Raw genomic sequence first — 72,089 nt, forward strand, 5'->3', positions numbered from 1 at the left:
ATACTTATATTACATGCAGAAACAAAAGTTAATGTTTTTAAAAACAAAAATATTTTCATCGTTTTCTCGAAAAGCTGCGTTTTGATTGTTTCTTACGATAGAATGAACATCTTTTAGTTGTCCAATACCTTCTCTCAGAGTGGCGGCCAATCGAAGGTGGGGTTCAAATCGAGATAGCGTTCATTTAGAGGTTTTACGGTATCTTCATTACTTTTATACTTGAAGGAATTTCTTGTTGTTTTATCTTTTAGTTAGTAGCTGAATATTTATTGTTTTTATTAATATAATTGTACTAAATATTATGACGCGCCTTAATCTGTAATATATTCTATATAACTACTAAGTCTTTAGAGAGAGTTTAGTAATCTCTTTGTCTCATTACTATGTATAATAGTTCCTTTATAATTTCTGTTCATTTCATAGTTGCTGGGAGAAAAAGGAAGTCGTGTTCACCTGTTAGTGATGGTGCAGCAAAGCGCAGCAGAATCTTGACACTCTCTGGTATGTTTGTATTTTAATAATCATGGTTATGATATAACGCCCATGATAGACAGTCGATCCCCGCTTCTTCAGACCTCCCTTCCCAATACTTTCAAATGCCCTTACAACATCTTGTAACGGATGATTATCCGATGCGGCTGTGTCTCTCCAAAGAGTGTTGTACCGTAATTTTTGTTTGTTATCGTTACTGCTATTGTATGCATGAGACAAAATTGGCTGTTTTACATACAATGTGGTACTGTACAGTACTGAAGTTTTTATGTTTTGGCTTTTTGATATCGGGACATGGACAGGTCTGTATTAGTCTGAATAAACAAGGGTCAACTCTAGACAGCGTTGTTGTATACGGTTGATTTTAAGCTATATTTTTACTATTGAAAAAAACCTAAAAGATTGGAGATGCCAGCACTACCGGGAACTCGGGCTGTAAAACCTCAGTATAAACAGGAGAATTATTTGCGCTTTCAGCAAGATTATTCTGTATAATTATGAATTAATGAGAGCATCTAGTAATCTTTTTGTCTCATTAATATGTGGAGGTGGATATTAGTTCAATTATAATTTGTGTTCATTTTATAGTTGCTGGGAGAAAAAGGAAATCGTGCTCACCTGTTAGTGATGGAAACGTAAAGCGTAGCAGAATCATGACACTGTCCAGTATGTTTGTATTTTAACTAAAAGAGGCGTACAATGCCTGGGATTAGTTAGCGTGTCTGTCTCCAGTTAACATAATCTTTGTTTGTACTTGTGGAACTATCAAAATCTTGAGATGCCAGCGCTATCGGGAACGCAGGAATCATGAAACATTTTATTGCGTAAAACGTGTAGCGTGTGTCTTTGTTATTCAGCTTCTGTCCTTGTTGAATACAGGTGGAAGGGATGGATCATGATTAAACCTCCTCAGCAATATTCACACGGCTGAAACACAAAGCGTCAACTGAAAAGATGATGAGGGAAAGTTATAATATCGAGTGCATACCTAGAGTTGGGGGTTCAAGTGACGGCAGTCTAGTTGAAGTCGTCTGTCATCTCCTTTTCACGTAAAAAACATGGCTGAGTCATAGCAAGATAATGAGTCGTTCTTTATATGGACCTGAGGTTAACAGTTGATACATAGAGTGTACACGGTCAGGAGATCTATTTAACAATATCTGTGCGTACCATGTTCTATATTCCCATATGCATTACATGTTCAATATTTATTCCTTGTATACTAAGGTAGTAGTTAGTTACTAAATATATTATATTGTTAACTGTTATAACAATCTCTTCATTCTTCACCATTTTCGACAGTGATTTGTCATACGAAATATTGAGCTAAGTGTTGATGAACAAAGATTATTAACTTGATAAACACAAGGCTACATGTTCGGTTATGAACTCAAAGTACACAACTGTTGCATGTGTTTATCTACAAAACCTACTGATCCAGTAAGTTCCTCAAACTTGTCAATTACTTGGAATCCCATATAGCACTCAGTTAGGTTGAATTTACCTTTTTATAGATCAGCTCCTATGGAGCTGGTCAATGATACGGTGTTGATTCATTTGATACAACCGGGCAAGTTTTCATCTCATTACGTATATAAAAGCTTGGTACATTTGTCTGACTTTCATATTTTAGTGTATCAGCACCGAACAAGCAATTTCTTTGTCTCAGCTCACTACATGCTGTAGTATTATTTCTGCTATGATATCCTATTAACCCGACACAACTGAGGTCTACCGGAGTGAGTGGCCATTAGATACCATAGCCTGAATTTCCACTGCACGATTACTGTGCTGCCGCCAAATGTTATAGCCAGACTTTTTGTCTTTCGATAGCCTAAGAATCTTGCCCCCAAAAATGACCACTATAATAGAGTATAAAGCACAGACTGTCTGCTCCATAATTGCTTGATGCAATAATAAGCTAACGTCTATAGTGACAAAGATGATTTCTAACAAAGAGCTTTTTTAACACACTGTTCATTCAGTTAGAGAAAGGGAGAAACTGAAAGTGTACATCCGATTCAGAGTATATTTCATGATGATACGCCGTCCAAGATGGATTTCCAAATGTTAAGTATATTTGTGATAATGTCAAAATTTCAAGTTGCAAATAATAAAAATACAATGTAATGTGTTAGTATTAGAGCTGGAACGAGACCGAGGAATGCAGGGTCGGACCAGACTCAGGCTCAGCAATGAGGGCCAACATCGGCGAGTCAGCACTCGCGATTTTGATTCATTTAAGGTTAAGGGATAGTTCTATTACAGCCTAATGTTGTGACATCAATAACCTAAGATAAAAGAACCCATTATCACACCAATCATTATATTTTGTGGCTTGGTTTATAGATGCAATCTACAATTTATGGCTAGACATTGGTGGATCAATGCTATTCAATGGGTGATAGATTGATGACATGACTTTGGCTAGAATGTTTTTATTACAGATTTTATTTTTAATTCTGCTATTATAATCAACAAGAAGAGATTAGTTGAGAAATACTTTGCAAATATAGAAATAGATAACCCAGCATAGTGGAAAGCAAAAATCCATCACTTCCCTATAACCAGACCTGCCAACCCAAGAGTGGGGCAATGCGTGAGATTTGGTTTTGGGGCAATTGATGTATCAATGATAGTACGTACATGTATATATAAAATTATGGAAATTGGGGCAAAAATCTCACGCATTTCTCACGCGTTTTCATTTTTTCTTCGGGGTGATTGCGTGAGTCTCGCGCCCAATGCGTGAGAGTTGGCAGGTATGCCTATAACTTCTGGTATTAGTGAAAGAAACTCAAATTAAAAACAATGGTAGGTGATACCAGAATATCTTGAAATCATGAGCCATCAGGGCTTTATTTACCCCTCCCCTGTCCTTTCCCCCTCTCTCTTTTCCGCTTCAGGGGAAACTAACTTGGTCTTTCCTTTCTGTAACTGGCTTCTTCATGAACTCCCAGACCGGCGACATGTTGATTATTTTTTGCCAAAAAACGTTGTGAAACCTATAGTCCAAAGACTATTGTCGTAGACGTAAAAATATAGTTTTGATTCATCTCATTTTATTTCGCCTGGTCCTTCCGCGCTAGGACTAAGAATCGCAGTTAAAAAGTGACATACAATCGCTCTCGTTTAGTCATAAACCTACCCGTGTATTTGTATAGGAAGACCCGAGGGTCCGGTGGCCTGACCCGGGCACCTCTGACCCGGTAGGTCAAGACCGGACGAGCTACCCGGGCCAGCTCTAGTTAGTATAATAAGTTACAGTACATAACATGGCATATGTACATAGTACATTCGATTAAGAGAAGATTGTACACCTCTGTACACTGAAAATACAGCAACTTACAAAATAAATCGTATCATGCATGCAGCAGACTCAAATATTGGCATACGCGGGGACCATAATACCGTGATACACCCATGCATCAACTACTACACTTTATTACAGCTGCCTACATACTTTATATAATGAAAACTTCAACAAGTTGACTATTTTTAAATTCACACCCACTCTATCAGTTGATTAACCTTAACTTCAGTCTACTTTTAACTAAAATCAGCAGATAAATTTATTAGTTTAAATATGGCTGACTGTTGATTCCTTGCTATAGCAACATAACACAGTCTGCAATTATGGTTTTTGTTTATAATTTCCCTAAGGATGTATACTTTGTTTGCCGCAAACGGAATCTGAGCATTTATAAATGCACTGTTAAACAACGGACAACACTGTGATAGGGCTAGAGGTGTTTCAACTTTAACAGCCAGAATGTGCTTTATTAAAAAATCACTATACAGTAAGGCATCATTTCTATTACCACCGGTTGCCCTTCTAAATATTTAACCTCAAGTTGATGTTCATATGTCAGGAGGTCTTGACAATTAGGATACAGCTGATACAGCTGCTCTCTTAATAACAAAAAACACTAGATATGAAATACCTAAGAGTAAACAATATAAGAATTGCTGTTTGACTAAAAGGTTCTCAATTTCAATCAGCAGTATGACCAAGTTTGTGGTGTTTAATAATTATAAAAAAGATTTTATGAAAATCTCAGAAATAAGAAAGTTGCATTAAGTCTTACAGGCATTAAGTCTCGCACTGCTAAAACTACTGAAATCGACTTTAATTTCTGTAAAATATTTTTGAAATGCATCAAATAAGTAGCTGTCTGACTTAATTTAAAGATCTAAAGATATAATTTTCATTTGATGCTTTTGAGATTTTTATTTAGCTGCCATGCATTAGTTTTGTATCGGTGTAAACTAATAATTAATGGAGTTTAACACGTTTCATCAATGTTAGTGTAGTTGAAATTAGCTATTAGTTTGTTGTTAGGAGACCACCTTTGGTTACTACACTATTATTTTAAAATCCATTTATTTACAATGATTTGCGGAGGTATTCAAGGGGTGAGACACGAGCTGTGGATTGTCTAAAAAAATGATGTGTTTCAAACGTTATTGGAATCTGTAAAGTTTTTCAAAATGAGTGGTGTGAATTGTGTGTTGATTTTTACACAGTATTTTTGCATATACTACTTGTACAAAGCATGTAGTTGAGAATATAATACGTAGGTCTACCTCAATCTACATGTATGTAAAACTTTGTTACGAATGAATATGTGTTGTTTTAAAGAGTTGTCTCCCCAGTCAACAACACAGTTGTTGTAGTACGAGTTGTCTTCTCTATTTTTATGGAAAATCCGAAACGCATCCCTTTTGACTATTATAAAAACTATTATTTACAACGTTTCTTTCGAAGGAGGTAAAGCCAGTCTTGAATAGGGCCATTGTTGAGCAGAGCGACTGTTTCATGAAATCAAAAATCTCCATTGCACCCAGTCTATTCGTTTGGTTTCCTTTAAAAGCTAGCAAACGTTTATCATAACTGCATTCTTTTTTTTATTCATAGAGACCAGTTTAATCATGCCATTGGTAAGTTCTGTTCTGTATTTTTTCATATGTTTGTAATCTTAAATGTTTGGCAGCGTATCTCATTATTTTTGACAAAGTAGGCCTACATTTACTTTTTTCCTTGCATAGCAGATGCACCTTTCGGAAGTTAGTCCGCCATATTTTGTTTAAAAGTAACATTGATTTAGTGTTTTATTTTTAAGTGCTCACACAGAATAGCTTTTCTTTACAAAATCTAGTCAAGGCCTTGATTTCGATGATTGTGCCACTAGGTAAATATTAGTAACTGGATTTGCCAGCTTGATCATAGAGATTTATTTTCAAGGATGACATAGTATTGCCCGTTTGTGCGGCTGATTATCAATTCTTGTTACTTTAAGTGTGGTTGATGAGGTTACTACCCAGTTTTTCAATTCATTAGAAAGAATTTTGATGCACGATGAATAAGGCTACCAAACAAAACTAAATTTACTGCCCTGATGCACGCTTGATAAGATATTGGTGTAAAATGAGTTTTTATCTGTTTTTGAATGTCGACTACTTTCATTTAAAGAAACCTTTTTGATGCGCAAACGCCTGGTTTAATCGCAAAATCTGCAACCGTATTATCTTTTTGTTGTGACAGAATATTGGATGAGGCCGCACTTGAGCCTCGCTATCAAAAAGAGTTGAAACTTTATGTAAATAATCACATGATGATGAAGATGGATGAGCTGCTGTCTGGCAAACTAGTCAAGAAGCAAGCCATAAGATCGCTGTGCTGAAAGACTGCCTTGATTGCCGGCTGAATCTGTAGCTAAGGTTTAGACAATGTGTTTATTTGTCTGACTATCAGTTTGTTGCTGGCTAGTGTTCAATCGTCATCTCGATCCCAACCGGTTTCTATAAATGTTCATTTTATAAACATCCAGAAGTGTAGCGTAGTAGTCTCATCATACATTTTCTTGCAGGTCCCTAGAAAATCTCGTAGTCTTGGTGATCAGAGTTTAAGAGGAGCGGCTTGTAGCTCAGCTCTAGTAAGTACCATGATTACGCTAGTAATGCTTATTCATCTTATCAACACTTTTAATCTGATGCGGAAAAGTAGTTACCTACTTTTCAAAAACCAACGACTTTTTGCCCACACAGATTTGATGACTTTGTCCCAAGTTTTTATTAATAAAGCGGGTTAGCTGTCAGTAACATATTTCCCATTGAGTTGCAGCTGAAAATCTCTCTGCACTGCTATTTGTTAAGCTATAACTTCAAACATGTTTCAAGTTATACTCATCACTATACAGACCATTTAAAGAAGCTTGCTCATTAAACCTAATGAACTATCAATATTTGACTATTATAACAATGTAATGACAAATAAATATATAGAATTTTTCTTGTTTAGTGAAAAAATTAAATAACTCATTCAACAATAAATTTAGGATATTCTCCTTATGCAATCAAACTGAATTGATACAGTTCAAGTTTTTAAATGTAGAAACGAATCATCTCTAAAATGATGGATAAAAGTTATAAAAACAAAACATGCAACAACCTTAAGACATAATCATGCTGTTTAAACTTGATAAGATTACATAGTCTATAATTTGGTCTAATCGATTTGCACTGAATATTCAAAGTAGATTTATATAAATTTATTTTTACAGAAGTACTCAAAGAGTGAGACATGTGCTGCAGATGGTTCTATAAGAATGAACTCTGTGTCTCAACTGCTCATGGAGTCCGTTATTCCTCGAGAAGTTCGAGCGGTCATAGTATGTTCATTTATATGCGGTAACCCTACATATCTCACCCACAGTTGTGTGACTGAAACAGTAAAGTGTACTTCCTTTTAAGTCAGAGAGTACATTTGAACGATTTAACATTTTAATTTATGGTCAGGTTTTTTGTTATAAAGTGAAAGCGCTGCACTTATTTTGTAAGTCTATATACATCATCACGTAATTTATAAGTATCTCATAAAAACTGCATTGTCAAAACTTTTATTATATCACAAACTAACTGACAAAATGATTTCTTGATATCAACTCAAGTTTGTGCTATACATTTTACATTTTGTAAGTTGGAATAGAATATGATCTGTACTAGTTTTATAGCTTGGCACTGTATTCCCTTCAACAGTGAGGACTTTATGTAAACTAATTTGTGGTTTTTACACTTATAGAAAGATGCCATTAGAATGGGTACTTTTGGGCAAGAGTATGAACATTTGGTTAGATCGAAGAACTTCTCTAAACTCTCTAACTACCAAATTGATGTGTTGGTGACGAACATGATGGCCAGTCAGAGGTTCATAAAGGTATGTCTGTGTTACTCGTTACTTTTTCGATCGTATGTCTTCGTTCTGTAATTCATACAATTGATTATTAGAGGTTTTTATAATGGTAATCCTTCATGTTATAATAATATGGTTACTCCGCTATTAGTTGTATTTTATGTTAATAATATGTGGTTACAACGGTAGCTATAGTTAAAGTTATTTTAATATCTTGTTAACTGAAAAACCAAACGACTAGACAAGATTTGGTAAAATTACTAGCGCTGGTTACAAGAGTGCTGGCCCATCTTTCTCATTTCTTGAATGGCTAAGTTTCTCCGAATTAAAGGTTTATGTGTAAGAAAATTGATATGAATCTGTTATAGTACTATCATTAGTACATCCATTCAGTACTAGAAGTGTGCACCTCACTTTTACCAATAGTAATACCAACCAAAACACATAAGCCAATACAATTCTTAATTTGCAATAAAATGGAATTTTTGTCCATCAAGTCTCACTGATGTGCTGTCACGAAGATAGTTTTTATTGTTTTCTGTTTTGTACGTATGGGATAGCGTGTAATATCTCTTTTCCAGATCTCTCTAAATAGTCTTCGAACAGATTTGACGCTTTCCTGTATAGCAATTGACTTAATTTCAGTTCTTGATATATTTTTGTGTTACAGGCTGCTTTAAGATGTAGGAAGGCTAAGATATCTGATAGGGGCTTTATTCGTCTAATGAACATCACAACAAGACTGGTACTGGATAGGTTGGTTGAAAGAAAGGCCAGAAACAAATTCAATCAACACGTACATAGGACCATTAGTGACATGTCTCGGAAACAGTGGCTGGCTCTGACGGTGCTGATTAGATCCAGGTATGTTAGACGCGCTTTGATAGCTCACCGATATTTCAATCTGAAAGTATATAAACATACATGAAGCATGAGCAGTGATTCAACTAAATTTTCACCGTGAGATATTTATAGATATCAAGCAAATTTTTATGGCATTAATATACAATATTGTAATTATTGTAACTCAAAACTGTCATATATGTAAAAGCTGGTTTACATATAATCGTATTAAAGATGTAGTTGCGTCAAAAAAGTCAATTAGGACCCATAAAAGGCTAAAACATCAGCTACAATTTGATGCCATTTTTGTCTTTGTAGACCAACCCTGTCCAGATATATATGCGTTTGAATGAGGCCCTCTTTTAAAAAGCTCACGTTCCAGCGGGTGCCTATTTCGTGACGTCACAAGCAAGGTATCTGAAACGAAACCACGAGCAATAAATATGAGGTCGATTCGTTAGCCAATCATGCGTGCGAAATTTTTATATAGGCCGTAATAAATGTTATCACTCGTAAAACGCGTTGTCTGTGATCTCGAAGATTCTCCTAATTAGAGAATTCATTATCATTACGCGTTACAGATTCACCGCGTTTCAACAATTACTAAGCTATACATAGTTTTAAAATGGCTTCAAGTTCGAGCGACCGCTACCCAGAGTTATCTGAGCAACTTTTAGTAAAAGATTAGAGTAGACAGCCTATGGCCAAAGCTGACAGGCGTCAGCAGCGTTTTGCTGCAGAAGAAGACAGAATGGAGGTAAATTAACTTAGAGTCTTCTATACTTGAGTAAATGTAATATTTTTTATAGTCATAAATACATGTACTAATTAATAAACTGATAATTCTTTGCTATCTCCAATCATCGTTTCATAGCTTATCTGCCGTTTTACCTAGCTATAATATTTTTTTCGAGTTTTCTTTGGTAAATTAGAGTCATGATTACAAATTATTTTCACTCGTAGGAAGTGGGTAAAATCGATTGCTCATTGCAAATCTTTAATTTCCAGAACCAAAGCTTCGAATCGTTGGCTTGGCGTACTTGTGCCTTTATTAAATGTTTATTCGTTTTTAAAATTACACTCGCAATCTATTTAACTCCCGATTTGGAAGCTGTCAATAGATACGCTTTAGAATGACATATATTTATTGCATTTTTTTTACTGATTACAGAATGTTTATGTCGTCCCACCAGCCGAAGAAGCTTTGTCAGTGTGGAAACTGCCATAAAGTGGAAAGAGAGACTTGAATGCGTGCTGCGTAAGCCATGATGTTTTGTTTGAGTTTGTTGCAGTAGATGAATTTGTCTTATTGTATCAGCTAATACTATCTGAGTGGCCACGACTTGATGAATATTTTTAATAAAAGTTTTATGCCGAGATGAAAATATTTTTGCTTGTAAAAATTATATAATAAAATAATATTGTTGAAGATAATGCAAAACATGATTTGTAGAATATTGTAGTGAATCGGATATGGTATATGGGTGTCCGCAAAACTGGAGAATGTGAGTTCAAATCCAGTTTGCAGCAGACTTCTCATCCTTAAAACTCTATCCCTGTCTATATTCTTTTCAAAGAGGTGGCTTGCTTATTTCACTTATCTAGTATTCGGTAAGAATACTACTAGTAAAAAACTAGTACGTAGGTAATAGGCGACATAATGTGGGCGGGGCTTATGGGAGGCTGTATATCGTTTGTATGGGTAGCTGCAGAACTGTGCTGATACAAAGACCGCGTTCTACAAAAGTGACTTGACAGAATTACCGTAGACCGGTAGAATTGGTAGTCGGTACCCAAATGTTTACACAACATTTGGAGAAAGTGAGTAGAACAAATTTTCAATTTTCGTTATTTGAGGCCTTTGAAACATTCATAATAATGCATCTGTAGCAGGATTTAAAATTTCATTCTAGCCAACATGAGCAAATACAAAATAAGATTTATGCCAATAGAGCCGCGTAAGACTAGACTTTTATCGCAAATACCCGATGTGAATACGAGAGATAGAGACAGGTTGCCAAACGCGTGACATCATTTTGGGCAAGTCTGGGCACGTTTTGGTGGCCTGAGCGTTTTTACGGTGATCAGATTTTTTTGGTTTTAATCTTCAAATATCTTGGCAATGCGATCGCGTAACACAACAAACAACATATCAACTGATAGAGAAAAAAATGCTTTCTTTTAAGATCAACTTAAATTTGACGCAACTACATCTTTAACAATCACAATTGAGGACTGGTGGAAGACAACTCCACCATTTTGTATATCGATATAGAATATTTACTATTAGAAACAATGGCATTAGAACTCTTCAAACGTGTTACTTTCATTGCGGAAGGAAAACTTTCAGTTTCATTCCTTTCATGTGGTAGAAAAGAAGACATACAAATTAAAATTTAATACGAAGTTCTCTTCGTTTCATGCGTACAAAATTAAAACTATCCAGGCAGTGTTCGTATTCTCAAAAGGTGTGTATTTGTGTAGAGTCGTGACCAGGACACTTCCAGTCTTTCGTCGAAGGAAACTACGGAGACGCTTTCCTCGTGTTTCTGACAATGAGTCTAGTGGTTCAATCCTTTCCTTCTATAATCCTCATTCTGACAGCTCATCGATTTTCTCTGATTCTGGTCTCACCATCACTCATTCATCCTCTGAGGATCGCATGCCCCCTGGTGTGTGTTGCAGTGTTTTTCATTGTTTTGTTTTGTGGGTTTCAGTTAGTTGTTATTTTGTATTGAGCAGCTAACTATTTGTTTAATGTTATTTTCACATAGGGCTTATTTTAGTTTTGATTGTCTAAGCACCGCCCGCACTGCTCGTGATTGGTTGAATGTAATGCGCTCTCTCTGTGTGATTATTTGGGCACAACACATATTCCTGATTGATGTGGCACAACACATACTCCTGATTGGTGTGGCGCAACACATGTTCTTTGTAAAAATTCCCGAATATTTCTCTTTTTTAGTCCCTGAAGATGCATCCGTTATTGTGTTAGAACTCGAGGGTGATGCTCAATTTTGGACATCTCGTAACGATATAATCGGTGTAGACACGAATGACGGGTCCACATATGATCATGAAGAGATCATTGATGATGGTGGTGATTCTTCGGAGTTAGTCTATGATGTACCCAAGGCTTCTCTCACTACTTCCGTACCATCTGATTTCGAACCAAGCACTGTTACAAGAGCAGACGGTAAGATTACAGTTATCCACTAAGAGGGTTACTAGAGTTACAGTATCTCTTACCTGTGTTTTTCTCTACTACATAACCAATCCATTTACTTAGTTCTAATAAATATAGTATATTCTTAATTGATATCCCGCGTCCAAACTGTATAAAGTTTAAGTATTTGTTGTAGTACCCTCTTTTCCAGTCTTTAGTCTTAGTAAAATGTATTTTATTGTTACCGTAAAACTTCTAATTGAACGCCATGGCGCATTATTTTTTAACCTTTCTTCTATGGTGGCGGTCAATTGGCAGCGGCGTTCAAACATAGGCTCGCGGTCTACTTTTCAAATGGCGCGTCAGAAATTTCGGAAGATAATTTTAAGCCCTATTACGGGCGAAGTGAATGTCGCCTATATTTTGCTCTCTTTTTCCAGTTGAGCGATATTAAACCATTTGAATGCGGTAAATCTGCTAACTTACTTTTAACTTGACAAAGATATCTGAATAGCATGCATCGAGAAACTGAGAATTATTTTTACTAGTTGATATCTATTGCTTGCTATTGCCCTGTTATGATATTATAGCCTGTGTCCTTCTTTGCAATTTGTTGGCATTTTTTGTTTTTATTTCATTCTAAATTTGAAGACATATTTTTATTCTATATCTATATTCAACATCGTTGAGTAAAGGCTCATTGCTCTCATTGATATGTTTGCTACAGTTTACTGCCAAAACTAGCTTTTTATGTGCAATAGAAGTGAAGTTATGAGCATCGATCCATTGTAAGCAGGGTTAACATGGCCGCAAGGATGCTATAAAATAACGTGCTATAAATCTGCATATTTATAAGTCTATTTATAAGCCTGCAAAATAATAATCTATCAAATGATACAAATATATATTCATGAACAAGTGACATAAACGAATCATACTTATATTACATGCGGAAACAAAAATTAATGTTTTTAAAAACAAAAATATCTTCATCGTTTGCTCGAAAAGCTGCGTTTTGATTGTTTCTTACGATAGAATGAACATCTTTTAGTTGTCCAATACCTTCCACAATATTTTCTGGCCTGAACTTTTTTCTGTAGGCTACTTCATATACGTAGGCTACTTCAAAGTAGTAAGACCGCAGGAAACAGAGTACTACTACTAGCCTACTACCAGCCCCGCTATTAATTATAGTTATGGTGTTGATTTCAAAGTTTTAAAGAAAAAAATGAAAAGCTTTGGAATTGGACAACGAAAGAATTAATTGTTATTGATATAAACAATTCATTATTAATACGATTTTGTGGACACTTTTTTCTACTGGTCAGTTGGTATTATGGGCTCGTAAAGATCAAGCAGTGTCAGTGGGTGTCAAATGGAGGTGGCGCTCAATTGGAGAGTAGCGGTCTAATTTTCAACCCTTCTCTCAGAGTGGCGGCCAATCGAAGGTGGCGTTCAAATCGAGATAGCGTTCATTTAGAGGTTTTACGGTATCTTCATTACTTTTATACTTGAAGGAATTTTTGTTGTTTTATCTTATAGTTAGTAGCTGAATGTTTATTGTTTTTATTAATATAATTGTACTAAATATTATGACGCACCTCAATCTGTAATATATTCTATATAACTACTAAGTCTTTAGAGAGAGTTTAGTAATCTCTTTGTCTCATTACTAGGTATAATAGTTCCTTTATAATTTCTGTTCATTTCATAGTTGCTGGGAGAAAAAGGAAGTCGTGTTCACCTGTTAGTGATGGTGCAGCAAAGCGCAGCAGAATCTTGACACTCTCTGGTATGTTTGTATTTTAACAATCATAGTTATGATATAACGCCCATGATAGACAGTCGATCCCCGCTTCTTCAGACCTCTCTTCCCAATACTTTCAAATGCCCTGACAACATCTTGTAACGGATGATTATCCGATGCGGCTGTGTCTCTCCAAAGAGTGTTGTACCGTAATTTTTGTTTGTTATCTTTATTGCTATTATATGCATGAGACAATAATGGCTGTTTTACATACAATGTGGTACTGTACAGTACTGAAGTTTTTATGTTTTGGCTTTTTGATATCGGGACATGGACAGGTCTGTATTAGTCTGATTAAACAAGGGTCAACTCTAGACAGCGTTGTTGTATACGGTTGATTTTAAGCTATATTTTTACTATTGAAAAAAACCTAAAAGATTGGAGATGCCAGCACTACCGGGAACTTGGGCTGTAAAACCTCAGTATAAACAGGAGAATTATTTGCGCTTTCAGCAAGATTATTCTGTATAATTATGAATTAATGAGAGCATCTAGTAATCTCTTTGTCTCATTAATATGTGGAGGTGGATATTAGTTCAATTATAATTTGTGTTCATTTTATAGTTGCTGAGAGAAAAAGGAAATCGTGCTCACCTGTTAGTGATGGAGACGTAAAGCGTAGCAGAATCATGACACTGTCCAGTATGTTTGTGTTTTAACTAAAAGAGGCGTACAATGCCTGGGATTAGTTAGCGTGTCTGTCTCCCGTTAACATAATCTTTGTTTGTACTTGTGGAACTATCAAAATCTTGAGATGCCAGCGCTATTGGGAACGCAGGAATCATGAAAGATTTTATTGCGTAAAACGTGTAGCGTGTGTCTTTGTTATTCAGCTTCTGTCCTTGTTGAATACAGGTGGAAGGGATGGATCATGATTAAACCTCCTCAGCAATATCCACACGGCTGAAACACAAAGCGTCAACTGAAAAGATGATGAGGGAAAGTTATAATATCGAGTGCATACCTAGAGTTGGTGGTTCAAGTGACGGCAGTCTAGTTGAAGTCGTCTGTCATCTCCTTTTCACGTAAAAGACATGGCTGAGTCATAGCAAGATAATGAGTCATTCTTTATATGGACCTGAGGTTAACAGTTGATACATAGAGTGTACACGGTCAGGAGATCTATTTAACAATATCTGTGTGTACCATGTTCTATATTCCCATATGCATTACATGTTCAATATTTATTCCTTGTATACTAAGGTAGTAGTTAGTTACTAAATATATTATATTGTTAACTGTTATAACAATCGCTTCATTCTTCACCATTTTCGACAGTGATTTGTCATACGAAATATTGAGCTAAGTGTTGATGAACAAAGATTATTAACTTGATAAACACAAAGGCTACATGTTCAGTTATGAACTCAAAGTACAGAACTGTTGCATGTGTTTATCTACAAAACCTACTGATCCAGTAAGTTCCTCAAACTTGTCAATTACTTGGAATCCCATATAGCACTCAGTTAGGTTGAATTTACCTTTTTATAAATCTGGTCCTATGGAGCTGGTCAATGATACGGTGTTGATTCATTTGATACAACCGGGCAAGTGTTCATCTTATTATGTATATAAAAGTTTTGTACATTTGTCTGACCTACATACTTTAGTGTATCAGCACCGAACAAGCACTTTCTTTGTCTCAGCTCACTACATACTGTAGGACTATTGTGCTATGATAGCCTATTAACCTGACACAACTGAGGTCTACCAGAGTGAATGGCCATTAGATACCATAGCCTGAATTTCCGCTGCATGATTACTGAGTTGTTACCAAATGTTATAGCCAGACTTTGTCTTTCGATAGCCTAAGAATCTTGCCCCCCAAAAAGACCGCTCTAATAGAGTATAAAGCACAGACTGTCTGCTCCATAATTGCTTGATGCAATAATAAGTTAACGTCTATGGTAACAAAGATGTTTCCTAACAAAGAGCTTTTTTAACACACTGTTCATTCAGTTAGAGAAAGGGAGAAACTGAAAGTGTACATCCGATTCAGAGTATATTTCATGATGATACGCCGTCCAAGATGGATTTCCAAATGTCAAGTATATTTGTGATGTCAAAATTTCAAGTTGCAAATAATAAAAATACAATGTAATGTGTTAGTATTAGAGCTGGAACGAGACCGAGGAATGCAGGGTCGGACCAGACTCGGTGTCAGCAATGAGGGCTAACATCGGCGAGTCAACACTCGCGATTTTTATTCATTTAAGGTTAAGAGATAGTTCTATTACAGCCTAATGTTGTGACATCAATAACCTAAGATAAAAGAACCCATTATCACACCAATCATTATATTTTGTGGCTTGGTTTATAGATGCAATCTACAATTTATGGCTAGACATTGGTGGATTAGTGTTATTCAATGGGTAATAGATTAATGGCATGACTTTGGCTAGAATGTTTTTACTCCAGATTTTATTTTCAACTCTGCTATTATAATCAACAAGAAGAGATTAGTTGGGAAATACTTTACAAATATAGAAATAGATAACCCAGCATAGTGGAAAGCAAAAATCCATCACTTCCCTATAACTTCTGGTATTAGTGAAAGAAACTCAAATTAAAAACAATGGTAGATGATACCAGAATATTTTGAAATCATGAGCCATCAGGGCTTTATTTACCCCTCCCCTGTCCTTTCCCCTCTCTCTTTTCCACTTCAGGGGAAACTAACTTGGTCTTTCCTTTTTCTAACTGGCTTTTTCATGAACTCCCAGACCACCGACATGTTGATTACTTCTTGCCAAAAACGTTGTGAAACCTATAGTCCAAAGACTATTGTCGTAGACATAAAACTATCGTCTTGATTCACCTCGTTTTATTTCGCCTAGTCCTTGTACAATTGTACACCTCTGTACATTGGAAATACAGCAACTTACAAAATAAATCATATCATGCATGCAGCAGACTCAAATATTGGCATACGGGGACCATAATACCGTGATACACCCATGCATCAACTACTACACCTAATTAACTACATAATTTATATAATGAAAACTTCAACAAGTTGACTATTTTTAAATTCACACCCACTCTATCAGTTGATTAATCTTAACTTCATTCTACTTTTAAATTTCTAACTAAAATCAGCAGATAAACTTATTAGTTTAAATATGGCTGACTGTTGATTCCTTGCTATAGCAACATAACACAGTCTGCAATTATGATTTTTGTTTATAATTTCCTTAAGGATGTATACTTTGTTTGCCGCAAGCGGAATCTGAGCATTTATAAATGCACTGTCAAACAACGAACAACACTGTGATAGTGCTAGAGGTGTTTTAACTTTAACAGCCAAAAATGTGCTTCATTAAAAAATTCACTCTACAGTAACGCATCATACCTATTACCACTGATTGCCCTTCTAAATAGTTAACCTCAAGTTGATGTTCATATGTCAGGAGGTCTTGACAATTAGGATACAGCAGATACAGCTGATACAGCTGCTCTCTTAATAACAAAGACCACTAGATACGAAATACCTAAAAGTAAACAAAATAAGAATTTCTGTCTGACTGAAAGGTTCTCAATTTCAATCAGCAGTATGACCAAGTTTGTGGTATTTAATAATTATAAAAAAGATTTTATGAAAATCTCAGAAATAAGAAAGTTGCATTAAGTCTTACAGGCATTAAGTCTCGCACTGCTAAAACTACTGAAATCGACTTTAATTCCTATAAAATATTTTTGAAATGCATCAAATAAGTAGCTGTCTGACTTCATTTGAAGATCTAAAGATATAATTTTCATTTGATGCTTTTGAGATTTTTATTGAGCTGCCATACATTAGTTTTGTATCGGTGTAAACTAATAATTAATTGAGTTTAACACGTTTAATCAATGTTAGTGTAATTGAAATTAGCTATTAGTTTGTTGTTAGCAAACGGCATTTAGTCACCACACAATTATTTCAAAATACATTTATTTACAATGATTTGCAAAGGTATTCAAGGGGTGAGACATGAGCTGTGGATTGTCTAAAAAAATGATCTGTCTCAAACGTTATTGGAATCTGTAAAGTTTTTCAAAATGAGTGGTCAGATTGTGTGTTGATTTTTACACAGTATTTTTGCATATATATACTACATGAACAAATCATGTAGTTGAGAATATAATAGGTCTACCTCAATCTACATGTATGTAAAACTTTGTTATTAACGAATATGTGATGTTTCAAAGAGTTGTCTCCCCAGTCAACAACACAGCTGTTGTAGTAAGAGTTGTCTTCTCTATTTTTATAGAAAATCCAAAACGCATCCCTTTTGATTATTATAAAAACTATTGTTTACAACGTTTCTTTGAAAGGAGGTAAAGCCAGTCTTGAATAGTGCCATTGTTGAGCAGAGCGACTGTTTCATGAGTCAAAATTCTCAATTGCACCCAGTCTATTCGTTTGGTTTTCTTTAAAAGCTAGCAAACGTTTATCATACCGCATTCTTTTATTCATAGAGACCAGTTCAATCATGCCATTGGTAAGTTTTGTTCTGTATTCTTTCATATGTTTGTAATCTTAAATGTTTGGCAGCATATCTCGTTATTTTTTGCCAAAGTAGGCTTACATTTGCTTTTTTCTTTGCATAGCAGATGCACCTTCCAGAAGTTAGTCCGCCATATTTTGTTTAAAAGTAACATTGATTTGGTGTTTTATTTTTTAAATGCTCACACAGAATAGCTTTTCACAAAATCTAGTCAAGGCCTTGAATTCGATGATTGTGCCACTAGGTAAATATTAGCAACTGGATTTGTCAGCTTGATCATAGAGATTCATTTTCAAGGATGACATAGTATTGCCCGTTTGTGCGGCTGATTATCAATTCTTGTTACTTTAAGTGTGGTTGATGAGGTTACTACCTAGTTTTTCAATTCATTAGAAAGAATTTTGATGCACGATGAATAGGGCTACCAAACAAAACTAAATTTACTGCCCTTGATAAGCTATTGGTGTAAAATAAATTTTTATCTGGTTTTGAATGTTTACTACTTTCATTTAAAGAAACCTTTTTGACGCGCAAACACCTGGTTTAATCGCAAAATCTGCAACCATATTATCTTTTTGTTGTGACAGAATATTGGATGAGGCCGCACTTGAGCCTCGCTATCAAAAAGAGTTGAACCTTTATGTAAATAATCACATGATGATGAAGATGGATGAGCTGCTGTCTGGCAAACTAGTCAAGAAGCAAGCCATAAGATCGCTGTGCTGAAAGACTGCCTTGACTGCCGGCTGAATCTGTAGCTAAGGTTTAGACAATGTGTTTATTTGTCTGACTATCAGTTTGTTGCTGGCTAGTGTTCAATCGTCATCTCGATCCCAACCGGTTTCTATAAATGTTCATTTTATAAACATCCAGAAGTGTAGCGTAGTAGTCTCGTCATACATTTTCTTGCAGGTCCCTAGAAAATCTCGTAGTCTTGGTGATCAGAGTTTAAGAGGAGCGGCTTGTAGCTCAGCTCTAGTAAGTACCATGATTACGCTAGTAATGCTTATTCATCTTTTCAACACTTTTAATCTGATGCGGAAAAGTGGTTACCTACTTTTCAAAAACCAACGATTTTTTACCCACACAGATTTGATGATTTTGTCCCAAGTTTTTCTTAATAAAGCGGGTTAGCTGTCAGTAACATATTTCCCATTGAGGTGCAGCTGAAAATCTCTTTGCACTGCTATTTGTTAAGCTCTAACTTCAAACACGTTTCAAGTTATTCTCATCGCTATACAGACCATTTAAAGAAGCTTGCTCATTAAACCTAATGCACTATCAATATTTGGCTATTATAACAATGCAATGACAAATAAATATATAGAATTTCAGGTTTAGTGAAAAAATTAAATAACTCATTCAACAATAAATTTAGGATATTCTCCTTATGCAATCAAACAAAATTGATACAGTTTAAGTTGTTAAATGTAGAAACGAATTATCTCTAAAATGATGGATAAAAGTTATAAAAACAAAACATGCAACAACCTTGAGACATAATCATGCTGTTTAAACTTGATAAGATTACATAGTCTATAATTTGGTCTAATCGATTTGCACTGAATATTCAAAGTAGATTTATATAAATTTATTTTTACAGAAGTACTCGAAGAGTGAGACATGTGCTGCAGATGGTTCTATAAGAATGAACTCTGTGTCTCAACTGCTCATGGAGTCTGTTATTCCCCGAGAAGTTCGAGCGGTCATAGTATGTTCATTTATATGCGGTAACCCTACATATCCCACCCACAGTTGTGTGACTAAAACAGTAAAGTGTACTTCCTTTTAAGTCAGAGAGTACATTCGAACGATTTCACTTTTCAATTTATGGTCAGGTTTTTTGTTATAAAGTGAAAGCACTGCACTCATTTTGTAAGTCTATATACATCATCACGTAATTTATAATTAGCTCATAAAAATTGCATTGTCAAAACTTTTATTATATCACAAACTAACTGACAAAATGATTTCTTGATATCAACTCAAGTTTGTGCTATACATTTTACATTTTGTAAGTTGGAATAGAATATGATCTGTACTAGTTTTATAACAGCACTGTATTCCCTTCAACGGTGAGGACTTTATGTAAACTAATTTGTGGTTTTTACACTTACAGAAAGATGCCATTAGAATGGGTACTTTTGGGCAAGAGTATGAACATTTGGTTAGATCGAAGAACTTCTCTAAACTCTCTAACTACCAAATTGATGTGTTGGTGACGAACATGATGGCTAGTCAGAGGTTCATAAAGGTATGTCTGTGTTACTCGTTACTCTTTGGATCGTATGTCTTCGTTCTGTAATTCATATAATTGATTATTAGAGGTTTTTATAAGGATAATCCTTCATGTTATAATTATATGGTTACTCCGCTATTAGTTGTATTTTATGTTAATAATATGTGGTTACAACGGTGGCTATAGTTCAAGTTATTTTAATATCTTGTTAACTGAAAAACCAAACGACTAGACAAGATTTGGTAGAATTACTAGTAGAGATGCCCCGATTCTAAATTCTCCAGCCGATTCAGATACCGATCCGATATACCGATCCTAATTGAAAAATAATCCGATTCAGATACCGATTCAGATCTTTTGTGTTGCATAGATAGTAGCTCATTTTATTATACAAATACAAACATAATGCAAAGAAATCATGAATATTATTGTATTTATTTGTTTGCATTTATGGAAAAAAATATATACATATTCACATACTGACATACCGTGCATGTAATAACAAAACAGTCCATGTTTCTTGTAATTTGTAAATAAAGGTAATTACTGTTAGTGGTACAGTTATATCTGTGATAACGAAGTCCCTCTTCTATTGTTGGATGAACTGCTGTGCCTGTACAAGTTTAGAGCAAATCAATGTTTCTTTTAAAAACCGTTAGTGATTCAATTATCTCAGTAAGACGTCTCTTTTCTTCTATCATTATCAATGTAGCCGAGCGTACTGAAGGGGGATTCCCTTGCAACAGATGTTGGAGGACAGGCTACATACCGATACGCCACTGGGGTTACCGTTTTTTGTACAATACACACGATCCATTGTATCGTCAGGATCAAGAGAGTGATGGATAACTTTATGCGTCAACTGTTTAAATTACTTTCGTAATGCTAGTAAATAGAAATATTACACCGCGTTCTTGTTTCCCAATTTTGTTATCCTGTTCGTGATTGCTTGCAATAAAACCTATCGCTGTAATTGGGAAATATCACACTTTTTGTTTACGTTCTGGCTAAAAAGTTTCCTTCGCTGTGTTGATCAGGCTATAGACATGAAATAAATTGTGTGGCAGGCCTGAAATTCATTAAGTAAAAGTAAGAAGCTTACAGCTGATGATTTTTTTTATTAGTATAGCAGGCTAAAATACAGTTTTCTGCTAAATGGTTGATCTGTAAAAAGTATCGGAAGGTTCAGATTTTTTAAGAAAAGATCGGCCGATACCGATTCAGATACTTGACACTCATATCGGCACCGATACCGATTCCGATACCAAAATCGGGGCAACTCTAATTACTAGCGCTGGTTACAAGAGTGCTGGCCCATCTTTCTCATTTCTTGAATGGCTAAGTTTCTCCGAATTAAAGGTTTATGTGTAAGAAAATTGATATGAATCTGTTATAGTACTATCATTAGTACATCCATTCAGTACTAGAAGTGTGCACCTCACTTTTACCAATAGAAATACCAACCTAAACACATAAGCCAATACAATTCTTAATTTGCAATAAAATGGAATTTTTGTCCATCAAGTCTCACTGATGTGCTGTCACGAAGATAGTTTTTATAGTTTTCTGTTTTGTACGTATGGGATAGTGTGTAATATCTCTCTTCCAGATCTCTCTAAACAGTCTTCGAACAGATTTGACTTTCTCTTGTATAGCAATTGAATTAATTTCAGTTCTTGATATATTTTTGTGTTACAGGCTGCTTTAAGATGTAGGAAGGCTAAGATATCTGATAGGGGCTTTATTCGTCTAATGAACATCACAACAAGACTGGTACTGGATAGGTTGGTTGAAAGAAAGGCCAGAAACAAATTCAATCAACACGTACATAGGACCATTAGTGACATGTCTAGGAAACAGTGGCTGGCTCTGACGGTGCTGATTAGATCCAGGTATGTTAGACGCGCTTTGATAGCTCACAGATATTTCAATCTGAAAGTATATAAACATACATGAAGTATGAGCAGTGATTCAACTAAATTTTCACCGTGAGATATTTATAGATATCAAGCAAATTTTTATGGCGTTAATATACAATATTGTAATTATTGTAACTCAAAACTGTCATATATGTAAAAGCTGGTTTACATATAATCGTAATAACAATCACAATTGAGGACTGGTGGAAGACAACTCCACCATTTTGTATATCGATATAGAATATTTACTGTTAGAAACAATGGCATTAGAACTCTTCAAACTTGTTACTTTCATTGCGGAAGGAAAACTTTCAGTTTCATTCCTTTCATTTCCTTCCTTCCTCTTTGTTTCATGCGTACAAAATTGAAACTATCCTGGCAGTGTTCGTATTCTCAAAAGGTGTGTATTTGTGTAGAGTCATGACCAGGACACTTCCAGTCTTTCGTCGAAGGAAACTACGGAGAGGCTTTCCTCGTGTTACTGACAATGAGTCTAGTGGTTCAATCCTTTCCTTCTATAATCCTCATTCTGACAGCTCATCGATTTTCTCCGATTCTGGTCTCACCATCACTCATTCATCCTCTGAGGATCGCATTCCCCCTGGTGTGTGTTGCAGTGTTTTTTATTGTTTTGTGGGTTTCAATTAGTTGTTAGTTTATATTGAGCAGCTAACTATTTGTTTAATGTTATTTTCACATAGGGTTCATTTTAGTTTTGATTGGCTAAGCACAGCGCGCACTGCTTGTGATTGGTTGAATGTAATGTTGTGCTGGGCACGAGTACTTCTTGGTCAACGGGTTTAAACCCGACCCCTTCTGTTCGGGCTTTTCGAGTATCGGGTAACTAGTAGTGCTAGGCTCGGGTATTTCTTTGCCTACAGGTTTTTCGGGTATCGGGTTTGTTGATATGGATTTTATGTTTAAATTTTCTAAACAGATATATCTTCAAATTTACAAAGCAATTATGTTTCTTTTCAATTTATTTATCATTTTATAGTTTTTATCGACTGACATTCGTACTCGCAGGGTTAACAGGCGGATTGTTAAACAGTCAAGACAGTCTGGGGCCACAGGGAATTTTCGTGTCAACAAGTGGCAGAAGATAGGGTTTATGGTAGCTTAATACTTAAGCATGTTCTATGGACCTCTCTGATTTTGTGTAGATGGTGCTCCAAATCTCATAAAAACTTTACATTATCGGCTTTTTCCGTTAGTAAGGCTTGTTGGCTTAGTAGAACTTGGTTATAATAAATTATGTAATCTGTAATAGCTAGCGGTAGTAATCAATTTAAACAGAGTTATTAAATTTTCACTGCTACTACCAACGCTAGTGACAGTTTCTAACAAGGCGATAGCGGAAACAGACTAAGGACCTATGTGTTATCGGTGAAAGCAAACACGCGCCGTTTTAAAAAAGGCATAGATTTGTTTACGAAGCTGATTTGGATAATTGCGCAAATAAAATCTGATTGAAGTATTAAATTTTCTACTCACCTTTTAATGACAAGTAATCACTGCTTGACTACAATATCTCCGGTAGGTATGGTAAATAAGGTATGAGATGCTTTATTCTATCTATTAAATTAAAGACTCGTTATACCCCATTGTCATGCCTCCTTAGCAAAAATGACACAGAAATGCCCTGTGGCCCCAGACTAAGAGCGCAGGGTGCAATAGACCGAGTTTTTGTTCACACTACCCGAAGGATCCGTGTACCAAAACCCGAACTCGAAAGTCAAAACCCGAACCCGAAGGACCGTAATACCCGAAATCTCTTTTACCCGATACTCGAGAGAAGATAAACCCGCGGGTTCAACGAGTATTACTACCCGTGCCCAGCACTAATGTAATGCGCTCTCTCTGTGATTAGTTGAGCGCAACACATACTCCTGATTGGTGTGGCGCAACACATATTCCTGATTGGTGTGGCGCAACACATTGCGCCACACCAATGTGTGATTGTTCTTTGTAAAAATTTCCGAATATTTCTCTTTTTTAGTCCCTGAAGACGCATCCATTATTGTGTTAGAACTCGAGGGTGATGCTCAATTTTGGACATCTCGTAACGATATAATCGGTGTAGACATGAATGACGGGTCCACATATGATCATGAAGAGATCATTGATGATGGTGGTGATTCTTCGGAGTTAGTCTATGATGTACCCAAGGCTTCTCTCACTACTTCCGTACCATCTGATTTCGAACCAAGCACTGTTACAAGAGCAGACGGTAAGATTACAGTTATCCACTAAGGGGGTTACTAGAGTTACCCCCTTAGTGTAAAAATTGAACAGTTAATCGCAGCCACACGAGACCGCCGTAGTTTGGATTCTCTTTCCAAAACGGCTCAATTGGGACGTACCCTACAGGATGAAAGTATTCGTTGGTTATAAAAATTTGCGATTTCGCGAACAGTCAATTCCGCGAATCATTAAATTTCGTGAATAATTAGTTCTATATTTAATCACAAGGAAGAATGACTACTGCATCAAATTAAAAACTAGCCGCTAGGCTAGTTTTTTAAATAAATACTAAACGTAGTTGAGCTCCAAAACATTTTTAAAATCATCGCCTGGGCTTTGAGCTAACACCGTTGCCAATGCATCACATTTCTTTACAAAATTATTCAAGGTTGTCACAAGATATGCAGAATGGCGTCATCGCAAAAATAGCCGCTAGGCAGAAGTACTAATTGTAGCCGAGTTCCAAAACTTCTTTAAAATCATCGCCGGGCTTTGAATTTTATTGCCATTGCATCAAACTTTGCAAAATTATTCAAGGTTTTCACAAGTTATTCGGCATGGCTTCGTCATCGCAAAAAATTTCTCCTAATCTTTTTACATTGAAATCAACTCCTATCTCTAATACCGAAGTTGAGGACGATAATGATGCCGATCTGGACATTATGGTATGTATTTGATTTGCAATGCAGATACGTTTTTCAATAATTAACTGCGTTAGTTAATTCTTTTGTTTAAAAACTGATCGCTTTCAATAAATACTTCAGCTATTGTTTTTTACTTTCTTAACACTTATTAATATTTTTTCTTTTTTGTGTTTACTGCAGATTGAGAATAAAACAACCTACTCCGATTACGAAAACTAGAGACAAGTAGTAATATTCATCAAGGCAGGAATATTGGCAGAGAAGCAATCAGTCAACCTAGACCCTTTCATCGACAACAACTCCTTGATATCGCTGCAGCAAACATGATTAAATTATATATTTTATTTCATGTATTGATATATAATAATTTATTACAAACTTGAGTGTACAATAAAATATTTCAAATACAAATAGAATTTTACAAACGATGAATGGAGTAAATATAAACAGTTTAGTCCACATGGCGGTTGTCTAGCAATGAAATTAAACTGGTACTGTTGATAAGTGAATACTAGCGTGTAAAGGTGCTCTCTAACTAGTTATTTTGGTAATAGCAGCTCTGTCGCTGTCACTGTCTTGGGTCGATGTTAAAGGCAATTCTCTCGCTATTACATGACTAGTAAGGAAGTTATCATCAAAACTCTCCTCGTGGCTTACTATTGCAAAGTTCTGCCGGTTGGCCAAAGGTTTGTGCTCTTAAAGGCGTTTTTGTTCTTTTTTTAAAAACATAAATTCTCCTCGTTAGCAGCTGTGGTCACTTCTACCTCAATTTCAAGACCTTCCTGAGTGATTGGTGTTTCTTCTAAGAATGACATCTACCACCCTTGCAGTCATTATGCATCCGTGTATGATGAAAGATCTCTCTCACACTAAAACAAATAATGAAGCGGTAAGGACGGGAAAAATAAATATTGCGTTTTACCGAAGAACCAAGTAAAATTAAACTAATTTAGTAAATGGTTTTGAACAAACTCATTACTTACCACAAATTGTTGGTTCATCAAAGGCCTCCAAATCTATGAACATTCGTGAAAACCTCTGAATGCAGGAAAAAAGTTATAGCTTAGCACGATCGACCCGTAGTTGGAAGCTAAATAGAAAACGAAACACGCAATGTGCGCATGCGTAGGGTTAACTCTAATGCTAGACATAATAGAGTTAACTCTTCATAGAAAGGGACAGTTTCAGCCGTGAATAAATTAATCCGCGAATATGCATGAAATGGCAATTTTCGGGAAATTTAACTCCGCGAATAAATTCATCCTGTAGGGTAGTTGTTACAAGATGGTTTCTGTTTACACTTTCATGCAACCTCATTCGCCCAAATATTTTCACAAATATACTTCACGCATTCAATAAAACAATGTCTATTGTTCTTACGCGTCTATTTTCTCGTCGTTGTAATGCTGTCACTTTTAGCACTGATATCTTATAACTTACCGTAAAAATTCGTTAAATTTTTTAACCTTAGCTCGAAGGTGTACATATCATTGTCTGATAATCATGATGAGCCTGTTGGTCACCTGTGGTAATCAAAAAGTGCTGCAGAAATTAGTTGCGAAGTATTGGGTCACATGATCACATGATCACATTACAACTTGACGATTGGATCAAACCAAAACAAAACTGTAATGTAGCGAGCATCTATATTTGATACCGGGTCATCGGTAAACTCCGAAATGTATGTCATAAACTAGTGCTACGATAAGTTTTATATTGAACTTTGTATTGGCCTTTCAATTCACGTGAGAACATCACGTGTCAAGACAATAACCAAATGTCATGACTGCGTCGGAGAATTAAACAGATTCCAATCTACAGCGGCTTTTCGTTTTTGAGCTTTTAGGAGCTTGTAATCACATTTCCTCATATTTGGCACCTACAACACAACAGACTAAGACATGGTGAATCTTTTGATACCAAATAACTGTAATGTGAATTTTGTTGCAAGTCAACTTTTAATATGTGGAGGTGGATATTAGTTCAATTATGATTTGTGTTCATTTTATAGCTGCTGGGAGAAAAAGGAGATCGTGCCCACCTGTTAGTGATGGAGACGTAAAGCGTAGGAGAAACATGACACTGTCTGGTATGTTTGTATTTTAACTAAAAGAGGTATACAATAATGCCTGTGATTCGGTAGCATTGCTGTCTCCAGTTAACTTAAACCATAACTGTCATGTACAACTTTTATCGTATTTACTAGGTAAATCAGACACGCTGATTCCGATTTTGTACTCAAAATAAAGATTAGTCCACTAACTTTCAGAGTAATGAATGTTTTATTACAGCGTTTTAATATCGGTCTCGAAAACAACACGAACGGCACAACAAGCTCCATCCATAAATACGTGATGTAACCTAGGTTTTTAGGCACAAAATCACATAGGGATGTTTAGACCGATTTATAATAATAGAGATGGGTGTTTTAAAATCCATTAATATCTAAATTCAGCCTTAAAGATAATCTATCTTTTCTGAAAGGTAGATAAGCTATTGCATATTTGAAAAGGCGCGATGATAACGCTAGCTTGTGATTAAACCACGCATTTTGAGCTTATTCTTCTCGGCGTTCAGCCTATTTAAACATCATGTAACAAGCTACGAGCAACTTTAGATAGTTTATATACCTTTCATAAAAGACAGATTGTTTTACAGGCTGGATTTAGATAATAATGGGTTTTAAGACACCCATCTCTATTATTCTAAATCGGACTAAACATTCCTAACTTCCGTTCCTGAAAAAGCTAGGTTTCGTCACATATTTATGGGCGGAGCTTGTAATGCCGATTGTGTTGTTTTCGCAACGGATATTGAAACGCTTTAAAAAAGCCTAAATGACTTTGATGGTTAGTGGACCAAACTTTATTTTGAGTACAAAATCGGAATCAGCGTGGCTGATTTACCTAGAAACTACGATAAAAGTTGTATGTGACAGTTATGATTTAATCTTTGTTTGTACTTGTGGAACGATCAAAATCTTGAGATGCCAGCGCTATTGGGAACGCAAGAATCATGAAACATTTTATTGCATAAAACGTGTAGCGTATGTCTTTGTTATTCAGCTTCTGTCCTTGTTGAATACAGGTGGAAGGGATGGATCATGATTAAACCTCCTCAGCAATATCCACACGGCTGAAACACAAAGCGTCAACTGAAAAGATGATGAGAGAAAGTTATAATATCGAGTGCATACCTAGAGTTGGTCGTTCAAGTGACGGCAGTCTTGTTGGAGTTGTCTGTCATCTCCTTTTCACGTAAAAGACATGGCTGAGTCAAAGCAAGATAATGAGTCATTCTTTATATGGACCTGAGGTTAACAGTTGATACATAGAGTGTACACGGTCAGGAGATCTATTTAACAATATATGTGTGTACCATGTTCTATATTCCCATATGCATTACATGTTCAATATTTATTCCTTGTATACTATGGTAGTAGTTAGTTACTAAATATATTATATTGTTAACTGTTATAACAATCGCTTCATTCATCACCATTTTCGACAGTGATTTGTCACACGAAACATTGAGCTAAGTGTTGATGAACAAAGATTATTAACTTGATAAACACAAAGTCTACATGTTTAGTTATGGACTCAAAGTACAGAACCACTGCAGGTGTTTATCTACTAAACCTACTGATCGGGTAAGTTCCTCAGACTTGTCAATTACTTGGAATCCCATATGGCACTCAATTAGGTTGAATTTACCTTTTTTATAGATCAGTTCCTATGGAGCTGTTCAATGATACGGTGTTGATTCATTTGATACAACCGGGCAAGTTTTCATCTCATTACGTATATAAAAGCTTGGTACATTTGTCTGACTTTCATATTTTAGTGTATCAGCACCGAACAAGCAATTTCTTTGTCTCAGCTCACTAGATGATGCAGTATTATTTCTGCTATGATAGCCTATTAACTCGACACAACTGAGGTCTACCAGAGTGAATGGCCATTAGATACCATAGCCTAAATTTCCACTGCATGATTACTGAGTTGCCGCCAAATGTTATAGCCAGACTTTTTGTCTTTCGATAGCCTAAGAATCTTGCCCCCAAAAACGACCACTATAGAGTGTAAAGCACAGACTGTCTGCTCCATAATTGCTCGATGCAATAATAAGCTAACGCCCATAGTGACAAAGATGTTTTCTAACAAAGAGCTTTTTTAACACACTGTTCATTCGATTAGAGAAAGGGAGAAACTGAAAGTGTACATCTGATTCAGAGTATATTTCATGATGATACGTCGTCCAAGATGGATTTCCAAATGTCAAGTATATATGTGATAATGTCAAAATTTCAAGTTGCAAATAATAAAAAATACAATGTAATGTGTTAGTATTAGAGCTGGAACGAGACCGAGGAATACAGGGTCGGACCAGACTCGGTGTCAGCAATGAGGGCTAACATCGGCGAGTCAGCACTCGCGATTTATTCATTTAAGGTTAAGAGATAGTTCTATTACAGCCTAATGTTGTGACATCAATAACCTAAGATAAATGAACCCACTATCACACCAATCATTATATTTTGGGGCTTGGTTTATAGATGCAATCCACAATTTATGGCTAGACATTGGTGGATCAATGCTATTCAATGGGTAATATATTAATGGCATGACTTTGGCTAGAGTGTTCTTATTACAGATTCTATTTTCAACTCTGCTATTATAATCAACAAGAAGAGATTAGTTGAGAAACACTTTGCAAATATAGAAATAGATAACCCAGCATAGTGGAAAGCAAAAATCCATCACTTCCCTATAACCAGACCTGCCAACCCAAGAGTGGGGCAATGCGTGAGATTTGGTTTTGGGGCAATTGATGTATCAATGATAGTACGTACATGTATATATAAAATTATGGAAATTGGGGCAAAAATCTCACGCATTTCTCACGCGTTTTCATTTTTTCTTTGGGGTGATTGCGTGAGTCTCGCGCCCAATGCGTGAGAGTTGGCAGGTATGCTTATAACTTCTGGTATTAGTGAAAGAAACTCAAATTAAAAACAATGGTAGTTGATACCAGAATATCTTGAAATCATGAGCCATCAGGGCTTTATTTACCCCTCCCCTGTCCTTTCCCCCTCTCTCTTTTCCGCTTCAGGGGAAACTAACTTGGTCTTTCCTTTCTGTAACTGGCTTCTTCATGAACTCCCAGACCGGCGACATGTTGATTATTTCTTGCCAAAAAACGTTGTGAAACCTATAGTCCAAAGACTATTGTCGTAGACGTAAAAATATAGTCTTGATTCATCTCGTTTTATTTCGCCTGGTCCTTCCGCGCTAGGACTAAGAATCGCAGTTAAAAAGTGACATACAATCGCTCTCGTTTAGTCATAAACCTACCCATGTATTTGTATAGGAAGACCCAAGGGTCCGGTGGCCTGACCCGGGCACCTCTGACCCGGTAGGTCAAGACCGGACGAGCTACCCGGGTCAGCTCTAGTTAGTATAATAAGTTACAGTACATAACATGGCATATGTACATAGTACATTCGATTAAGAGAAGATTGTACACCTCTGTACACTGAAAATACAGCAACTTACAAAATAAATCGTATCATGCATGCAGCAGACTCAAATATTGGCATACGCGGGGACCATAATACCGTGATACACCCATGCATCAACTACTACACTTTATTACAGCTGCCTACATACTTTATATAATGAAAACTTCAACAAGTTGACTATTTTTAAATTCACACCCACTCTATCAGTTGATTAACCTTAACTTCAGTCTACTTTTAACTAAAATCAGCAGATAAATTTATTAGTTTAAATATGGCTGACTGTTGATTCCTTGCTATAGCAACATAACACAGTCTGCAATTATGGTTTTTGTTTATAATTTCCCTAAGGATGTATACTTTGTTTGCCGCAGACGGAATCTGAGCATTTATAAATGCACTGTTAAACAACGGACAACACTGTGATAGGGCTAGAGGTGTTTCAACTTTAACAGCCAGAATGTGCTTTATTAAAAAATCACTATACAGTAAGGCATCATTTCTATTACCACTGGTTGCCCTTCTAAATATTTAACCTCAAGTTGATGTTCATATGTCAGGAGGTCTTGACAATTAGGATACAGCTGATACAGCTGATACAGCTGCTCTCTTAATAACAAAAAACACTAGATATGAAATACCTAAGAGTAAACAATATAAGAATTGCTGTTTGACTAAAAGGTTCTCAATTTCAATCAGCAGTATGACCAAGTTTGTGGTGTTTAATAATTATAAAAAAGATTTTATGAAAATCTCAGAAATAAGAAAGTTGCATTAAGTCTTACAGGCATTAAGTCTCGCACTGCTAAAACTACTGAAATCGACTTTAATTTCTGTAAAATATTTTTGAAATACATCAAATAAGTAGCTGTCTGACTTAATTTAAAGATCTAAAGATATAATTTTCATTTGATGCTTTTGAGATTTTTATTTAGCTGCCATGCATTAGTTTTGTATCGGTGTAAACTAATAATTAATGGAGTTTAACACGTTTCATCAATGTTAGTGTAGTTGAAATTAGCTATTAGTTTGTTGTTAGGAGACCACCTTTGGTTACTACACTATTATTTTAAAATCCATTTATTTACAATGATTTGCAGAGGTATTCAAGGGGTGAGACACGAGCTGTGGATTGTCTAAAAAAATGATGTGTCTCAAACGTTATTGGAATCTGTAAAGTTGTTCAAAATGAGTGGTGTGAATTGTGTGTTGATTTTTACACAGTATTTTTGCATATACTACATGTACAAATCATGTAGTTGAGAATATAATACGTAGGTCTACCTCAATCTACATGTATGTAAAACTTTGTTACGAATGAATGTGTTGTTTTAAAGAGTTGTCTCCCCAGTCAACAGCACAGCTAGTGTAGTACGAGTTGTCTTCTCTATTTTTATGTAAAATCCGAAACGCATCCCTTTTGATTATTATAAAAACTATTATTTACAACGTTTCTTTCGAAGGAAGTAAAGCGAGTCTTGAATAGTGCCATTGTTGAGCAGAGCGACTGTTCCATGAAATCAAAAATCTCCATTGCACCCAGTCTATTCGTTTGGTTTCCTTTAAAAGCTAGCAAACGTTTATCATAACTGCATTCTTTTTTTATTCATAGAGACCAGTTTAATCATGTCATTGGTAAGTTCTGTTCTGTATTTTTTCATATGTTTGTAATCTTAAATGTTTGGCAGCGTATCTCATTATTTTTGACAAAGTAGGCCTACATTTACTTTTTTCCTTGCATAGCAGATGCACCTTTCGGAAGTTAGTCCGCCATATTTTGTTTAAAAGTAACATTGATTTAGTGTTTTATTTTTAAGTGCTCACACAGAATAGCTTTTCTTTACAAAATCTAGTCAAGGCCTTGATTTCGATGATTGTGCCACTAGGTAAATATTAGTAACTGGATTTGCCAGCTTGATCATAGAGATTTATTTTCAAGGATGACATAGTATTGCCCGTTTGTGCGGCTGATTATCAATTCTTGTTACTTTAAGTGTGGTTGATGAGGTTACTACCCAGTTTTTCAATTCATTAGAAAGAATTTTGATGCACGATGAATAAGGCTACCAAACAAAACTAAATTTACTGCCCTGATGCACGCTTGATAAGATATTGGTGTAAAATGAGTTTTTATCTGTTTTTGAATGTCGACTACTTTCATTTAAAGAAACCTTTTTGATGCGCAAACGCCTGGTTTAATCGCAAAATCTGCAACCGTTATCTTTTTGTTGTGACAGAATATTGGATGAGGCCGCACTTGAGCCTCGCTATCAAAAAGAGTTGAAACTTTATGTAAATAATCACATGATGATGAAGATGGATGAGCTGCTGTCTGGCAAACTAGTCAAAAAGCAAGCCAGAAGATCGCTGTGCTGAAAGACTGCCTTGATTGCCGGCTGAATCTGTAGCTAAGGTTTAGACAATGTGTTTATTTGTCTGACTATCAGTTTGTTGCTGGCTAGTGTTCAATCGTCATCTCGATCCCAACCGGTTTCTATAAATGTTCATTTTATAAACATCCAGAAGTGTAGCGTAGTAGTCTCGTCATACATTTTCTTGCAGGTCCCTAGAAAATCTCGTAGTCTTGGTGATCAGAGTTTAAGAGGAGCGGCTTGTAGCTCAGCTCTAGTAAGTACCATGATTACGCTAGTAATGCTTATTCATCTTATCAACACTTTTAATCTGATGCGGAAAAGTAGTTACCTACTTTTCAAAAACCAACGACTTTTTGCCCACACAGATTTGATGACTTTGTCCCAAGTTTTTATTAATAAAGCAGGTTAGCTGTCAGTAACATATTTCCCATTGAGTTGCAGCTGAAAATCTCTCTGCACTGCTATTTGTTAAGCTATAACTTCAAACATGTTTCAAGTTATACTCATCACTATACAGACTATTTAAAGAAGCTGGCTCATTAAACCTAATGAACTATCAATATTTGGCTATTATAACAATGTAATGACAAATAAATATATAGAATTTCAGGTTTAGGTTTTAGGTTTGATGACTTTGTCCCAAGTTTTTATTAATAAAGCGGGTTAGCTGTCAGTAACATATTTCCCAATGAGGTGCAGCTGAAAATCTCTTTGCACTGTTATTTGTTAAGCTATAACTTCAAACACGTTTCAAGTTATACTCATCACTATACAGACCATTTAAAGAAGCTTGCTCATTAAACCTAATGAACTATCAATATTTGACTATTATAACAATGTAATGACAAATAAATATATAGAATTTCAGGTTTAGTGAAAAAATTAAATAACTCATTCAACAATAAATTTAGGATATTCTCCTTATGCGATCAAACAGAATTGATACAGTTCAAGTTGTTAAATGTAGAAACGAATTATCTCTAAAATGATGGATAAAAGTTATAAAAACAAAACATGCAACAACCTTAAGACATAATCATGCTGTTTAAACTTGATAAGATTACATACTCTATAATTTGGTCTAATCGATTTGCACTGAATATTCAATATTTATTTAAACTTATTTTTACAGAAGTACTCGAAGAGTGAGACATGTGCTGCAGATGGTTCTATAAGAATGAACTCTGTGTCTCAACTGCTCATGGAGTCTGTTATTCCTCGAGAAGTTCGAGTGGTCATAGTATGTTCATTTATATGCAGTAACCCTACATATCCCACCCACAGTTGTGTGACTGAAACAGTAAAGTGTACTTCCTTTTAAGTCAGAGAGTACATTCGAACGATTTCACTTTTCAATTTATGGTCAGGTTTTTTGTTATAAAGTGAAAGCACTGCACTCATTTTGTAAGTCTATATACATCATCTCATAATTTATAATTATCTCATAAAAAATGCATTGTCAAAACTTTTATTATATCACAATCTAACTGACAAAATGATTTCTTGATATCAGCTCAAGTTTGTGCTATACGTTTTACATTTTGTAAGTTGGAATAGAATATGATCTGTACTAGTTTTATAACAGCACTGTATTCCCTTCAACAGTGAGGATTTTATGTAAACTAATTTGTGGTTTTTACACTTACAGAAAGATGCCATTAGAATGGGTACTTTTGGGCAAGAGTATGAACATTTGGTTAGATCGAAGAACTTCTCTAAACTCTCTAACTACCAAATTGATGTGTTGGTGACGAACATGATGGCCAGTCAGAGGTTCATAAAGGTATGTCTGTGTTACTTGTTACTCTTTGGATCGTATGTCTTCGTTCTGTAATTCATATAATTGATTATTAGAGGTTTTTATAAGAATAATCCTTCATGTTATAATAATATGGTTACTCCGCTATTAGTTGTATTTTATGTTAATAATATGTGGTTACAACGGTGGCTATAGTTCAAATTATTTTAATATCTTGTTAACTGAAAAACCAAACGACTAGACAAGATTTGGTAGAATTACTAGCGCTGGTTACAAGAGTGCTGGCCCATCTTTCTCATTTCTTGAATGGCTAAGTTTCTCCGAATTAAAGGTTTATGTGTAAGAAAATTGATATGAATCTGTTATAGTACTATCATTAGTACATCCATTCAGTACTAGAAGTGTGCGCCTCACTTTCACCAATAGAAATACCAACCAAAACACATAAGCCAATACAATTCTTAATTTGCAATAAAATGGAATTTTTGTCCATCAAGCCCCACCTATGTGCTGTCACGAAGATAGTTTTTGTAGTTTTCTGTTTTGTACATATGGGATAGTGTGTAATATCTCTCTTCCAGATCTCTCTAAACAGTCTTCGAACAGATTTGACTCTCTCTTGTATAGCAATTGAATTAATTTCAGTTCTTGATATATTTTTGTGTTACAGGCTGCTTTAAGATGTAGGAAGGCTAAGATATCTGATAGGGGCTTTATTCGTCTAATGAACATCACAACAAGACTGGTACTGGATAGGTTGGTTGAAAGAAAGGCCAGAAACAAATTCAATCAACACGTACATAGGACCATTAGTGACATGTCTCGGAAACAGTGGCTGGCTCTGACGGTGCTGATTAGATCCAGGTATGTTAGACGCGCTTTGATAGCTCACCGATATTTCAACCTGAAAGTATATAAACATACATGAAGCATGAGCAGTGATTCGACTAAATTTTCACCGTGAGATATTTATAGATATCAAGCAAATTTTTATGGCATTAATATACAATATTGTAATTATTGTAACTCAAAACTGTCATATATGTAAAAGCTGGTTTACATATAATCGTATTAACAATCACAATTGAGGACCGGTAGAAGACAACTCCACCATTTTGTATATCGATATAGAATATTTACTGTTAGAAACAATGGCATTAGAACTCTTCAAACGTGTTACTTTCATTGCGGAAGGAAAACTTTCAGTTTCATTCCTTTCATTTCCTTCCTTCCTCTTTGTTTCATGCGTACAAAATTAAAACTATCCAGGCAGTGTTCGTATTCTCAAAAGGTGTGTATTTGTTTAGAGTCGTGACCAGGACACTTCCAGTCTTTCGTCGAAGGAAACTACGGAGACGCTTTCCTCGTGTTTCTGACAATGAGTCTAGTGGTTCAATCCTTTCCTTCTATAATCCTCATTCTGACAGCTCATCGATTTTCTCCGATTCTGGTCTCACCATCACTCGTTCATCCTCTGAGGATCGCATTCCCCCTGGTGTGTGCTGCAGTGTTTTTCATTGTTTTGTTTTGTGGGTTTCAGTTATTTGTTATTTTATATTGAGCAGCTAACTATTTGTTTAATGTTATTTTCACATAGGGCTCATTTTAGTTTTGATTGTCTAAGCACCGCGCGCACTGCTCGTGATTGGTTGAATGTAATGCGCTCTCTCTGTGTGATTATTTGGGCACAACACATATTCCTGATTGATGTGGCGCAACACATACTCCTGATTGGTGTGGCGCAACACATGTTCTTTGTAAAAATTCCCGAATATTTCTCTTTTTTAGTCTCTGAAGATGCATCCGTTATTGTGTTAGAACTCGAGGGTGATGCTCAATTTTGGACATCTCGTAACGATATAATCGGTGTAGACACGAATGACGGGTCCACATATGATCATGAAGAGATCATTGATGATGGTGGTGATTCTTCGGAGTTAGTCTATGATGTACCCAAGGCTTCTCTCACTACTTCCGTACCATCTGATTTCGAACCAAGCACTGTTACAAGAGCAGACGGTAAGATTACAGTTATCCACTAAGAGGGTTACTAGAGTTACAGTATCTCTTACCTGTGTTTTTCTCTTCTACATAACCAATCCATTTACTTAGTACTAATAAATATAGTATATTCTTAATTGATATCCCGCGTCTAAACCGTATAAAGTTTAAGTATTTGTTGTAGTACCCTCTTTTCCAATCTTTAGTCTTAGTAAAATGTATTTTATTGTTACCGTAAAACTTCTAATTGAACGCCATGGCGCATTATTTTTTAACCTTTCTTCTATAGTGGCGGTCAATTGGCAGCGGCGTTCAAACATAGGCTCGCGGTCTACTTTTCAAATGGCTCGTCAGAAATTTTGGGAGATAATTTTAAGCCCTATTACGGGTGAAGTGAATGTCGCCTATATTTTGCTCTCTTTTTCCAGTCGAGCGATATTAAACCATTTGGATGCAGTAAATCTGCTAACTTACCTTTAACTTGACAAAGATCTCTCTGAATAGCATGCATCGAGAAACTGAGAAATATTTCTACTAGTTGATATCTATTGCTTACTATTGCCCTGTTATGATATTATAGCCTGTGTCCTTCTTTGCAATTTGTTGGGATTTTTTGTTTTTATTTCATTCTAAATTTGAAGACATATTTTTATTTTATATCTATATTCAACATTGTTGAGTAAAGGCTCATTGCACTCACTGATATGTTTGCTACAGTTTACTGCCAAAACTAGCTTTTTATGTGCAATAGAAGTGAAGTTATGAGCATCGATCCATTGTAAGCCGTGTTAACATGGCCGCAAGGATGCTATAAAATAACGTGCTATAAATCCGCATATTTATAAGTCTATTTATAAGCCTGCAAAATAATAATCTATCAAATGATACAAATATATATTCATGAACAAGTGACATAAACGAATCATACTTATATTACATGCAGAAACAAAAATTAATGTTTTTAAAAACAAAAATATTTTCATCGTTTGCTGGAAAAGCTGCGTTTTGATTGTTTCTTACGATAGAATGAACATCTTTTAGTTGTCCAATACCTTCTCTCAGAGTGGCGGCCAATCGAAGGTGGCGTTCAAATCGAGATAGCGTTCATTTAGAGGTTTTACGGTATCTTCATTACTTTTATACTTGAAGGAATTTCTTGTTGTTTTATCTTTTAGTTAGTAGCTGAATATTTATTGTTTTTATTAATATAATTGTACTAAATATTATGACGCACCTTAATCTGTAATATATTCTATATAACTACTAAGTCTTTAGAGAGAGTTTAGTAATCTCTTTGTCTCATTACTATGTATAATAGTTCCTTTATAATTTCTGTTCATTTCATAGTTGCTGGGAGAAAAAGGAAGTCGTGTTCACCTGTTGGTGATGGTGCAGCAAAGCGCAGCAGAATCTTGACACTCTCTGGTATGTTTGTATTTTAATAATCATAGTTATGATATAACGCCCATGATAGACAGTCGATCCCCGCTTCTTCAGACCTCCCTTCCCAATACTTTCAAATGCCCTGACAACATCTTGTAACGGATGATTATCCGATGCGGCTGTGTCTCTCCAAAGAGTGTTGTACCGTAATTTTTGTTTGTTATCGTTACTGCTATTATATGCATGAGACATTAATGGCTGTTTTACATACAATGTGGTACTGTACAGTACTGAAGTTTTTATGTTTTTGCTTTTTGATATCGGGACATGGACAGGTCTGTATTAGTCTGAATAAACAAGGATCAACTCTAGATGGCGTTGTTGTGTACGGTTGATTTTAAGCTATAGTTCTACTATAGAAAAAAACCTAAAAGATTGGAGATGCCAGCACTACCGGGAACTTGGGCTGTAAAACCTCAGTATAAACAGGAGAATTATTTGCGCTTTCAGCAAGATTATTCTGTATAATTATGAATTAATGAGAGCATCTAGTAATCTCTTTGTCTCATTAATATGTGGAGGTGGATATTAGTTCAATTATAATTTGTGTTCATTTTATAGTTGCTAGGAGAAAAAGGAAATCGTGCTCACCTGTTAGTGATGGAGACGTAAAGCGTAGCAGAATCATGACACTGTCCAGTATGTTTGTATTTTAACTAAAAGAGACGTACAATGCCTGGGATTAGTTAGCGTGTCTGTCTCCAGTTAACATAATCTTTGTTTGTACTTGTGGAACGATCCAAATCTTGAGATGCCAGCGCTATCGGGAACGCAGGAATCATGAAAGATTTTATTGCGTAAAACGTGTAGCGTGTGTCTTTGTTATTCAGCTTCTGTCCTTGTTGAATATAGGTGGAAGGGATGGAGCATGATTAAACCTCCTCAGCAATATTCACACGGCTGAAACACAAAGCGTCAACTGAAAAGATGATGAGGGAAAGTTATAATATCGAGTGCATACCTAGAGTTGGTGGTTCAAGTGACGGCAGTCTAGTTGATGTCGTCTGTCATCTCCTTTTCACGTAAAAGACATGGCTGAGTCATAGCAAGATAATGAGTCATTCTTTATATGGACCTGAGGTTAACAGTTGATACATAGAGTGTACACGGTCAGGAGATCTATTTAACAATATCTGTGTGTACCATGTTCTATATTCCCATATGCATTACATGTTCAATATTTATTCCTTGTATAATAAGGTAGTAGTTAGTTACTAAATATATTATATTGTTAACTGTTATAACAATCGCTTCATTCTTCACCATTTTCGACAGTGATTTGTCATACGAAATATTGAGCTAAGTGTTGATGAACAAAGATTATTAACTTGATAAACGCAAAGGTTACATGTTCAGTTATGAACTCAAAGTACAGAACTGTTGCATGTGTTTATCTACAAAACTTACTGATCCGGTAAGTTCCTCAAACTTGTCAATTACTTGGAATCCCATATAGCACTCAGTTAGGTTGAATTTACCTTTTTATAAATCTGGTCCTATGGAGCTGATCAACGATACGGTGTTGATTCATTTGATACAACCGGGCAAGTGTTCATCTTATTACGTTTATAAAAGTTTTGTACATTTGTCTGACCTACATACTTTAGTGTATCAGCACCGAACAAGCACTTTCTTTGTCTCAGCTCACTACATACCGTAGGACTATTTGTGCTATGATAGCCTATTAACCTGACACAACTGAGGTCTACCGGAGTGAATGGCCATTAGATACCATAGCCTGAATTTCCGCTGCATGATTACCGAGTTGTTACCAAATGTTATAGCCAGACTTTGTCTTTCGATAGCCTAAGAATCTTGCCCCCAAAAATGACCACTGTAATAGAGTATAAAGCACAGACTGTCTGCTCCATAATTGCTTGATGCAATAATAAGCTAACGTCTATGGTGACAAAGATGTTTCCTAACAAAGAGCTTTTTTAACACACTGTTCATTCAGTTAGAGAAAGGGAGAAACTGAAAGTGTACATCCGATTCAGAGTATATTTCATGATGATACGCCGTCCAAGATGGATTTCCAAATGTTAAGTATATTTGTGATAATGTCAAAATTTCAAGTTGCAAATAATAAAAATACAATGTAATGTGTTAGTATTAGAGCTGGAACGAGACCGAGGAATGCAGGGTCGGACCAGACTCGGTGTCAGCAATGAGGGCCAACATCGGCGAGTCAGCACTCGCGATTTTGATTCATTTAAGGTTAAGAGATAGTTCTATTACAGCCTAATGTTGTGACATCAATAACCTAAGATAAAAGAACCCATTATCACACCAATCATTATATTTTGTGGCTTGGTTTATAGATGCAATCTACAATTTATGGCTAGACATTGGTGGATCAGTGCTATTCAATGGGTAATAGATTAATGGCATGACTTTGGCTAGAATGTTTTTACTCCAGATTTTATTTTCAACTCTGCTATTATAATCAACAAGAAGAAATTAGTTGGGAAATACTTTGCAAATATAGAAATAGATAACCCAGCATAGTGGAAAGCAAAAATCCATCACTTCCCTATAACTTCTGGTATTAGTGAAAGAAACTCAAATTAAAAACAATGGTAGATGATACCAGAATATTTTGAAATCATGAGCCATCAGGGCTTTATTTACCCCTCCCCTGTCTTTTCCCCTCTCTCTTTTCCGCTTCAGGGGAAACTAACTTGGTCTTTCCTTTTTGTAACTGGCTTTTTCATGAACTCCTAGACCACCGACATATTGATTACTTCTTGCCAAAAACGTTGTGAAACCTATAGTCCAAAGACTATTGTCGTAGACATAAAACTATCGTCTTGATTCACCTCGTTTTATTTCGCCTGGTCGTTGTACAATTGTACACCTCTGTACATTGGAAATACAGCAACTTACAAAATAAATCATATCATGCATGCAGCAGACTCAAGTATTGACATACGGGGACCATAATACCGTGATACACCCATGCATCAACTACTACACCTTATTAACTACATAATTTATATAATGAAAACTTCAACAAGTTGACTATTTTTAAATTCACACCCACTCTATCAGTTGATTAATCTTAACTTCATTCCACTTTTAAATTTCTAACTAAAATCAGCAGATAAACTTATTAGTTTAAATATGGCTGACTGTTGATTCCTTGCTATAGCAACATAACACAGTCTGCAATTATGGTTTTTGTTTATAATTTCTTTAAGGATGTATACTTTGTTTGCCGCAAGCAGAATCTGAGCATTTATAAATGCACTGTCAAACAACGAACAACACTGTGATAGTGCTAGAGGTGTTTCAACTTTAACAGCCAAAAATGTGCTTCATTAAAAAATTCACTCTACAGTAACGCATCATATCTATTACCACTGGTTGCCCTTCTAAATAGTTAACCTCAAGTTGATGTTCATATGTCAGGAGGTCTTGACAATTAGGATACAGCAGATACAGCTGATACAGCTGCTCTCTTAATAACAAAGACCACTAGATACGAAATACCTAAAAGTAAACAAAATAAGAATTGCTGTCTGACTGAAAGGTTCTCAATTTCAATCAGCAGTATGACCAAGTTTGTGGTATTTAATAATTATAAAAAAGATTTTATGAAAATCTCAGAAATAAGAAAGTTGCATTAAGTCTTACAGGCATTAAGTCTCGCACTGCTAAAACTACTGAAATCGACTTTAATTCCTATAAAATATTTTTGAAATGCATCAAATAAGTAGCTGTCTGACTTCATTTGAAAATCTAAAGATATAATTTTCATTTGATGCTTTTGAGATTTTTATTGAGCTGCCATACATTAGTTTTGTATCGGTGTAAACTAATAATTAATTGAGTTTAGCACGTTTCATCAATGTTAGTGTAATTGAAATTAGCTATTAGTTTGTTGTTAGCAAACGGCATTTGGTCACCACACAATTATTTTAAAATACATTCATCTACAATGATTTGCAAAGGTATTCAAGGGGTGAGACATGAGCTGTGGATTGTCTAAAAAAATGATGTGTCTCAAACGTTATTGGAATCTGTAAAGTTTTTCAAAATGAGTGGTCAGATTGTGTGTTGATTTTCACACAGTATTTTTGCATATATATACTACATGAACAAATCATGTAGTTGAGAATATAATAGGTCTACCTCAATCTACATGTATGTAAAACTTTGTTATTAACGAATATGTGATGTTTCAAAGAGTTGTCTCCCCAGTCAACAACACAGCTGTTGTAGGAAGAGTTGTCTTCTCTATTTTTATGTAAAATCCGAAACGCATCCCTTTTGATTATTATAAAAACTATTGTTTACAACGTTTCTTTGAAAGGAGGTAAAGCCAGTCTTGAATAGTGCCATTGTTGAGCAGAGCGACTGTTTCATAAGTCAAAATTCTCAATTGCACCCAGTCTATTCGTTTGGTTTTCTTTAAAAGCTAGCAAACGTTTATCATACCGCATTCTTTTATTCATAGAGACCAGTTCAATCATGCCATTGGTAAGTTCTGTTCTGTATTCTTTCATATGTTTGTAATCTTAAATGTTTGGCAGCATATCTCGTTATTTTTTGCCAAAGTAGGCTTACATTTGCTTTTTTCTTTGCATAGCAGATGCACCTTCCAGAAGTTAGTCCGCCATATTTTGTTTAAAAGTAACATTGATTTGGTGTTTTATTTTTTAAATGCTCACACAGAATAGCTTTTCACAAAATCTAGTCAAGGCCTTGAATTCGATGATTGTGCCACTAGGTAAATATTAGCAACTGGATTTGTCAGCTTGATCATAGAGATTCATTTTCAAGGATGACATAGTATTGCCCGTTTGTGCGGCTGATTATCAATTCTTGTTACTTTAAGTGTGGTTGATGAGGTTACTACCCAGTTTTTCAATTCATTAGAAAGACTTTTGATGCACAATGAATAGGGCTACCAAACAAAACTAAATTTACTGCCCTTGATGAGCTATTGGTGTAAAATGAGTTTTTATCTGGTTTTGAATGTTTACTACTTTCATTTAAAGAAACCTTTTTGACGCGCAAACACCTGGTTTAATCGCAAAATCTACAACCATATTATCTTTTTGTTGTGACAGAATATTGGATGAGGCCGCACTTGAGCCTCGCTATCAAAAAGAGTTGAAACTTTATGTAAATAATCACATGATGATGAAGATGGATGAGCCGCTGTCTGGCAAACTAGTCAAGAAGCAAGCCATAAGATCGCTGTGCTGAAAGACTGCCTTGACTGCCGGCTGAATCTGTAGCTAAGGTTTAGACAACGTGTTTATTTGTCTGACTATCAGTTTGTTGCTGGCTAGTGTTCAATCGTCATCTCGATCCCAACTGATTTCTATAAATGTTCATTTTATAAACATCCAGAAGTGTAGCGTAGTAGTCTCATCATACATTTTCTTGCAGGTCCCTAGAAAATCTCGTAGTCTTGGTGATCAGAGTTTAAGAGGAGCGGCTTGTAGCTCAGCTCTAGTAAGTACCACGATTACGCTAGTAATGCTTATTCATCTTTTCAACACTTTTAATCTGATGCGGAAAAGTGGTTACCTACTTTTCAAAAACCAACGACTTTTTACCCACACAGATTTGATGACTTTGTCCCAAGTTTTTATTAATAAAGCGGGTTAGCTGTCAGTAACATATTTCCCATTGAGGTGCAGCTGAAAATCTCTTTGCACTGCTATTTGTTAAGCTCTAACTTCAAACATGTTTCAAGTTATTCTCATCGCTATACAGACCATTTAAAGAAGCTTGCTCATTAAACCTAATGTACTATCGATATTTGGCTATTATAACAATGCGATGACAAACAAATATATAGAATTTCAGGTTTAGTGAAAAAATTAAATAACTCATTCAACAATAAATTTAGGATATTCTCCTTACGCAATCAAACAGAATTGATACAGTTCAAGTTTTTAAATGTAGAAACGAATTATCTCTAAAATGATGGAAAAAAGTTATGAAAACAAAACATGCAACAACCTTAAGACATAATCATGCTGTTTAAACTTGATAAGATTACATAGTCTATAATTTGGTCTAATCGATTTGCACTGAATATTCAATATTTATATAAACTTATTTTTACAGAAGTACTCGAAGAGTGAGACATGTGCTGCAGATGGTTCTATAAGAATGAACTCTGTGTCTCAACTGCTCATGGAGTCTGTTATTCCTCGAGAAGTTCGAGTGGTCATAGTATGTTCATTTATATGCAGTAACCCTACATATCCCACCCACAGTTGTGTGACTGAAACAGTAAAGTGTACTTCCTTTTAAGTCAGAGAGTACATTCGAACGATTTCACTTTTCAATTTATGGTCAGGTTTTTTGTTATAAAGTGAAAGCACTGCACTCATTTTGTAAGTCTATATACATCATCACATAATTTATAATTATCTCATAAAAAATGCATTGTCAAAACTTTTATTATATCACAATCTAACTGACAAAATGATTTCTTGATATCAGCTCAAGTTTGTGCTATACGTTTTACATTTTGTAAGTTGGAATAGAATATGATCTGTACTAGTTTTATAACAGCACTGTATTCCCTTCAACAGTGAGGATTTTATGTAAACTAATTTGTGGTTTTTACACTTACAGAAAGATGCCATTAGAATGGGTACTTTTGGGCAAGAGTATGAACATTTGGTTAGATCGAAGAACTTCTCTAAACTCTCTAACTACCAAATTGATGTGTTGGTGACGAACATGATGGCCAGTCAGAGGTTCATAAAGGTATGTCTGTGTTACTTGTTACTCTTTGGATCGTATGTCTTCGTTCTGTAATTCATATAATTGATTATTAGAGGTTTTTATAAGGATAATCCTTCATGTTATAATAATATGGTTACTCCGCTATTAGTTGTATTTTATGTTAATAATATGTGGTTACAACGGTGGCTATAGTTCAAATTATTTTAATATCTTGTTAACTGAAAAACCAAACGACTAGACAAGATTTGGTAGAATTACTAGCGCTGGTTACAAGAGTGCTGGCCCATCTTTCTCATTTCTTGAATGGCTAAGTTTCTCCGAATTAAAGGTTTATGTGTAAGAAAATTGATATGAATCTGTTATAGTACTATCATTAGTACATCCATTCAGTACTAGAAGTGTGCGCCTCACTTTTACCAATAGAAATACCAACCAAAACACATAAGCCAATACAATTCTTAATTTGCAATAAAATGGAATTTTTGTCCATCAAGCCCCACCTATGTGCTGTCACGAAGATAGTTTTTGTAGTTTTTTGTTTTGTACATATGGGATAGTGTGTAATATCTCTCTTCCAGATCTCTCTAAACAGTCTTCGAACAGATTTGACTCTCTCTTGTATAGCAATTGAATTAATTTCAGTTCTTGATATATTTTTGTGTTACAGGCTGCTTTAAGATGTAGGAAGGCTAAGATATCTGATAGGGGCTTTATTCGTCTAATGAACATCACAACAAGACTGGTACTGGATAGGTTGGTTGAAAGAAAGGCCAGAAACAAATTCAATCAACACGTACATAGGACCATTAGTGACATGTCTAGGAAACAGTGGCTGGCTCTGACGGTGCTGATTAGATCCAGGTATGTTAGACGCGCTTTGATAGCTCACCGATATTTCAATCTGAAAGTATATAAACATACATGAAGTATGAACAGTGATTCAACTAAATTTTCACCGTGAGATATTTATAGATGTCAAGCAAATTTTTATGGCATTAATATACAATATTGTAATTATTGTAACTCAAAACTGTCATATATGTAAAAGCTGGTTTACATATAATCGTATTAACAATCACAATTGAGGACTGGTGGAAGACAACTCCACCATTTTGTATATTTATATAGAATATTTATTGTTAGAAACAATGGCATTAGAACTCTTCAAACGTGTTACTTTCATTGTGGAAAGAAACCTTTCAGTTGTATTACTTTCATGTGTCAGTTAATGGGAGATACAAGTTAAAATTTAATACGAAGTTCTCTTTGTTTCACGCGTACAAAATTAAAACTATCCAGGCAGTGTTCGTATTCTCAAAAGGTGTGTATTTGTGTAGAGTCGTGACCAGGACACTTCCAGCCTTTCGTCGAAGGAAACTACGGAGACGCTTTCCTCGTGTTTCTGACAATGAGTCTAGTGGTTCAATCCTTTCCTTCTATAATCCTCATTCTGACAGCTCATCGATTTTCTCTGATTCTGGTCTCACCATCACTCATTCATCCTCTGAGGATCGCATGCCCCCTGGTGTGTGTTGCAGCATTTTTCATTGTTTTGTGGGTTTCAGTTAGTTGTTATTTTCTATTGAGCAGCTAACTATTTGTTTAATGTTATTTTCACATAGGGCTCATTTTAATTTTGATTGTCTAAGCACCGCGCGCACTGCTTGTGATTGGTTGAATGTAATGCGCTCTCTCTGTGATTAGTTGAGCGCAACACATACTCCTGATTGATGTGGCGCAACACATACTCCTGATTGGTGTGGCGCAACACATGTTCTTTGTAAAAATTCCCGAATATTTCTCTTTTTTAGTCCCTGAAGATGCATCCGTTATTGTGTTAGAACTCGAGGGTGATGCTCAATTTTGGACATCTCGTAACGATATAATCGGTGTAGACACGAATGACGGGTCCACATATGATCATGAAGAGATCATTGATGATGGTGGTGATTCTTCGGAGTTAGTCTATGATGTACCCAAGGCTTCTCTCACTACTTCCGTACCATCTGATTTCGAACCAAGCACTGTTACAAGAGCAGACGGTAAGATTACGGTTATCCACTAAGAGGGTTACTAGAGTTACAGTATCTCTTACCTGTGTTTTTCTCTACTACATAACCAATCCATTTACTTAGTTCAAATAAATATATTATATTCTCAATTGATATCCCGCGTCCAAACTGTATAAAGTTTAAGTATTTGTTGTAGTATCCTCTTTTCCAATCTTTAGTCTTAGTAAAATGTATTTTATTGTTACCGTAAAACTTCTAATTGAACGCCATGGCGCATTATTTTTTAACCTTTCTTCTATAGTGGCGGTCAATTGGCAGCGGCGTTCAAACATAGGCTCGCGGTCTACTTTTCAAATGGCTCGTCAGAAGTTTTGGAAGATAATTTTAAGCCCTATTACGGGCGAAGTGAATGTCGCTTTATAATATTTTGCTCTCTTTTTCCAGTCGAGCGATATTAAACCATTTGGATGCAGTAAATCTGCTAACTTACCTTTAACTTGACAAAGATCTCTCTGAATAGCATGCATCGAGAAACTGAGAATTATTTCTACTACCGGTAGTTGATATTTATTGCTTGCTATCGCCCTGGTATGATATTATAGCCTGTGTCCTTTTTTGCAATTTATTGGCATTTTCTGTTTTTATTTCATTCTAAATTTGAAGACACATTTTTATTTTATATCTATATTCAACATTGTTGAGTAAAAGCTCATTGCACTCACTGATATGTTTGCTAGAGTTTACTGCCAAAACTAGCTTTTTGTGTGCAATAGAAGTGAAGTTATGAGCATCGATCCATTGTAAGCCGTGTTAACATGGCCGCAAGGATGCTATAAAATAACGTGCTATAAATCTGCATATTTATAAGTCTATTTATAAGCCTGCAAAATAATAATCTATCAAATGATACAAATATATATTCATGAACGAGTGACATAAACGAATCATACTTATATTACATGCAGAAACAAAAATTAATGTTTTTAAAAACAAAAAGATTTTCATCGTTTGCTCGAAAAGCTGCGTTTTGATTGTTTCTTACGATAGAATGAACATCTTTTAGTTGTCCAATATCTTCTCTCAGAGTGGCGGCCAATAGAAGGTGGCGTTCAAATCGAGATAGCGTTCATTTAGAGGTTTTACGGTATCTTCATTACTTTTATACTTGAAGGAATTTCTTGTTGTTTTATCTTTTAGTTAGTAGCTGAATATTTATTGTTTTTATTAATATAATTGTACTAAATATTATGACGCACCTTAATCTGTAATATATTCTATATAACTACTAAGTCTTTAGAGAGAGTTTAGTAATCTCTTTGTCTCATTACTATGTATAATAGTTCCTTTATAATTTCTGTTCATTTCATAGTTGCTGGGAGAAAAAGGAAGTCGTGTTCACCTGTTAGTGATGGTGCAGCAAAGCGCAGCAGAATCTTGACACTCTCTGGTATGTTTGTATTTTAATAATCATAGTTATGATATAACGCCCATGATAGACAGTCGATCCCCGCTTCTTCAGACCTCCATTCCCAATACTTTCAAATGCCCCGACAACATCTTGTAACGGATGATTATCCGATGCGGCTGTGTCTCTCCAAAGAGTGTTGTACCGTAATTTTTGTTTGTTATCGTTGCTGCTATTGTATGCATGAGACAATAATGGCTGTTTTACATACAATGTGGTACTGTACAGTACTGAAGTTTTTATGTTTTGGCTTTTTGATATCGGGACATGGACAGGTCTGTATTAGTCTGAATAAACAAGGGTCAACTCTAGATAGCGTTGTTGTATACGGTTGATTTTAAGCTATATTTTTACTATTGAAAAAAACCTAAAAGATTGGAGATGCCAGCACTACCGGGAACTTGGGCTGTAAAACCTCAGTATAAACAGGAGAATTATTTGCGCTTTCAGCAAGATTATCCTGTATAATTATGAATTAATGTGAGCATCTAGTAATCTCTTTGTCTCATTAATATGTGGAGGTGGATATTAGTTCAATTATAATTTGTGTTCATTTTATAGTTGCTGGGAGAAAAAGGAAATCGTGCTCACCTGTTAGTGATGGAAACGTAAAGCGTAGCAGAATCATGACACTGTCCAGTATGTTTGTATTTTAACTAAAAGAGGCGTACAACGCCTGGGATTAGTTAGCGTGTCTGTCTCCAGTTAACATAATCTTTGTTTGTACTTGTGGAACTATCAAAATCTTGAGATGCCAGCGCTATCGGGAACGCAGGAATCATGAAAGATTTTATTGCGTAAAACGTGTAGCGTGTGTCTTTGTTATTCAGCTTCTGTCCTTGTTGAATACAGGTGGAAGGGATGGATCATTATTAAACCTCCTCAGCAATATCCACACGGCTGAAACACAAAGCGTCAACTGAAAAGATGATGAGGGAAAGTTATAATATCGAGTGCATACCTAGAGTTGGTGGTTCAAGTGACGGCAGTCTAGTTGAAGTCGTCTGTCATCTCCTTTTCACGTAAAAGACATGGCTGAGTCATAGCGAGATAATGAGTCATTCTTTATATGGACCTGAGGTTAACAGTTGATACATAGAGTGTACACGGTCAGGAGATCTATTTAACAATATCTGTGTGTACCATGTTCTATATTCCCATATGTATTACATGTTCAATATTTATTCCTTGTATACTACGGTAGTAGTTAGTTACTAAATATATTATATTGTTAACTGTTACAACAATCTCTTCATTCTTCACCATTTTCGACAGTGATTTGTCATACGAAATATTGAGCTAAGTGTTGATAAACAAAAATTATTAACTTGATAAACACAAAGGCTACATGTTCAGTTATGAACTCAAAGTACAGAACTGTTGCATGTGTTTATCTACAAAACCTACTGATCCAGTAAGTTCCTCAAACTTGTCAATTACTTGGAATCCCATATAGCACTCAGTTAGGTTGAATTTACCTTTTTATAGATCTGGTCCTATGGAGCTGGTCAATGATACGGTGTTGATTCATTTGATACAACCGGGCAAGTGTTCATCTTATTATGTATATAAAAGTTTTGTACATTTGTCTGACCTACATTAGTGTATCAGCACCGAACAAGCACTTTCTTTGTCTCAGCTCACTACATGCTGTAGTATCATTTCTGCTATGATAGCCTATTAACCCGACACAACTGAGGTCTACCGGAGTGAGTGGCCATTAGATACCATAGCCTGAATTTCCACTGCACGATTACTGTGCTGCCGCCAAATGTTATAGCCAGACTTTTTGTCTTTCGATAGCCTAAGAATCTTGCCCCCAAAAATGACCACTATAATAGAGTATAAAGCACAGACTGTCTGCTCCATAATTGCTTGATGCAATAATAAGCTAACGTCTATGGTGACAAAGATGTTTCCTAACAAAGAGCTTTTTTAACACACTGTTCATTCAGTTAGAGAAAGGGAGAAACTGAAAGTGTACATCCGATTCAGAGTATATTTCATGATGATACGCCGTCCAAGATGGATTTCCAAATGTTAAGTATATTTGTGATAATGTCAAAATTTCAAGTTGCAAATAATAAAATTACAATGTAATGTGTTAGTATTAGAGCTGGAACGAGACCGAGGAATGCAGGGTCGGACCAGACTCAAGCTCAGCAATGAGGGCCAACATCGGCGAGTCAGCACTCGCGATTTTGATTCATTTAAGGTTAAGAGATAGTTCTATTACAGCCTAATGTTGTGACATCAATAACCTAAGATAAAAGAACCCATTATCACACCAATCATTATATTTTGTGGCTTGGTTTATAGATGCAATCTACAATTTATGGCTAGACATTGGTTGATCAATGCTATTCAATGGGTGATAGATTGATGACATGACTTTGGCTAGAATGTTTTTATTACAGATTTTATTTTCAATTCTGCTATTATAATCAACAAGAAGAGATTAGTTGAGAAATACTTTACAAATATAGAAATAGATAACCCAGCATAGTGAAAAGCAAAAATTCATCACTTCCCTACTTCACCTACTTCCATCACTGATACCAGAATATCTTGAAATCATGAGCTATCGGGGCTTTATTTACCCTCCCCTGTCCTTTCCGCCTCCCTCTTTTTCACTTCAGGAGAAACTAACTTTTTCTTTCCATTTCGTAACTGGCTTCTTCATGAACTTCCAGACCACCGACATGTTGATTATTTCTTGCCGAAAAGTGTTGTGAAACCTTTAGTCCAAAGATTAACGTCGCAGACGTAAAAGTATAGTCTTGCCTCACCTTGTTTTATTTCGCCTGGTCCTTGCGCGCTAAGACTAAGCGCGACTCTATTTCAATTGCATTTGAAAAGCGATATACATTTGCTCTCGTTTAGCCATAAACCTACTCGTGTCTTTGTAAAGGAAGACTCGAGGGTCGGGTGGCCAAACCCGGGCTCCTCTGACCCGGTGGGTCAAGACTGGACGAGCTACCCAAGCCAGCTCTAGTTAGTATAATAAATTACATAAGATAGCATATGTACATAGTACTTTTGATTAAGGGAAAATTGTACACCTCTGTACATTGGAAATACAGCAACTTACAAAATAAATTGTATCACGCATGCAGCAGACTCAAATATTGGCATACGGGGACCATAATACCGTGATACACCCATGCATCAACTACTACACTTTATTACAGCCGCCTACATAAATTACATAATGAAAACTTCAACAAGTTGACTACTTTTACATTTCATTTAAACTTCATTTAAGGATCTAAAGATATAAGTTTCATTTGATGCTTTTGAGATTTTTATTGAGCTGCCATACATTAGTTTTGTATCGGTGTAAACTAATAATTAAATGAGTTTAACACATTTCATCAATGTTAGTGTAGTTGAAATTAGCTATTAGTTTGTTGTTAGCAGACGGCATTTGGTCCCTACACAATTATTTTAAAATACATTTATTTACAATGATTTGCAAAGGTATTCAAGGGGTGAGACATGAGCTGTGGATTGTCTAAAAAAATGATGTGTCTCAAACATTACTAGAGTCTGTAAAGTTTTTCAAAATAAGTGGTCAGATTGTGTGTTGATTTTTACACAGTATTTTTGCATATACTACATGTACAAATCATGTAGTTGAGAACATAATAGGTCTACCCGAATTTATGTAAAACTTTGTTATTAACAAATATGTGATGTTTTAGAGAGTTGTCTCCCCAGTCAAGCGCCTAGTTATTGTAGTAAGAGTTGTCTTCTCTATTTTTATGTAAAATCCGAAACGCATCCCTTTTGATTATTATAAAAACTATTGTTTACAACGTTTCTTTCAAAGGAGGTAAAGCCAGTCTTGAATAGTGCCATTGTTGAGCAGAGCGACTGTTTCATAAGTCAAAATTCTCCATTGCACCCAGTCTACTCGTTTGGTTTTCCTGTAAAGCTAGCAAACGTTTATCATACCGCATTTTTTTTTATCCATAGAGACCAGTTCAATCATGGCATTGGTAAGTTTTGTTCTGTATTCTTTCATATGTTTGTAATCTTAAATGTTTGGCAGCATATCTCGTTATTTTTTGCCAAAGTAGGCTTACATTTGCTTTTTTCTTTGCATAGCAGATGCACCTTTCAGAAGTTAGTCCGCCATATTTTGTTTAAAAGTAACATTGATTTGCTGTTTAATTTTTTAAATGCTCACACAGAATAGCTTCTCTTTACAAATTCTAGTCACGGCCTTGATTTCGATGATTGTGCCACTAATAAATATTAGTAACTGGATTTGCCAGCTTGATCATAGAGATTTATTTTCAAAGATGACATAGTATTGCCCGTTTGTGCGGCTGATTATCAATTCTTGTTACTTTAAGTGTGGTTGATGAGGTTACTGCCCAGTTTTTCAATTCATTAGAAAGAATTTTGATGCGCGATGAATAGGGCTACCAAACAAAACTAAATTTACTGCCCTTGATGCACGCTTGATAAGCTATTGGTGTAAAATGAGTTTTTATCTGTTTTTGAATGTTTACTACTTTCATTTAAAGAAACCTATTTGTTGCGCAAACGCCTGGTTTAATCGCAAAATCTACAACCATATTATCTTTTTGTTGTGACAGAATATTGGATGAGGCCGCACTTGAGCCTCGCTATCAAAAAGAGTTGAACCTTTATGTAAATAATCACATGATGATGAAGATGGATGAGCCGCTGTCTGGCAAACTAGTCAAGAAGCAAGCCATAAGATCGCTGTGCTGAAAGACTGCCTTGACTGCCGGCTGAATCTGTAGCTAAGGTTTAGACAACGTGTTTATTTGTCTGACTATCAGTTTGTTGCTGGCTAGTGTTCAATCGTCATCTCGATCCCAACTCGTTTCTATAAATGTTCATTTTATAAACATCCAGAAGTGTAGCGTAGTAGTCTCATCATACATTTTCTTGCAGGTCCCTAGAAAATCTCGTAGTCTTGGTGATCAGAGTTTAAGAGGAGCGGCTTGTAGCTCAGCTCTAGTAAGTACCACGATTACGCTAGTAATGCTTATTCATCTTTTCAACACTTTTAATCTGATGCGGAAAAGTGGTTACCTACTTTTCAAAAACCAACGACTTTTTACCCACACAGATTTGATGACTTTGTCCCAAGTTTTTATTAATAAAGCGGGTTAGCTGTCAGTAACATATTTCCCATTGAGGTGCAGCTGAAAATCTCTTTGCACTGCTATTTGTTAAGCTCTAACTTCAAACATGTTTCAAGTTATTCTCATCGCTATACAGACCATTTAAAGAAGCTTGCTCATTAAACCTAATGTACTATCGATATTTGGCTATTATAACAATGCGATGACAAACAAATATATAGAATTTCAGGTTTAGTGAAAAAATTAAATAACTCATTCAACAATAAATTTAGGATATTCTCCTTACGCAATCAAACAGAATTGATACAGTTCAAGTTTTTAAATGTAGAAACGAATTATCTCTAAAATGATGGAAAAAAGTTATGAAAACAAAACATGCAACAACCTTAAGACATAATCATGCTGTTTAAACTTGATAAGATTACATAGTCTATAATTTGGTCTAATCGATTTGCACTGAATATTCAATATTTATATAAACTTATTTTTACAGAAGTACTCGAAGAGTGAGACATGTGCTGCAGATGGTTCTATAAGAATGAACTCTGTGTCTCAACTGCTCATGGAGTCTGTTATTCCTCGAGAAGTTCGAGTGGTCATAGTATGTTCATTTATATGCAGTAACCCTACATATCCCACCCACAGTTGTGTGACTGAAACAGTAAAGTGTACTTCCTTTTAAGTCAGAGAGTACATTCGAACGATTTCACTTTTCAATTTATGGTCAGGTTTTTTGTTATAAAGTGAAAGCACTGCACTCATTTTGTAAGTCTATATACATCATCACATAATTTATAATTATCTCATAAAAAATGCATTGTCAAAACTTTTATTATATCACAATCTAACTGACAAAATGATTTCTTGATATCAGCTCAAGTTTGTGCTATACGTTTTACATTTTGTAAGTTGGAATAGAATATGATCTGTACTAGTTTTATAACAGCACTGTATTCCCTTCAACAGTGAGGATTTTATGTAAACTAATTTGTGGTTTTTACACTTACAGAAAGATGCCATTAGAATGGGTACTTTTGGGCAAGAGTATGAACATTTGGTTAGATCGAAGAACTCCTCTAAACTCTCTAACTACCAAATTGATGTGTTGGTGACGAACATGATGGCCAGTCAGAGGTTCATAAAGGTATGTCTGTGTTACTTGTTACTCTTTGGATCGTATGTCTTCGTTCTGTAATTCATATAATTGATTATTAGAGGTTTTTATAAGGATAATCCTTCATGTTATAATAATATGGTTACTCCGCTATTAGTTGTATTTTATGCTAATAATATGTGGTTACAACGGTGGCTATAGTTCAAATTATTTTAATATCTTGTTAACTGAAAAACCAAACGACTAGACAAGATTTGGTAGAATTACTAGCGCTGGTTACAAGAGTGCTGGCCCATCTTTCTCATTTCTTGAATGGCTAAGTTTCTCCGAATTAAAGGTTTATGTGTAAGAAAATTGATATGAATCTGTTATAGTACTATCATTAGTACATCCATTCAGTACTAGAAGTGTGCGCCTCACTTTTACCAATAGAAATACCAACCAAAACACATAAGCCAATACAATTCTTAATTTGCAATAAAATGGAATTTTTGTCCATCAAGCCCCACCTATGTGCTGTCACGAAGATAGTTTTTGTAGTTTTTTGTTTTGTACATATGGGATAGTGTGTAATATCTCTCTTCCAGATCTCTCTAAACAGTCTTCGAACAGATTTGACTCTCTCTTGTATAGCAATTGAATTAATTTCAGTTCTTGATATATTTTTGTGTTACAGGCTGCTTTAAGATGTAGGAAGGCTAAGATATCCGATAGGGGCTTTATTCGTCTAATGAACATCACAACAAGACTGGTACTGGATAGGTTGGTTGAAAGAAAGGCCAGAAACAAATTCAATCAACACGTACATAGGACCATTAGTGACATGTCTAGGAAACAGTGGCTGGCTCTGACGGTGCTGATTAGATCCAGGTATGTTAGACGCGCTTTGATAGCTCACCGATATTTCAATCTGAAAGTATATAAACATACATGAAGTATGAGCAGTGATTCAACTAAATTTTCACCGTGAGATATTTATAGATGTCAAGCAAATTTTTATGGCATTAATATACAATATTGTAATTATTGTAACTCAAAACTGTCATATATGTAAAAGCTGGTTTACATATAATCGTATTAACAATCACAATTGAGGACTGGTGGAAGACAACTCCACCATTTTGTATATTTATATAGAATATTTATTGTTAGAAACAATGGCATTAGAACTCTTCAAACGTGTTACTTTCATTGTGGAAAGAAACCTTTCAGTTGCATTACTTTCATGTGTCAGTTAATGGGAGATACAAGTTAAAATTTAATACGAAGTTCTCTTTGTTTCACGCGTACAAAATTAAAACTATCCAGGCAGTGTTCGTATTCTCAAAAGGTGTGTATTTGTGTAGAGTCGTGACCAGGACACTTCCAGCCTTTCGTCGAAGGAAACTACGGAGACGCTTTCCTCGTGTTTCTGACAATGAGTCTAGTGGTTCAATCCTTTCCTTCTATAATCCTCATTCTGACAGCTCATCGATTTTCTCTGATTCTGGTCTCACCATCACTCATTCATCCTCTGAGGATCGCATGCCCCCTGGTGTGTGTTGCAGCATTTTTCATTGTTTTGTGGGTTTCAGTTAGTTGTTATTTTCTATTGAGCAGCTAACTATTTGTTTAATGTTATTTTCACATAGGGCTCATTTTAATTTTGATTGTCTAAGCACCGCGCGCACTGCTTGTGATTGGTTGAATGTAATGCGCTCTCTCTGTGATTATTTGGGCACAACACATACTCCTGATTGATGTGGCGCAACACATACTCCTGATTGGTGTGGCGCAACACATGTTCTTTGTAAAAATTCCCGAATATTTCTCTTTTTTAGTCCCTGAAGATGCATCCGTTATTGTGTTAGAACTCGAGGGTGATGCTCAATTTTGGACATCTCGTAACGATATAATCGGTGTAGACACGAATGACGGGTCCACATATGATCATGAAGAGATCATTGATGATGGTGGTGATTCTTCGGAGTTAGTCTATGATGTACCCAAGGCTTCTCTCACTACTTCCGTACCATCTGATTTCGAACCAAGCACTGTTACAAGAGCAGACGGTAAGATTACGGTTATCCACTAAGAGGGTTACTAGAGTTACAGTATCTCTTACCTGTGTTTTTCTCTACTACATAACCAATCCATTTACTTAGTTCTAATAAATATACTATATTCTCAATTGATAACCCGCATTCAAACTGTATAAAGTTTAAGTATTTGTTGTAGTACCCTCTTTTCCAATCTTTAGTCTTAGTAAAATGTATTTTATTGTTACCGTAAAACTTCTAATTGAACGCCATGGCGCATTATTTTTTAACCTTTCTTCTATAGTGGCGGTCAATTGGCAGCGGCGTTCAAACATAGGCTCGCGGTCTACTTTTCAAATGGCTCGTCAGAAGTTTTGGAAGATAATTTTAAGCCCTATTACGGGCGAAGTGAATGTCGCTTTATAATATTTTGCTCTCTTTTTCCAGTCGAGCGATATTAAACCATTTGGATGCAGTAAATCTGCTAACTTACCTTTAACTTGACAAAGATCTCTCTGAATAGCATGCATCGAGAAACTGAGAATTATTTCTACTACCGGTAGTTGATATTTATTGCTTGCTATCGCCCTGGTATGATATTATAGCCTGTGTCCTTTTTTGCAATTTATTGGCATTTTCTGTTTTTATTTCATTCTAAATTTGAAGACACATTTTTATTTTATATCTATATTCAACATTGTTGAGTAAAAGCTCATTGCACTCACTGATATGTTTGCTAGAGTTTACTGCCAAAACTAGCTTTTTGTGTGCAATAGAAGTGAAGTTATGAGCATCGATCCATTGTAAGCCGTGTTAACATGGCCGCAAGGATGCTATAAAATAACGTGCTATAAATCTGCATATTTATAAGTCTATTTATAAGCCTGCAAAATAATAATCTATCAAATGATACAAATATATATTCATGAACGAGTGACATAAACGAATCATACTTATATTACATGCAGAAACAAAAATTAATGTTTTTAAAAACAAAAAGATTTTCATCGTTTGCTCGAAAAGCTGCGTTTTGATTGTTTCTTACGATAGAATGAACATCTTTTAGTTGTCCAATATCTTCTCTCAGAGTGGCGGCCAATAGAAGGTGGCGTTCAAATCGAGATAGCGTTCATTTAGAGGTTTTACGGTATCTTCATTACTTTTATACTTGAAGGAATTTCTTGTTGTTTTATCTTTTAGTTAGTAGCTGAATATTTATTGTTTTTATTAATATAATTGTACTAAATATTATGACGCACCTTAATCTGTAATATATTCTATATAACTACTAAGTCTTTAGAGAGAGTTTAGTAATCTCTTTGTCTCATTACTATGTATAATAGTTCCTTTATAATTTCTGTTCATTTCATAGTTGCTGGGAGAAAAAGGAAGTCGTGTTCACCTGTTAGTGATGGTGCAGCAAAGCGCAGCAGAATCTTGACACTCTCTGGTATGTTTGTATTTTAATAATCATAGTTATGATATAACGCCCATGATAGACAGTCGATCCCCGCTTCTTCAGACCTCCATTCCCAATACTTTCAAATGCCCCGACAACATCTTGTAACGGATGATTATCCGATGCGGCTGTGTCTCTCCAAAGAGTGTTGTACCGTAATTTTTGTTTGTTATCGTTACTGCTATTATATGCATGAGACAATAATGGCTGTTTTACATACAATGTGGTACTGTACAGTACTGAAGTTTTTATGTTTTGGCTTTTTGATATCTGGACATGGACAGGTCTGTATTAGTCTGAATAAACAAGGGTCAACTCTAGACAGCGTTGTTGTATACGGTTGATTTTAAGCTATATTTTTACTATTGAAAAAAACCTAAAAGATTGGAGATGCCAGCACTACCGGGAACTTGGGCTGTAAAACCTCAGTATAAACAGGAGAATTATTTGCGCTTTCAGCAAGATTATCCTGTATAATTATGAATTAATGTGAGCATCTAGTAATCTCTTTGTCTCATTAATATGTGGAGGTGGATATTAGTTCAATTATAATTTGTGTTCATTTTATAGTTGCTGGGAGAAAAAGGAAATCGTGCTCACCTGTTAGTGATGGAAACGTAAAGCGTAGCAGAATCATGACACTGTCCAGTATGTTTGTATTTTAACTAAAAGAGGCGTACAACGCCTGGGATTAGTTAGCGTGTCTGTCTCCAGTTAACATAATCTTTGTTTGTACTTGTGGAACTATCAAAATCTTGAGATGCCAGCGCTATCGGGAACGCAGGAATCATGAAAGATTTTATTGCGTAAAACGTGTAGCGTGTGTCTTTGTTATTCAGCTTCTGTCCTTGTTGAATACAGGTGGAAGGGATGGATCATTATTAAACCTCCTCAGCAATATCCACACGGCTGAAACACAAAGCGTCAACTGAAAAGATGATGAGGGAAAGTTATAATATCGAGCGCATACCTAGAGTTAGTGGTTCAAGTGACGGCAGTCTAGTTGAAGTCGTCTGTCATCTCCTTTTCACGTAAAAGACATGGCTGAGTCAAAGCGAGATAATGAGTCATTCTTTATATGGACCTGAAGTTAACAGTTGATACATAGAGTGTACACGGTCAGGAGATCTATTTAACAATATCTGTGTGTACCATGTTCTATATTCCCATATGCATTACATGTTCAATATTTATTCCTTGTATAATAAGGTAGTAGTTAGTTACTAAATATATTATATTGTTAACTGTTATAACAATCGCTTCATTCTTCACCATTTTCGACAGTGATTTGTCATACGAAATATTGAGCTAAGTGTTGATGAACAAAGATTATTAACTTGATAAACACAAAGGCTACATGTTCAGTTATGAACTCAAAGTACAGAACTGTTGCATGTGATTATCTACAAAACCTACTGATCCAGTAAGTTCCTCAAACTTGTCAATTACTTGGAATCCCATATAGCACTCAGTTAGGTTGAATTTACCTTTTAATAGATCTGGTCCTATGGAGCTGGTCAATGATACGGTGTTGATTCATTTGATACAACCGGGCAAGTGTTCATCTCATTACGTATATAAAAGTTTTGTACATTTGTCTGACCTACATACTTTAGTGTATCAGCACCGAACAAGCACTTTCTTTGTCTCAGCTCACTACATACTGTAGGATTATTTGTGCTATGATAGCCTATTAACCTGACACAACTGAGGTCTACCGGAGTGAGTGGCCATTAGATACCATAGCCTGAATTTCCACTGCACGATTACTGTGCTGCCGCCAAATGTTATAACCAGACTTTTTGTCTTTTGATAGCCTAAGAATCTTGCCCCCAAAAATGACCACTATAATAGAGTATAAAGCACAGACTGTCTGCTCCATAATTGCTTGATGCAATAATAAGCTAACGTCTATGGTGACAAAGATGATTTCTAACAAAGAGCTTTTTTAACACACTGTTCATTCAATTAGAGAAAGAGAGAAAATGAAAGTGTACATCCGATTCAGAGTATATTTCATGATGATACGCCGTCCAAGATGGATTTCCAAATGTTAAGTATATTTGTGATAATGTCAAAATTTCAAGTTGTAAATAAGAAAAAATACAATGTAGTGTGTTAGTATTAGAGCTGGAACGAGACCGAGGAATGCAGGGTCGGACCAGACTCGGTGTCAGCAATGAGGGCCAAGATCGGCGAGTCAGCACTCGCGATTTTGATTCATTTAAGGTTAAGAGATAGTTCTATTACAGCCTAATGTTGTGACATCAATAACCTAAGATAAAAGAACGCATTATCACACCAATCATTATATTTTGTGGCTTGGTTTATAGATGCAATCTACAATTTATGGCTAGACATTGGTGGATCAATGCTATTCAATGGGTAATAGATTAATGGCATGACTTTGGCTAGAATGTTTTTACTCCAGATTTTATTTTCAACTCTGCTATTATAATCAACAAGAAGAGATTAGTTGAGAAATACTTTGCAAATATAGAAATAGATAATCCAGCATAGTGGATAGCAAAAATCCATCACTTCCCTATAACTTCTGGTATTAGTGAAAGAAACTCAAATTAAAAACAATGGTAGATGATACCAGAATATTTTGAAATCATGAGCCATCAGGGCTTTATTTACCCCTCCCCTGTCCTTTCCCCTCTCTCTTTTCCGCTTCAGGGGAAACTAACTCGGTCTTTCCTTTTTGTAACTGGCTTTTTCATGAACTCCCAGACCACCGACATGTTGATTACTTCTTGCCAAAAACGTTGTGAAACTTATAGTCCAAAGACTATTGTCGTAGACATAAAACTATCGTCTTGATTCACCTCGTTTTATTTCGCCTGGTCGTTGTACAATTGTACACCTCTGTAAATTGGAAATACAGCAACTTACAAAATAAATCATATCATGCATGCAGCAGACTCAAATATTGGCATACGGGGACCATAATACCGTGATACACCCATGCATCAACTACTACACCTAATTAACTACATAATTTATATAATGAAAACTTCAACAAGTTGACTATTTTTAAATTCACACCCACTCTATCAGTTGATTAATCTTAACTTCATTCTACTTTTAAATTTCTAACTAAAATCAGCAGATAAACTTATTAGTTTAAATATGGCTGACTGTTGATTCCTTGCTATAGCAACATAACACAGTCTGCAATTATGGTTTTTGTTTATAATTTCTTTAAGGATGTATACTTTGTTTGCCGCAAGCAGAATCTGAGCATTTATAAATGCACTGTCAAACAACGAACAACACTGTGATAGTGCTAGAGGTGTTTCAACTTTAACAGCCAAAAATGTGCTTCATTAAAAAATTCACTCTACAGTAACGCATCATATCTATTACCACTGGTTGCCCTTCTAAATAGTTAACCTCAAGTTGATGTTCATATGTCAGGAGGTCTTGACAATTAGGATACAGCAGATACAGCTGATACAGCTGCTCTCTTAATAACAAAGACCACTAGATACGAGATACCTAAAAGTAAACAAAATAAGAATTGCTGTCTGACTGAAAGGTTCTCAATTTCAATCAGCAGTATGACCAAGTTTGTGGTATTTAATAATTATAAAAAGATTTTATGAAAATCTCAGAACTAAGAAAGTTGCATTAAGTCTTACAGGCATTAAGTCTCGCACTGCTAAAACTACTCAAATCGACTTTAATTCCTGTAAAATATTTTTGAAATGCATCAAATAAGTAGCTGTCTGACTTCATTTGAAGATCTAAAGATATAATTTTCATTTGACGCTTTTGAGATTTTTATTGAGCTGCCATACATTAGTTTTGTAACGGTGTAAACTAATAATTAATTGAGTTTAACACGTTTAATCAATGTTAGTAAAGTTGAAATTAGCTATTAGTTTGTTGTTAGCAGACGGCATTTGGTCACCACACAATTATTTTAAAATAAATTTATTTACAATGATTTGCAGAGGTATTCAAGGGGTGAGACATGAGCTGTGGATTGTCTAAAAAAATGATGTGTCTCAAACGTTATTGGAATCTGTAAAGTTTTTTAAAATGAGTGGTCAGATTGTGTGTTGATTTTTACACAGTATTTTTGCATATATATACTACATGAACAAATCATGTAGTTGAGAATATAATAGGTCTACCTCAATCTACATGTATGTAAAACTTTGTTATTAACGAATATGTGATGTTTCAAAGAGTTGTCTCCCCAGTCAACAACACAGCTGTTGTAGGAAGAGTTGTCTTCTCTATTTTTATGTAAAATCCGAAACGCATCCCTTTTGATTATTATAAAAACTATTGTTTACAACGTTTCTTTAAAAGGAGGTAAAGCCAGTCTTGAATAGTGCCATTGTTGAGCAGAGCGACTGTTTCATGAGTCGAAATTCTCAATTGCACCCAGTCTACTCGTTTGGTTTTCTTTAAAAGCTAGCAAACGTTTATCATACCGCATTCTTTTATTCATAGAGACCAGTTCAATCATGCCATTGGTAAGTTTTGTTCTGTATTCTTTCATATGTTTGTAATCTTAAATGTTTGGCAGCATATCTCGTTATTTTTTGCCAAAGTAGGCTTACATTTGCTTTTTTCTTTGCATAGCAGATGCACCTTCCAGAAGTTAGTCCGCCATATTTTGTTTAAAAGTAACATTGATTTGGTGTTTTATTTTTTAAATGCTCACACAGAATAGCTTTTCACAAAATCTAGTCAAGGCCTTGAATTCGATGATTGTGCCACTAGGTAAATATTAGCAACTGGATTTGTCAGCTTGATCATAGAGATTCATTTTCAAGGATGACATAGTATTGCCCGTTTGTGCGGCTGATTATCAATTCTTGTTACTTTAAGTGTGGTTGATGAGGTTACTACCCAGTTTTTCAATTCATTAGAAAGAATTTTGATGCACAATGAATAGGGCTACCAAACAAAACTAAATTTACTGCCCTTGATAAGATATTGGTGTAAAATGAGTTTTTATCTGGTTTTGAATGTTTACTACTTTCATTTAAAGAAACCTTTTTGACGCGCAAACACCTGGTTTAATCGCAAAATCTGCAACCATATTATCTTTTTGTTGTGACAGAATATTGGATGAGGCCGCACTTGAGCCTCGCTATCAAAAAGAGTTGAAACTTTATGTAAATAATCACATGATGATGAAGATGGATGAGCTACTGTCTGGCAAACTAGTCAAGAAGCAAGCCATAAGATCGCTGTGCTGAAAGACTGCCTTGACTGCCGGCTGAATTTGTAGCTAAGGTTTAGACAATGTGTTTATTTGTCTGACTATCAGTTTGTTGCTGGCTAGTGTTCAATCGTCATCTCGATCCCAACTGGTTTCTATAAATGTTCATTTTATAAACATCCAGAAGTCTAGTGTAGAAGTCTCATTCATTTTCTTGCAGGTCCCTAGAAAATCTCGTAGTCTTGGTGATCAGAGTTTAAGAGGAGCGGCTTGTAGCTCAGCTCTAGTAAGTACCATGATTACGCTAGTAATGCTTATTCATCTTTTCAACACTTTTAATCTGATGCGGAAAAGTGGTTACCTACTTTTCAAAAACCAACGACTCTTTACCCACACAGATTTGATGATTTTGTCCCAAGTTTTTATTAATAAAGCGGGTTAGCTGTCAGTAACATATTTCCCATTGAGGTGCAGCTGAAAATCTCTTTGAACTGCTATTTGTTAAGCTCTAACTTCAAACGTGTTTCAAGTTATTCTCATCGCTATACAGACCATTTAAAGAAGCTGGCTCATTAAACCTAATGTACTATCGATATTTGGCTATTATAACAATGCAATGACAAATAAATATATAGAATTTCAGGTTTAGTGAAAAAATTAAATAATTCATTCAACAATAAATTTAGGATATTCTCCTTATGCAATCAAACAGAATTGATACAGTTCAAGTTTTTAAATGTAGAAACGAATTATCTCTAAAATGATGGATAAAAGTTATAAAAACAAAACATGCAACAACCTTAAAACATAATCATGCTGTTTAAACTTGATAAGATTTCATAGTCTATAATTTGGTCTAATCGATTTGCACTGAATATTCAATATTTATTTAAACTTATTTTTACAGAAGTACTCGAAGAGTGAGACATGTGCTGCAGATGGTTCTATAAGAATGAACTCTGTGTCTCAACTGCTCATGGAGTCTGTTATTCCTCGAGAAGTTCGAGCGGTCATGGTATGTTTACTTATACACAGTAACCTTACATATTCCATACACAGTTGTGTGACTGAAACAGTAAAGTGTACTTCCTTTTAAGTCAGAGAGTACATTTGAACGATTTCACATGTCAATTTATGGTCAGGTTTTTCGTTATAAAGTGAAAGCACTGCACTCATTTTGTAAGTCTATATACATCATCACGTAATTTATAATTAGCTCATAAAAACTGCATTGTCAAAACTTTTATTATATCACAAACTAACTGACAAAATGATTTCTTGATATCAGCTCAAGTTTGTGCTATACGTTTTACATTTTGTAAGTTGGAATAGAATATGATCTGTACTAGTTTTATAACAGCACTGTATTCCCTTCAACAGTGAGGATTTTATGTAAACTAATTTGTGGTTTTTACACTTACAGAAAGATGCCATTAGAATGGGTACTTTTGGGCAAGAATATGAACATTTGGTTAGATCCAAGAACTTCTCTAAACTCTCTAACTACCAAATTGATGTGTTGGTGACGAACATGATGGCCAGTCAGAGGTTCATAAAGGTATGTCTGTGTTACTCGTTACTCTTTGGATCGTATGTCTTCGTTCTGTAATTCATATAATTGATTATTAGAGGTTTTTATAAGGATAATCCTTCATGTTATAATAATATGGTTACTCCGCTATTAGTTGTATTTTGTGTTAATAATATGTGGTTACAACGGTGGCTATAGTTCAAGTTATTTTAATATCTTGTTAACTGAAAAACCAAACGACTAGACAAGATTTGGTAGAATTACTAGCGCTGGTTACAAGAGTGCTGGCCCATCTTTCTCATTTCTTGAATGGCTAAGTTTCTCCGAATTAAAGGTTTATGTGTAAGAAAATTGATATGAATCTGTTATAGTACTATCATTAGTACATCCATTCAGTACTAGAAGTGTGCGCCTCACTTTTACCAATAGAAATACCAACCAAAACACATAAGCCAATACAATTCTTAATTTGCAATAAAATGGAATCTTTGTCCATCAAGTCTCACTGATGTGCTGTCACGAAGATAGTTTTTATAGTTTTCTGTTTTGTACGTATGGGATAGTGTGTAATATCTCTCTTCCAGATCTCTCTAAACAGTCTTCAAACAGATTTGACTCTCTACTTGTATAGCAATTGAATTAATTTCAGTTCTTGATATATTTTTGTGTTACAGGCTGCTTTAAGATGTAGGAAGGCTAAGATATCCGATAGGGGCTTTATTCGTCTAATGAACATCACAACAAGACTGGTACTGGATAGGTTGGTTGAAAGAAAGGCCAGAAACAAATTCAATCAACACGTACATAGGACCATTAGTGACATGTCTAGGAAACAGTGGCTGGCTCTGACGGTGCTGATTAGATCCAGGTATGTTAGACGCGCTTTGATAGCTCACCGATATTTCAATCTGAAAGTATATAAACATACATGAAGCATGAGCAGTGATTCGACTAAATTTTCACCGTGAGATATTTATAGATATCAAGCAAATTTTTATGGCATTAATATACAATATTGTAATTATTGTAACTCAAAACTGTCATATATGTAAAAGCTGGTTTACATATAATCGTATTAACAATCACAATTGAGGACTGGTGGAAGACAACTCCACCATTTTGTATATCGATATAGAATATTTTCTGTTAGAAACAATGGCATTAGAACTCTTCAAACGTGTTACTTTCATTGTGGAAGGAAAACTTTCAGTTTCATTCCTTTCATGTGGTAGAAAAGAAGACATACAGATTAAAATTTAATACGAAGTTCTCTTTGTTTCACGCGTACAAAATTAAAACTATCCAGGCAGTGTTCGTATTCTCAAAAGGTGTGTATTTGTGTAGAGTCGTGACCAGGACACTTCCAGTCTTTCGTCGAAGGAAACTACGGAGACGCTTTCCTCGTGTTTCTGACGATGAGTCTAGTGGTTCAATCCTTTCCTTCTATAATCCTCATTCTGACAGCTCATCGATTTTCTCTGATTCTGGTCTCACCATCACTCATTCATCCTCTGAGGATCGCATGCCCCCTGGTGTGTGTTGCAGTGTTTTTCATTGTTTTGTTTTGTGGGTTTCAGTTAGTTGTTATTTTGTATTGAGCAGCTAACTATTTGTTTAATGTTATTTTCACATAGGGCTCATTTTAGTTTTGATTGTCTAAGCACCGCGCGCACTGCTCGTGATTGGTTGAATGTAATGCGCTCTCTCTGTGTGATTATTTGGGCACAACACATATTCCTGATTGATGTGGCGCAACACATACTCCTGATTGGTGTGGCGCAACACATGTTCTTTGTAAAAATTCCCGAATATTTCTCTTAGTCTCTGAAGATGCATCCGTTATTGTGTTAGAACTCGAGGGTGATGCTCAATTTTGGACATCTCGTGACGATATAATCGGTGTAGACACGAATGACGGGTCCACATATGATCATGAAGAGATCATTGATGATGGTGGTGATTCTTCGGAGTTAGTCTATGATGTACCCAAGGCTTCTCTCACTACTTCCGTACCATCTGATTTCGAACCAAGCACTGTTACAAGAGCAGACGGTAAGATTACAGTTATCCACTAAGAGGGTTACTAGAGTTACAGTATCTCTTACCTGTGTTTTTCTCTATTACATAACCAATCCATTTACTTAGTTCTAATAAATATACTATATTCTCAATTGATATCCCGCGTCCAAACTGTATAAAGTTTAAGTATTTGTTGTAGTATCCTCTTTTCCAATCTTTAGTCTTAGTAAAATGTATTTTATTGTTACCGTAAAACTTCTAATTGAACGCCATGGCGCATTATTTTTTAAGCTTTCTTCTATAGTGGCGGTCAATTGGCAGCGGCATTCAAACATAGGCTCGCGGTCTACTTTTCAAATGGCGCGTCAGAAATTTCGGAAGATAATTTTAAGCCCTATTACGGGCGAAGTGAATGTCGCCTATATTTTGCTCTCTTTTTCCAGTCGAGCGATATTAAACCATATCTATATTCAACATCGTTGAGTAAAAGCTCATTGCACTCATTGATATGTTTGCTACAGTTTACTGCCAAAACTAGCTTTTTATGTGCAATAGAAGTGAAGTTATGAGCATCGATCCATTGTAAGCCGTGTTAACATGGCCGTAAGGATGCTATAAAATAACGTGCTATAAATCTGCATATTTATAAGTCTATTTATAAGCCTGCAAAATAATAATCTATCAAATGATACAAATATATATTCATGAACAAGTGACATAAACGAATCATACTTATATTACATGCAGAAACAAAAATTAATGTTTTTCAAAACAAAAATATTTTCATCGTTTGCTCGAAAAGCTGCGTTTTGATTGTTTCTTACGATAGAATGAACATCTTTTAGTCGTCCAATACCTTCCACAATATTTTCTGGCCTGAACTTTTTTCGGTAGGCTACTTCATATACGTAGGCTACTTCAAAGTAGTAAGACCGCAGGAAACAGAGTACTACTACTAGCCTACTACTAGCCCCGTTATTAATTATAGTTATGGTGTTGATTTCAAAGTTTTAAAGAAAAAAATGAAAAGCTTTGGAATTGGACCACGAAAGAATTAATTGTTATTGATATAAACAATTCATTATTAATACGATTTTGTGGACACTTTTTTCTACTCGTCAGTTGGTATTATGGGCTCATAAAGATCAAGCAGTGTCAGTGGGTGTCAAATGGAGGTGGCGCTCAATTGGAGAGTAGCGGTCTTATTTTCAACCCTTCTCTCAGAGTGGCGGCCAATCGAAGGTGGCGTTCAAATCGAGATAGCGTTCATTTAGAGGTTTTACGGTATCTTCATTACTTTTATACTTGAAGGAATTTTTTGTTGTTTTATCTTATAGTTAGTAGCTGAATGTTCATTGTTTTTATTATTATAATTGTACTAAATATTATGACGCACCTCAATCTGTAATATATTCTATATAACTACTAAGTCTTTAGAGAGAGTTTAGTAATCTCTTTGTCTCATTACTATGTATAATAGTTCCTTTATAATTTCTGTTCATTTCATAGTTGCTGGGAGAAAAAGGAAGTCGTGTTCACCTGTTAGTGATGGTGCAGCAAAGCGCAGCAGAATCTTGACACTCTCTGGTATGTTTGTATTTTAACAATCATAGTTATGATATAACGCCCATGATAGACAGTCGATCCCCGCTTTTTCAGACCTCCCTTCCCAATACTTTCAAATGCCCTGACAACATCTTGTAACGGATGATTATCCGATGCGGCTTTGGCTCTCCAAAGAGTGTTGTACCGTAATTTTTGTTTGTTATCGTTGCTGCTATTGTATGCATGAGACAATATTGGCTGTTTTTTATACAATGTGGTACTGTACAGTACTGAAGTTTTTATGTTTTGGCTTTTTGATATCGGGACATGGACAGGTCTGTATTAGTCTGAATAAACAAGGGTCAACTCTAGACAGCGTTGTTGTATACGGTTGATTTTAAGCTATATTTTTACTATTGAAAAAATCCTAAAAGATTGGAGATGCCAGCACTACCGGGAACTTGGGCTGTAAAACCTCAGTATAAACAGGAGAATTATTTGCGCTTTCAGCAAGATTATTCTGTATAATTATGAATTAATGAGAGCATCTAGTAATCTCTTTGTCTCATTAATATGTGGAGGTGGATATTAGTTCAATTATAATTTGTGTTCATCTTATAGTTGCTGGGAGAAAAAGGAAATCGTGCTCACCTGTTAGTGATGGAGACGTAAAGCATAGCAGAATCATGACACTGTCCAGTATGTTTGTATTTTAACTAAAAGAGGTGTACAATGCCTGGGATTAGTTAGCGTGTCTGTCTCCAGTTAACATAATCTTTGTTTGTACTTGTGGAACTATCAAAATCTTGAGATGCCAGCGCTATTGGGAACGCAGGAATCATGAAACATTTTATTGCATAAAACGTGCTTTGTTTGTACTTGTGGAACGATCCAAATCTTGAGATGCCAGCGCTATTGGGAACTCAGGAATCATGAAACATTTTATTGCGTAAAACGTGTAGCGTGTGTCTTTGTTATTCACCTTCTGTCCTTGTTGAATACAGGTGGAACGGATGGAGCATGATTAAACCTCCTCAGCAATATTCACACGGCTGAAACACAAAGCGTCAACTGAAAAGATGATGAGGGAAAGTTATAATATCGAGTGCATACCTAGAGTTGGTGGTTCAAGTGACGGCAGTCTAGTTGAAGTCGTCTGTCATCTCCTTTTCACGTAAAAGACATGGCTGAGTCATAGCAAGATAATGAGTCATTCTTTATATGGACTTGAGGTTAACAGTTGATACATAGAGTGTACACGGTCAGGAGATCTATTTAACAATATCTGTGTGTACCATGTTCTATATTCCCATATGTATTACATGTTCAATATTTATTCCTTGTATAATAAGGTAGTAGTTAGTTACTAAATATATTATATTGTTAACTGTTATAACAATCGCTTCATTCTTCACCATTTTCGACAGTGATTTGTCATACGAAATATTGAGCTTAGTGTTGATGAACAAAGATTATTAACTTGATAAACACAAAGGTTACATGTTCAGTTATGAACTCAAAGTACAGAACTGTTGCATGTGTTTATCTACAAAACCTACTGATCCAGTAAGTTCCTCAAACTTGTCAATTACTTGGAATCCCATATAGCACTCAGTTAGGTTGAATTTACCTTTTTATAAATCTGGTCCTATGGAGCTGATCAACGATACGGTGTTGATTCATTTGATACAACCGGGCAAGTGTTCATCTTATTATGTATATAAAAGTTTTGTACATTTGTCTGACCTACATACTTTAGTGTATCAGCACCGAACAAGCACTTTCTTTGTCTCAGCTCACTACATACTGTAGGACTATTTGTGCTATGATAGCCTATTAACCTGACACAACTGAGGTCTACCAGAGTGAATTGCCATTAGATACCATAGCCTGAATTTCCGCTGCATGATTACTGAGTTGTTACCAAATGTTATAGCCAGACTTTGTCTTTCGATAGCCTAAGAATCTTGCCCCCAAAAATGACCACTATAATGGAGTATAAAGCACAGACTGTCTGCTCCATAATTGCTTGATGCAATAATAAGCTAACGTCTATGGTGACAAAGATGTTTCCTAACAAAGAGCTTTTTTAACACACTGTTCATTCAGTTAGAGAAAGGGAGAAACTGAAAGTGTACATCCGATTCAGAGTATATTTCATGATGATACGCCGTCCAAGATGGATTTCCAAATGTTAAGTATATTTGTGATAATGTCAAAATTTCAAGTTGCAAATAATAAAAATACAATGTAATGTGTTAGTATTAGAGCTGGAACGAGACCGAGGAATGCAGGGTCGGACCAGACTCGGTGTCCGCAATGAGGGCCAACATCGGCGAGTCAGCACTCGCGATTTTTATTCATTTAAGGTTAAGAGATAGTTCTATTACAGCCTAATGTTGTGACATCAATAACCTAAGATAAAAGAACCCATTATCACACCAATCATTATATTTTGTGGCTTGGTTTATAGATGCAATCTACAATTTATGGCTAGACATTGGTGGATCAGTGCTATTCAATGGGTAATAGATTAATGGCATGACTTTGGCTAGAATGTTTTTACTCCAGATTTTATTTTCAACTCTGCTATTATAATCAACAAGAAGAAATTAGTTGGGAAATACTTTGCAAATATAGAAATAGATAACCCAGCATAGTGGAAAGCAAAAATCCATCACTTCCCTATAACTTCTGGTATTAGTGAAAGAAACTCAAATTAAAAACAATGGTAGATGATACCAGAATATTTTGAAATCATGAGCCATCAGGGCTTTATTTACCCCTCCCCTGTCCTTTCCCCTCTCTCTTTTCCGCTTCAGGGGAAACTAACTCGGTCTTTCCTTTTTGTAACTGGCTTTTTCATGAACTCCCAGACCACCGACATGTTGATTACTTCTTGCCAAAAACGTTGTGAAACCTATAGTCCAAAGACTATTGTCGTAGACATAAAACTATCGTCTTGATTCACCTCGTTTTATTTCGCCTGGTCCTTGTACAATTGTACACCTCTGTACATTGGAAATACAGCAACTTACAAAATAAATCGTATCATGCATGCAGCAGACTCAAGTATTGACATACGGGGACCATAATACCGTGATACACCCATGCATCAACTACTACACCTAATTAACTACATAATTTATATAATGAAAACTTCAACAAGTTGACTATTTTTAAATTCACAACCACTCTATCAGTTGATTAATCTTAACTTCATTCTACTTTTAAATTTCTAACTAAAATCAGCAGATAAACTTATTAGTTTAAATATGGCTGACTGTTGATTCCTTGCTATAGCAACATAACACAGTCTGCAATTATGGTTTTTTTTGTTTATAATTTCCTTAAGGATGTATACTTTGTTTGCCGCAAGCAGAATCTGAGCATTTATAAATGCACTGTCAAACAACGAACAACACTGTGATAGTGCTAGAGGTGTTTCAACTTTAACAGCCAAAAATGTGCTTCATTAAAAAATTCACTCTACAGTAACGCATCATATCTATTACCACTGGTTGCCCTTCTAAATAGTTAACCTCAAGTTGATGTTCATATGTCAAGAGGTCTTGACAATTAGGATACAGCAGATACAGCTGATACAGCTGCTCTCTTAATAACAAAGACCACTAGATATGAAATACCTAAAAGTAAACAAAATAAGAATTGCTGTCTGACTGAAAGGTTCTCAATTTCAATCAGCAGTATGACCAAGTTTGTGGTATTTAATAATTATAAAAAAGATTTTATGAAAATCTCAGAA

At 35.5% G+C, this 72,089-nt stretch overlaps 2 protein-coding genes across 2 annotated transcripts; both read left to right on the forward strand.

Annotated features, from left to right (window-relative positions):
- The first annotated feature begins 5,424 nt into the window (after positions 1 to 5,424).
- On the forward strand, positions 5,425 to 14,655 carry LOC137394184 (uncharacterized). The gene is made up of 10 exons (XM_068080905.1): positions 5,425 to 5,433; positions 6,363 to 6,428; positions 7,056 to 7,163; positions 7,574 to 7,708; positions 8,355 to 8,548; positions 11,012 to 11,199; positions 11,493 to 11,723; positions 13,408 to 13,485; positions 14,065 to 14,142; positions 14,356 to 14,655. The coding sequence occupies exons 1-10, from the start codon at positions 5,425 to 5,427 to the stop codon at positions 14,373 to 14,375; spliced, it is 1,107 nt and encodes a 368-aa protein (XP_067937006.1). The 3' UTR covers positions 14,376 to 14,655.
- Positions 14,656 to 52,315: 37,660 nt separating this feature from the next.
- On the forward strand, positions 52,316 to 59,121 carry LOC137394185 (uncharacterized). Its single transcript, XM_068080906.1, has 10 exons — positions 52,316 to 52,324; positions 53,256 to 53,321; positions 53,943 to 54,050; positions 54,459 to 54,593; positions 55,240 to 55,433; positions 55,910 to 56,097; positions 56,384 to 56,614; positions 57,954 to 58,031; positions 58,611 to 58,688; positions 58,902 to 59,121. The coding sequence occupies exons 1-10, from the start codon at positions 52,316 to 52,318 to the stop codon at positions 58,970 to 58,972; spliced, it is 1,158 nt and encodes a 385-aa protein (XP_067937007.1). The 3' UTR covers positions 58,973 to 59,121.
- Positions 59,122 to 72,089: the final 12,968 nt, after the last annotated feature.

This window comes from Watersipora subatra, chromosome 4 (genome assembly GCF_963576615.1).
Source record: "Watersipora subatra chromosome 4, tzWatSuba1.1, whole genome shotgun sequence".
Taxonomy (NCBI): domain Eukaryota; kingdom Metazoa; phylum Bryozoa; class Gymnolaemata; order Cheilostomatida; family Watersiporidae; genus Watersipora; species Watersipora subatra.

Excerpts from the sequence above, each read along its gene's own strand:
- LOC137394184 (XM_068080905.1), top strand. Across the intron at positions 7,164-7,573 it reads GAGAAGTTCGAGCGGTCATA|AAAGATGCCATTAGAATGGG; the intron begins GTATGTTCATTT and ends TTACACTTATAG. Across the intron at positions 7,709-8,354 it reads CCAGTCAGAGGTTCATAAAG|GCTGCTTTAAGATGTAGGAA; the intron begins GTATGTCTGTGT and ends TTTGTGTTACAG.
- LOC137394185 (XM_068080906.1), top strand. Across the intron at positions 54,594-55,239 it reads CCAGTCAGAGGTTCATAAAG|GCTGCTTTAAGATGTAGGAA; the intron begins GTATGTCTGTGT and ends TTTGTGTTACAG. Across the intron at positions 55,434-55,909 it reads ACGGTGCTGATTAGATCCAG|AGTCGTGACCAGGACACTTC; the intron begins GTATGTTAGACG and ends GTATTTGTGTAG.